Below are 64,028 nucleotides of genomic sequence, written 5' to 3' on the forward strand. Positions count from 1 at the left end.
AAACGAAAAGAAGCTTTTGCCCGATGCCGAAACGTTTTTACAACCATAAGCAACGCAGTAAACCATATTATCATAAAACAAATATAAAATAGCAATACAAAGACAAAAAATAGTCTCACAAAGTATGTAACCTGAAAAAAGCACCGATAGATTTACATAAAACACCAGCACTGAAAGGAACGCAACAAAGCGTGTTTGGCAACTATTACGTCATAGTTGTAAAACGTCACGGAAACAGCAAAACGTTTTGTTTGTTTGGGACTTTCGCACAAAGCTACTCGAGGGCTATCTGTGCTAGCTCCCTAATTTAGCAGTGTAAGACTAGAGGAAGGCAGCTATCATCACCACCCACCGCCAACTTTGGGCTTTTTACCAACGAATTTTGACCGTCACATTATACACCCCACGGCTGGGAGGGCGAGCAAGCGCGAGCTCGGATCACGAGTGTTACGCGCTAGGCCATGCCGGGCCACAGCAGAACGACCGAGAGGAACTTGAGTTCGAGGACCCCTATATTTTGTTTCATTTTTTACTCAAAAGCTAAAGTGTGTAAAAATATGGCAACTCCACAGGAATTATATCTAGCCAAAGTACAGTTTCTAAGGCTATTATTTAATTTGTTAAATTCACCTTTAACGTCTAATGTCCCCTAGCTAACATCTAAAGTAAAACATTGAACATGTAGTTTTTAGTTCAAAAATAATTTTAAGCAGCAGTTTGATTGTTAATGTTACGAAATGCAATGAAAAAAACGACTTTAATCAAAGTCTAGAAAAGAACTTTAATTCTCTGCGTTTCTGTACATGAGTTTAAATAATATGAATATTTAAACAGGTGCTTAAATTAAAATTAAATCACCTTTTAAAAAACCACAGTGATCATGGCGTCAGATGTATTGAATCTCAATGTTGGAGTTTTGGGTCATATTGATAGCGGAAAAACAGCTCTTGCTAAAGTTTTAAGCACAACAGCCAGTACTGCATCATTTGATAAAAATCCACAAAGCAAAGAACGAGGTATCACTATTGATTTGGGATTTTCGTCTTTTGAAGTGGATTTTCCAGAATGTCTTCGAGATGAAACGACAGCGAATACGAATTATCTTCAGTTTACACTTGTCGACTGTCCAGGGCATGCTTCACTTATTAAAACCATTATTGGAGGTATGTTCTGCTACGTAATCCTGTATTTTTGTTTTGGCAATAATAAAAAAAAGTAAAAACATTATACAATTTTTCAAATTCTGGGAATATGATAGTTTCTAAACTAATTTGAAAACAAAAAAAATCACAATGATGCATAAATAAATTTTAGTAGAATATATATGTGGTTTTGAGCCCTTGTTAATTCACCACATGGCATAAGAGCCAGTTCCTCTCTTTCCACACACACACATATAACCCCAAGCATCTGTTTTAACATAATTATAACTTTTTATCTGAATAACGTAACTTGTATTTGTGGTATTACTTAATTAGATTAAAGTTTAGGTATCAAAATTTGTTGTGATTGAAAATTTTTTCAGGATTTATTTGTTCAGGAACATCTATATATTGGCTATAGAGAAGGCAGAGATAAGATGTGGAGTTTATAAGGTGTGATAATTTCCAGGATTGGGTTATATTTGAGAATTGTGGGCTTTATTACAGTTAAATGAAGCTTAGAAGGATACAGTACATTTACTTACAGAGGTTCCTTGCTTAAATATAAGTGAAAGTTATTGGATGGATTTAATAATAGAAAAATCCAAGTGTGGTTAAAGATAGTTCAGAAATAAGTGCATTGGAACTTGTATAATAAGTTTTGGGAGAGACAAGGTGAAAAAGAGAGCCCTAGGTTCACAAGGATACATAGTAATAAAAAGGTTAAAGCTACAAATGACACATTCAATTAGCATTCAATTATCTGCCTGGAATACATTTGAATGTTCTATTCACAGTGAGGAAGAAGTTGATAAAGAGATTTACATAGTGATGCTAATGGTTGTTTTTAATGTGTGTGTGTGTTAGTGAACCTTGATTCTTCTGGACCATTTTGAACTTAAAAGATGCCAGTAACAGCTGGTCTCTTCCTTGAAAATGAAAAGTTTCATTTGTGGAAAAATATACATACATTTATAAATGGCTCTTGCAAGTTGTTTAATAAATATTGAAAGCATTTACTATTTTCATTTCTCTCTAATTGTCTTAACACTTAAGTTCACAGAACTGAATCCATTCATTATATCAGTTTCTTGACAGCTTGTGATGTAATCCATATCATAAAATTCATTTCCTTCTGCTGATGGCCTTCTCAAGGAAACAATGCATCAAATCCACATGAGAAAAACTGACAGTGTGTTAGAAGCATCAGCTTAGGTTTTTATTTAAAAACCAGTAACTTTTCAAGAAATGCAGTATCTCATAATATTGTTACTGTGCTAATTTATGTTTTCTATTTCTTCAGGAGCTCAAATTATTGACATGATGATGTTAGTGGTTGATGTGACAAAGGGGATGCAGACTCAAACAGCAGAATGTTTAGTGATAGGTGAAATTACATGTGACAAAATGATTGTTGTTCTTAATAAGATTGACCTTCTTCCTGCTGACAGGAAACTGAGCATGATCGAGAAGGTAAGTTTCTTTTTTACAATAAATTACTTAAAATTGTTCTGGTAGAAAGAAAGCTGGTTAAATTCACAATGGTTATTATTGGTATCTGAAAGTACGTTTCTTTTTTAAAACTTTTCCTTTATTCTTGGTATAGACTGATTCATGCTAAATGATTGGATGACAAAGGCAATGAATTCATTTAAGTGAGTAAGACAAAGAAAGCAGAAGCTAATGATGAATGTTTATTGAAAGACAGTTTTGGTGGTTTGAAAATTTAATAAAAAAATCATTAGAAAAATAACTTTGGAAAAAAAATGATTGCACATAACATTTGTTTATCTTGCCAAGGCAGCATTCCTTACCAACTGTGGCACATCAACTTTTTCTGTATAATTTTTCTCACACAATATTTCAAGTAACAAATTCTGAAAGTTGGGAGCATAATTTTGTTCCTTGGGTTAGGATGCTTAGTGTGACAAAGTTTAAGAACCATTGCTCCATCTTATCTGTTTGTACAGTTTCCAAACTATGTTTTAATTTATAGTTTTATTAATATGCATTATTAGAAACATTGATTTTAATAAGTAATTTTAACATATGTCTTTGTCACATCATGATCTGAGGTGTCAGTAACTACTACCGGAGTTTCTCATTTAGAAAATTTATGCTTACCATTATTGTGTATGAATAATATTTATAGACTAATTTTCACTATTAGCTATTTCTATTAAGATATTTGCTTTCATTTCTCTTACAATGAATTTTGTATATATATATATATATATATGTAAGGAATGAATTTGGAGGATAAGATATCTTTCTTTGGCATTTTACTAAAATCTAATTTTTTATGATCCAAATTAATGCTGTTACAGAAAATGTTTGGGCCTTATACTAAATATCTGGCCACTGAATAATTTATATAATTAGTTAAACACAAACTGTTCCATTAGTTACACAGGCTGTTGAAACTATACCAGTAAGTACTACACTATGAAATTTTGAAAAACAGGATAAACAAATTACAAGTTGAATTAAATGCAATGATAATAACAAAGGACCTGTGGTATTTTAAGGTTATACCTGCACACTGTTATTAGACCTTTGTAAAATTAGAGATTCTTTAATCTGATATGCAGAAAAAGAATTGTAGATCTTTATTACAGATGAAATGAGAAAGAAAAGCATGGTATTGTAGTTAAAATTAACCTGAGTACTTTATTTCTTAAAGCAAAGAAATGTGCAGAACATAGATGATTGTCAGGATGGTAGAATTATTGCAGATAAATTTAATAGTGATAAATGTTAAGTGCAGTGCACACAATCAGCAAGTCAACTTGTAGCAAAACAAGGATGGAATTTTTCAAATGTTGAAGTTGATCTGATTTTGAGACTCTCAAAATCTTATATAAGATAAACATTCTTTTTTTAGCTAACAAGTTAGAGAAAAATTACCATAGTGTGACCTCATCTTTTTCAAGTTAGTCTTGAGGTGTTCTCAAAGTAAAAGGTCAAGCAGAACAAAAATACAATTATTCCATTAAACAAAGGATAAGTTGCTTAGCTGGTCAAACTACATCTTACACCTTAGGCTGAATTTTGCCCAAAATTATTATCAGATCTTAGAAAAATTTAAGAAGTTTTTAGGTTAAACATATGTTAGAATAATAAGATATTTAGTACATGCATTCTGTAACTTTTCTTCCTCTCATTTGAGGCTTATCTTCAAACCAAAATTAACTTAAATTTAACACTTTTTAATTAAGAAGTTGAGAGTGTGACCCAGTGCAGTTAGGTGAAAGTTACAACTGTTGGTCAGATTGGACTGAAACATCACAGAACAGTACAGTGTGTAAAATATGGTAATTCACTGCATGCACATAAGAATCACAAGTGCAATAAGTGAATTCTCGTAACTCAAAATATCAACTAATGTGTGACAAAACTGCAATAAAAACAACATAAAGTTAACATTACGATAACATAAAAGTAAATGACACTCGTAATAACACTTTTTTTTTTCTTTTTACTTATCGCTTGATTTACTTTAAAGATGACCAAGAAGATGCAGAAGACGTTAGAGAAAACAAAGTTTGCGGAAGCTTCAGTTATTCCTGTGGCTGCAAAACCAGGTGGAACAGAGGTATGAGTTTGATAACTTCTGTAGTAGAAAGATCTATCCTTATAAATTGTTTTCTTTATTTTTCAAATTGTTAAACCTTCACTTTACTCACTGACAGCTTAGGTTAAATAATAATGAAACAAAATAAATAACAGAGAAGGTCATGACCTGATTTTACATATCAGTATTGTTTTATCTTTTCATGATGATGAGAAATCCACTTGAAGATAAAACATATTCTCAAGATGGCTGGTGTGGGTATTAAAACTTTAATTAACCTAAAGATGACCTCAGAAGATGAAAACATTGTTCTGTACTTTATTTTAATTAAAGTTTTAATACCCTTACCAGCCGTCTTGAGAATACATTTTATCTTTTAACATTAAAACTGACCCGCCAACTAATAGAAGACCACTTTTATGATAGTTACATACTGAATAGTGGTGAACTACCATCAGAAATGTACATTAAAAATATCTAATTTTGTAGATTTAACTTTCAGATGACTAGCAAAAGTAAACTGTATGTAGGTTTCTGCTGAAAACTAACATGCAATAAAATAATACTTCCAGTTCCAGGCTTTATTTGTATATAGTTAAGGTTAGTACTTGTGAATGTCACATATCCAGTCTGTTTTACTCGCAGAGTTCTGATATTTATGTGGTAAGAAAATTAAAATCATGCGGCAAGAAATTTGAAATTGTGCCAGGAAATGTTGATTATCCAGAGAAAATAACCATGCATTTATTATATTACAAAATTCAGAATTATTTAACCATTACCTCATATAAAACAGTAATACTTAGAGGATGTTAGACATAACTAATTAAACTCTATCATCAGTGACAATCTAACACTTATTTTTGTATAAAAGAACAATAACAAACCTCTTTAGACTTTAGAAACATTTTGACAGGCTAATAATCAGAATGTCTGGTCATAACCAAAACCAACTAATATATGAGTGAAGTGTTGATTTTTAAGAAAAAAGCTTGGAATGCATTAGCATTGATGGAGGAAGAAAAAAAAAAAAAACTCATGAAGTTTGTTGCAATGGCAGTTGTATTTCTGGTTACAGTTGCACTCAGTTTGATAGTTATCATTATATTAATAGTAATATAATAATGACAAAATTTAGGTTAAAAGTATATTGTGTATGCAACTATAATTTAAATACTGGAGACACATTCTTACCATTTACAAAAGTTCCTGTACCATGTCTTTTGATTTTAATTTAACCATCAGTAAAGTTTCTCAGCCAGATGTTTCCTTTTTCCATCCAAAAGGATTTAGAGAACTTGCCAGATCTCCAAAGTAGCTTAAAAAGCTAAGATCTGGAGACCTGTTGATGGAAATGTCATGATCACAGTATATGTGAACTCCTTTTAAAGTCAAAATACATTGAGAATATACCTACTGAGTTAAGCCACACAGCATTTTGAATTCTCATCTTTGACTTGAATACTCTGTTGGTATTTCCAGTCAGGAAATTTCAGCTGTCAGTTGAATTTCCAGTCATAAAGATATGTGAGCCTGCCATGGTTCTCATTTTGATGCTTACATCACCATGGCTACAAAGTTGAGCTACTATCTGAGCTACAAAGTTGGGCCATATATTCCTAACCCTTCCTCTGTTATTTTCACTTTCAATGGTTTAGACATTCATAAAGCAACTTGTCACAGTACCTTAACTTGTGCTTATTATGATGGCAAAGACCACAATAACTCTACATGCAAGTCTGAGCCACAGTAATTGCTTTGGTTCCCACCCATCTTAACTTTATATTGTACCTGAAATGAATTAGTCTAAGAGAGAGAAGTACAATAAGTCAAGAACATAAATAATATTTCCTTGACAAATCATGCCACTTCTTTCTCACTATAGTTATCCTGCTGTATCACTGCCAAGTGGGAATGCAAACAGCTATCCATAATCTACCTTCAGAATCTTTCCCTGACCACTTAAGTGTTCTTTTGCCCTTCATGGACAAACACTTAGGTAAATTGTTGTTTAACCTCATCACTGTATCTTCCTGCATTACTTGTTAATAAGCAGAATCAGTCCCATTAGCTCTGATCTGTAAGACTGTTCAGTCATGTTTATGTGAGTCCTATCCAAAACGTTATCAAAATCAAAGCAGAAATGCTTCTCACCTTTATTTACTTTCACAGTGTAGGTAAAAATGACCATATTATGTGCTAATATAAATGACATTCAGACTTTGTTAGATTCTTACCATTTTATATGTGCTAACCTGCATACTCTGTCAATGAATTTGCCACTTTCTGTCCTTTAGAGGCAGCTGTTACCAATAGCTAACAGCTATTGGACCATAACATGCTCTCTATATCTGTCTACTGGATATAAAGTTGATCAGGAAGGTTATTTAACAGGTACTATTTCATTTTATTATCTTGGAATAATTAAATGGGCACTTCATAATTTTTCTTTTCTTAACATGTCTATTTTCTTGTCTAAAATTAGACATTTTATGCCATATGTACATATTTTCACCATATTTTTTTTTTTTTTTTTTTGAGAGTTAGACAGTGATTTAAGAGGGAGTGATCATTTTTCCATCATCACTCTCTACACTGAACACTTGTTACCCTTAGTTTTAGGTTTGTTTCCTGGACTGGGTGTCTACTTACATTCATATGATAGGCTGTCTGTATAACCAACAATACATTACAGAGCTCTTCAATACCTATGTTCTCTTTCTTTGGCGCCCCCCGACAGTACAGCGGTATGTCTCTGGATTTACAATGCTAAAATCAGGGGTTCGATTCCCCTTCAGCAGATAGCCCGATGTGGCTTTGACAACAAAACACAAACACACTTTTTGCTCCAGCTAGTACAGCCCTTTGTAAAATCAGGCTTTGAGCAGATAGCCCTTTGTAGCTTTGCTATAAAAAACACACAAACACACTCTTCCTTTGGCTGACATAGTACAATACTAAAATATTAATAAGAGAAAAATATCTTGAACACATGAACAAACATTATCTTTTTATTTAATTGATGTTAAATTACTTTAATTGTTTGTTGGATTTGTTTTTGATTTTTTTATGCTAAGGCAGGAGAAATTGAACCAGTTGGAATTCAAGACCTGGTTGACAACCTGATTAAACAGGCTTACGTACCTCATAGAAAATCTGATGGTCCACTCTTGTTTTCTGTAGATCATTGTTTCTCTATCAAGGGACAGGGTACAGTAATGACAGGAACAGTGATTCAAGGAAGTGTATCCGTAAATGATGTAAGTTGCTGATACTTTTGTTTCAACACAAATTATCTCTTCTTCAACCAGAGGCATCTAGGTGACAGGGCTCAAGTATTAAAAAAAATGTGGGTTTTGTCCAGTTTAGGTAGAATTTGTAGAATACGTAGTCTACAATGAGATATAAAGATTATAGTTTTAAAATTAGACAAAAATTGACCAAATTATGATTGGTGACATCATCAACAGAAACTACACAAGTATTGAAAGAACAGCTTGTTGTGTAAATGAGTCCACTTTGTGGGACTTCTTCTCTGTCCATTATTGCATCTGTTTTTCAGACCAGAGCCTTATAAATCTTCAGCAGACAGTTCCAAGCCTTGCTAATTGTGACTGAAGTTTTACCTTTTTTTCTGTCATTATCAGGTGCTATTATTCTGTAAATTACCTGCATAAACAAGGTTCCAATATGTTTGGCAATCTGTGTAGTTACTATGTGTGTGATCATTGAAGGACTTTTTGACAGGCTCTGTTGAAGTAAATCAAACTATGAAGCCTAAAGATGCTGTGATGTCACTGAAATGAAGGTTTAGTGCTGACAAGGACAGTAGTGATAGTAGTAACAGCCTTGTGACAGATCACAATGTCAAGAATAAGGTGTCCAACCTCAACAGAAAAACGTTTGCATGATCTGATTGGGGGGGATATAATAAATATATATATAATATATCAGTGGTGAGCATGATTATTGCTGGTAAGGTAGTTTGGTCACTTAGGAATCTTATGTCGTTTTGGCTCATCACAACTCCCTACCATGAACATTTACTATCATGTGGATTGCATATTTGAATATAGCTGGTTCCAGGCTTTCCAGTGGTTTGTTTAGTACCTGCAAAAAACAGTTAATTGAATATCTTGTTCCTTGGCCTGCCACTCAAAAATACTGCTTTGCCTCTAGTGAAGGAGAGATCTTTTGTTAAATTTGAGAACTAGGATTTTTTGGGTTTTTTTCTTGTTGTTTATAAATTAAATTTTTTTTGACCAAACTGTGAACTTTGATGTGCTCAGCCCATAGCTTTATTGTATAATAGCAAAATTCAAAGGTAGTTGTATTAGTTGAAATATATTTTATATAAAAATGCTAACAAATTTGCAATGTATGAGGTTTGTTTTCTTGCTGATGTTATGGTGTTAAATTGGTTGTTAAATGTTTACAGTGCTTTTTTCCCATAATCAAAGTACTTTACAATCTGATCTGTGCTACAGATGCACTAAAGTATTGTGTATCTAGCATTAAGTTAATTAAATAACAAAATTATTTCAGTAGTGATTAGAAATGTGATGATTAATAGATGTTAATTGATATTGATTTATATGGGAAAAGATAAAGATAATAAATTGTTTTGGTTTTTTATTGGTAAAAATATTTAAACTTAAAAATTAACCAATGAAGTACAACTTAAACAATTAGAAAGTTAATACTGTAGTGTATAATAATTATAGACCACATGTAGAAAGTAACATATTTTTCTTTAATATTGGACAAATGAGCCAGTTGTAATAGTAAACTTCTTAAAGATTTTCTTTGTCAGTATGATTGAAATTCTTATGGGTTGGTAAGAGAGAAAATTTGGGTTTCAAATTGAGACAGTTGAAATTAACTGCTCTGTGTGTTTGTGACTTAATGTAAGTGTTGAAGACCCTGTGACAAAAATAAAAAGTAATTGCAAATTAGTAATACAAGTGAAATATAAAAGCACCAAGTTTGCACTGTGTACAACTTTGTTTTCAGTATATTGAACTCGTATACATAAGTTCATACCAGAGTGTCTAAAAACAAGCAAGCTGCATCAAATGGGCATGCAATTATTATATTTTCTCTAGGAATGTGGATATGGAAATATTCTAGTCACACAGAGCATTGAATTACCTAATACCTAAATTATTAAATTATTATGTAGCTGGTGCCATTTGATCTGAAATTAACTATGGTGGACTGGTTGATTAATTAGTAATTAATGTATTCTTTTTTAAGTTATAATTTTATCTGTGTAGACAATAGAGATCCCTTCCATGAAAATGATGAAAAAGGTGAAAAGTATTCAGATGTTTAAAAAGCCAGTGGATAGAGCTGTACAGGTAAGCAATTCTATTACAGCATTATGAATATTTGTATGTATTGTGATTCTCATATTGCCCAACTTTATTTAATGTTAACACTTTATTCAAGAATGACGTGTAAGAGGAAAAAAATAATATCTTCTACCTGTTAAATTGTATTTTACGTTCACGTTTTACAGCCTCTTATGTCAGCTGTGTGTGCAAGCATGTGCTTTTTTAATGTTGATATATCTATTAGTAGAAACCTTATTTTAGCATCTAATTATATCTTACATCATAGACTGTTCAAAAACCATTGTTAAAATATGATGCACTTTAAATTTTTGTCTTTCATCATGGATTGGTTTTGAGTCTGAATACAAATACAAGTAAACAGTAATTGATTAGATCACACCACTTATATCAATCATCAACTAAGTTAGAATAATGGAAACCATTGTGTGCATTGTAAACAATAGGTCTGTACTTGTTTTGTTCACGTATATTTTGAGGCATGCAACAAATTAAGATTTAATGAAGCATTGGACCTTTTCAAAGAAGATTACATTTTTATAAAACTTATTTCTTATCTGTAGAAAAATATTATAAACATTTGTAGACACTGTATAGGGCCAACTACAATATTGTTTTATGAGTATTCACCTGGAATTACTGTACGATCTGTTTTCAAAGTATTATTAATGCATCCTTCTCATCATGTTTATAGCTTCCCAGGAAACTAATGAAACTGTTTAAGTTCCGTGCATCATTTCAACCCATCTGTTGTGTGAGTTTTTGTATTACATTGCTGAAAAAAATCTTTCCAGACAACTACAGTTTGAAACTGAAGATGAACTTTCTACAGATTATAGTTTCTGAATTCATAGCTTTAAATAATTGAAATTTATGAAACAACTTGGATGGACACTCTATATCTAACCAAAAAATACAATCCATTACATTTCTTGTGCATGTATTTTCTCTGACCATTCAGTGTTCCAGAAGGACAGTTTTTATTTATTTAATTTTTTTGGTGAAGGGGGCTTTGTCTTTTTACACTCAGATGTTCCTGCCTAAATTTTATTTCAAATCTTGATCCCATGTTAAATTTATCCATCATATCTGATAGTGTTTTGTATATCTGTACAAACAAATGATTTTTTTTAAAATAAGGAAAGGTAAGATGCCCTGTTAATTGTCTCCAATTTTATTCATTTCACAACTTATCCTGTGCGCATGCTTTAAACCAAACTATAAAATGTAGCCAAGTAAAAGAAAGGGAAAACAGGCACTTAGAAATGGAACTGTAATTAAATGGAAACTTTCATAAGTATCTTTTGTTTTTATACACTCTTATTGTTTTAAACCAACTTGTATTTGTACATATCACTAAGTTTTAAAGACCTGAATGGTTGACAAAAATTGTTCATGCTTTCCACAATTCCGTTTTTATTCATTATTTTCTTTAGGTCATTGGTGTATGTGTGTGTTTATACTACAAGTAAACATGCTGCTGTAATGATGTATGTTTTTGAAAGCTTGTGGCAAAGTAGTTTTAGTTGAAATACTTTTGGTAGTTAAGTTTCACACAATGTTTCTCACCCTCTCTTCTCTTGTTTCAACAACAACAACAATCCCCCCCCCTCCGTAGCAGAGCAATGTGTCTATATACTTACAATGCTAGAAACCGGGTTTTGATACCTGTGAAATTAGTTATGATTTTATGGATACGTTTATTTTGTAAACTGACATGGAAATTTAACTACTTTGTAAATTTCTTTAATATGAGATATTTCATATACATTTTTTTCCTCCGATCACTGGTTCAGACAACTCTGTTGCTTTTAACTATAAAATGTCAAACTTTTCCAGTCACTATAACTTTCATTTTATACGTATTACAAAACAGTGAAGAGAAAAAAAACAAACAAAGAACTAGAAACATTAATATATTTAACATTATAATTAATGCAGGTTGAATATAATGTGTAATTAAATGGAAAAGCATACAACAGAATTTTACGATCAGAGTATTGGTTTTTGGTAATCTGTACAAGCAAAAAACAACCAAATTATAAGCAACAACAAAGAAAACCAAAACCAAATGAGAGTGTGTTAACTTCATGACTTTTCAACAACTGCTTTGTTTTAACAGATTGTTAATCTTCCTACTTTCACCTGGTTTGATTTTGTTTAAGTAATTTCTCCATAAATTACCTTTGATTTCATCTGATAGATATCTTCTGAAAATTGCCATAAGCATTTTCTATTTAGAAAGTGAATTGCAAGTGTTGACATGAGGTGGAAATGAAGTCACCATTTTCAGTGATGTCGAGAAAACCCACTTGTAGAGAAATATATATGTAAAAACTGCTCGTTTGGGTTGAGAAATTTTTTATGTAGAGGAGTGAACAACGTTTCGACCTTCTTCGGTCATCATCAAGTTCACAAAGAAAGAGAGAGGTAACTGACCGGAAGCTGACCACATGTTTCAAAGGGGTTGTGTAATGAGTGTTGGAATGTAGAGGGCAGGCTTAGATGTTGAGTATACAATTTTATATTATTTATTTTTATTTTTTTAAATTATTATTTATTATATTATATTTTAATATAGATATAAAGGTGTTCCTTTGTATTGGTTTATTTTGGGCTTAAGTTGTTGTATAAGTAAGGCTTCTTTAATTTTGCATTTGTTTATGTTTGTTTCTTTATTTAGTATTTGAGTGTTTTCTATGGTTTTGTTGTGTTTATTTGACTTGCAGTGTTCGAAAATGTGTGAAGGTGACTTTTTATGTTCTTTAAATCTGGTTTCCATTTTTCTACTTGTTTCACCAATATAGAAGTCGTGGTAGTTATCACATTGTATTTTATAAATAATATTGGTGTGGTGTTTGTCATTGTAGTTTTTACATAGTATAGACCTCGGTTTTGTGCCTGGTTTTTGAATAAATTTGGTATTAACTGGAATGTCATATTTTGTTACTAGTTTTTGCCAAATGTTGGTTATTTTTCTGCTGATGTTTACATATACAAGTCACCATTTTGTTTGTTTTTGAAATATGCAGTAAAATAACTTGGCATTTCCTTGTAAGTCAAATACATTGATAATTAAATAATGACAAATTTTATTATAATTTAGAAGAGTGATAGTGTTTTTATTTAAAACATATCACAGTTGAACTTAGGAATAGTTAACTAACTAATTTATTTGTAAGTTTTGAAATAGGATAAACATGATAACAGTATTCAATAAACACTGAAGTAATCAGAATATTTTTCAGTCACCTGCCATACTCATTACGCTTAAATAAAGTTGTCTGGTTTAATGACTGTTCGATTTAATTTGATGAACACAAAAGTACTTATGGTTACAAACATTTCAACTCAGAACAAATCATAGTATATCTAATAAAAAAATAAAAAACATCATAGGTTTAAACAAAACCAAGCATCAACAATATACCTTTACTAAGCATTAAGCAATCTCCAACTATGTGACTTTTTTATTTTGTACTTTATATGGATTTCTGTGTGTAGGTAAACTACTAGGTGATGATGACAAAACCTTCTCCAAACATTGTAAGTTTTTTACTGAGTTGAACTTGTAATAAAGTTTTCTTTGTTACCCATTTTACTCATTTCTAAACTATATGAGCTTACTTTAAATTATCTGATGTCTTCTTATCAGAGAAAACTTCTGTAGCTTGTCAGTAGATATAATTTAACACACAAAGACTTTTACATTTCACAAACAAAAGGAATGTTTGCAGAACTGTAATAAAAACAAAATTTTCTAAACCTATGTGTTTTAATATTACATAATAGTTCCATTCTTTCTCTATCCAAAATAGCTATTTTTATGTGGCATGTAACAAGGTATCAACATAAACCTATACAAAAAGTAAGGGAAACAGTTGAAAATCAAGAAATGGATAATACGTTCTCGAGTGGTGATAGTTATTAGCAAAAATAGTTATTTTTTAGGATGGACAGGAAAATTCTAAAAAAAACAACAAACAGCTGGATTGCTTACAGGTAAAAACATTTACAGCTTTGCAGAAATGAAACGTTTCTTTATTGTACTTGAATTATTTTAGTAAATGTTAGAAAATGATGTAATATAGACTTGAACCCCACCCCTAAATATGCATCTACTTATACAACATTAAAAAACATTTATTTAATTTCTGGGAAAAAGTAAGGGGTCTAGACTTTACTCAACCTAAATCTGTGCCTGTTTATACAACATAAAATAATTCAATTATTAATTTCTGTAGAAATGATGGAAGGAGAATAAATGGGGTACCACAACCCCTTCCCTAAATCCAAGCCTACTTATGTAACATCTAAGAATAAAGTTATTAATTTCTGGAAAAATGAGCATGGATCTCAAACTTTTGCCTCCTTATACAAAGATGGCAGATTTACAGTTAGGTAAAAAGTAATGTACTTGCACTAACAACTAAAGGATGCTACCAGTTAGTTGCCTTCTTTTTTTTCAGTTCAAAATTAGTGAAGTAGCAGATATCCTCAGTGGCTTTGCCATAACAAAGACAGAGTGAATGAGTTTGGTGGTATTGTAAAACAAACCTGAGATCCTTGAATCACAAAACATTTTGTGATTCATGGATTACCAAACTATGCTGGCTCAAAGCTGAACAACTTGATGAAAGAAATCACTTCTCTAAAATTTGGTTTTGATACCCTAAGTGGGCAGAATTTAAGTAATCCATGGCTTTATACTTAACAAAGTAATATAATGGCAGTATTTTAATCACTTGTATAGTTGAAACAAATGAAAACCCTAATTCAAATTAATTGATTATTGGAATGTTTGTAAATTCTAATTTCTCTCAGTTGATTATTTTTGTGACAGTTAATCATAATTTTTTTAATTCACTGTTGGAATTATCAGAAATTCTAAATGAGATTAGTTTGTTTTGTGACAGCTAATTTAATCATAATTTTTATTAATTCATTGTTGGATTTATCAGAAATTTTAAATGATATGAGTTTGTTTTGTGACAGCTAATTTAATCATAAATTTTATTAATTCATTGTTGGATTTATCAGAAATTTTAAATGAGATGAGTTTCTTTTGTAACAGCTAATTTAATTGTGCCTTCAAATAATTGATTGTTGAAATAACTGGAAACAATCAATTTAATTAATGTATATGACACAAATTGATCTAACTGATGTCCATACATAACTAATTAAATTGTTCTCCTGTAATATATAATTCAAACATATCAAATACAAAGAGTTAATCAGTTTTTCAGTACTTTGCTTGTTGAAACATGGTTCAGAGCAGCATATCAGCTTAGAAGAGACATTCTCTAAGCGTTAGAAAGGTTTACTATTGGTACCTTATACACTAGTACTCAGATTTCATGTTTTCAGTATGTGCTGTCTTGAGTAAGTTTCGTATTTCTGAATATGTCCTAACTGTGAATCCTCTTTTCAGTCGTATCTGACAAACTGCCAAATACCCTACTCTACTGCAAGAAAATTATAAGTATTGGTGCTGTTTACAGAAAGTTACTGTTTACTAGTATACTAATGTTTTTTCATTTTGTTACTCTTCCAGGTTAGATCCCTGTTTTGGAATTTATATCTTCATATTAATAGTAACTAAGGTAAAACCAAAACAAATTTATTAACCTTAAATTGGTGGATTCTGTTATTGTAATTTATTACAATTTGTACATGTTTCTTAATATCTTTTCTTATATAAGACTGAATTAATGTAATTGCAGAAATCATCACTGCTGGGTATAATCTAATAATTATTAGTATTTTTGTATTTCTCCTGAACCAATTGGTATCTAACCCTGAAAAAAGACTGGAAAGCTTTGTATATTGTGGAACTAAGAAATTAACACATTTTCTAATTCGAGCAGGTTTTTTTTTCTTTCCTTTTAGAAATAAACAGATAGTTCATTAGATGGAAAAGTAATTTGAGATTTTAATATTTTTATTAAATGTTATAAGAAAAATTATTTTTCTATTAATTTTCAGTGTTGTCTAAACAGTTGTACTAAAATAATGTATCACTTCTGGTAAGTCAGGCTTAACCTCTCTTTGTTTGAAACAAGTTTAGCCTTGTTATAATTCAGTACCTATTTGACTGATCTCTTTTTTTCTTTCAAGATGCAATTTTTTATTTTATAAGTTTAAAAAAAAATTGCTTTTCATTTTTACCTCCTGTGTCAGATTTTTGGGGGGAGAAATGAGCTATAATAAAATATACCTTTTGTTTTGCTTTGTATTAGCATATTATAATACATGGTAACATGCAAATAATTAAAACAACATGGTGAGAAATGGTTTACTTGAATTAACTTTGGTAAATGTGTTTTGGAAAAGTGGATTTCATCCACTTGTCCAGTTATCTCAGACAAATCATAGAAAAGGTTAAAGTGTGCCCTTCTTTATTTGTCCAGTACTGTATATTGTTTTATGTAGGAAAACCACTGTGGTGAGTAAAATACATCAAAAGAAATACCATACATACATCATGTTAATATTTTTGAATTTGGTGTAAAATCTGCCAAATGCCAATCCCTTTCTACTGAGAAAATGTTTTTTTCGTCATAGAAGCAATTTTCTGGACTGTGCAAGTGAATATTCGCTATTGTAGTATACAGGTACACTGGTATCCATTTGTACCTATAGAACAAAAGGTTCCAGAAATGTTTCTGTGCAGTAGAATAATGAACTTAAATGGAAAAGAAGTAAAAATGAATGAATAAGACAATTATTTTTCTCATAAAATAAAGAGTGAATGTGTTTCACTGAACTTGCTGACCTCTGTTTTGCCTAAAGACTGCATGTGGTACTGGGATGAAGAAAGGTTACATAGATGTGATCAAGAATAGTGATATTTCATACTCTCAAGTCAGACCAGGGTTCTAATGCAGTATCCCACAATCCTTAGATTGTGAGATTATGTTTGTCAGTGTTCATTTCAAATAAATATTTACAATGAAAAGAACCCCATCTCATATTAAGTTATTCCAGTTGTTATGTGACTCCTTTAACTGAACTAAACTGAATCATGAGGCAAACACAGAAAAGTAACATTCAACCCCTCTGGAATAGTCTTTGCAGTATTTAACCTTTACCTAAGCAAGAGGAATTGTGCAAGTTTACCAGGAAGCCATTAACTACATGGAAAATACTGCATTTAAATTTTAAAAAATAACTTAAAGGTATCTAAGTTGAGATATATTCTGTACTAGTTATAGGAGTGTGACATTAGTTCTTTGAACTGTGACACCATTTGCATTTCACATTAATTTCTTGTTTAAGTAACATTTTTTTAGGCTTACCAGTTACAAATAATGTTTGGTAATTGTTATAATCTTCTTCAACAGCTGGTCATTTCTATAATTGTAATCATCTTTCTCTATCGCCAGTTGCTAAGATGACAGCTATAGTGATGCAGATCACAGATATGGTGTTTTTTAACAAGGTTTTCGGAAATCTGAAATGTTTGCTAATGCACTTTGATTTTAAAGGATAAGAAGTGAGAGGTGTGATCAATGTTTTCATGAAATCCATTGTTGTTTGTTTATGCAGTCTTTTTAACAATGAATATTCAGATCATTAATAGTGGAGATACCAAACTGATCAATCAATACATTTTACTTCTTTGAGTTTCAGAGTTCTTGTGTATTGAACGATTTAGTACACTAATTCTACATAACAAATTGAATAGATATTTACCACTTCAGTGATTTCTAAGTTAATTTTTCATTCTAATATTTAGTGGTAGATCACTGACACTTCAATAGTTTCTAATTTACCTTTTTACCTGACTAATTTCAGTCAGTATCTGTTTGTGTATATTAAAAACTTTAATCCTGTTTCCATAGTTTACGCTATACATTTTTCAGTGAAAAGGGATTAAAGTTTTCTGGGTATTGTTATGTTATCAATAAATGTGTATTTACCTTAGTTAAAAATAACCTAAATTTTTTTGGCAAGTTTAGTCCTGTTATTCACTGTTTTTTTTTTGTTTTTTTTTGTATTTCATTACTAATCAGAAATATGTTTTGAAAGCAGATTTATAAGCCCTGTGTGAATACAATTTGATAATTTTTTTTTCATGTAAAATGAATTTATACACTTCAATTACTTTTGGGCTTAAAGTACCATAGGTTTCATAAGTTATATAAGTAAAGACAATTTGCAAAAAATGTTCATTTATTATATGTTTCTTTTTATCAAATACCTAAAACATACTTTAAAATAATAACTAATTCTCACTAAACCTAATATAAGAATTTCATTATAAAATGTAGTTTCATTAAAAATACATTGCAAATTGAAAGGCATTGCCTTTTGAGAAAATCAGTAAAGAGAGAGGATATTGTGTTTGTTTATAGTTGACTGTTATATTTGTAGAATTTTCTTCCATTACTAGGGTGGAAGAGTAGGAATTTGTGTGACCCAGTTTGACCCAAAAATGCTGGAAAGAGGAGTTGTATCTTCACCAGGAACTATAACAGTGACATATGCAGCAGTTGCTTCAGTTAAGAAGATTCCCTACTTTAAAAGTACTTGTTGTACCAAAGCCAAGTTTCACATCAGTGTATTGCATGACACAGTGATGGCAAAAGTCACCTTCTTTGGACTTGCAGCTAACATTAGTAAAGAAGTTTGTGACAATCAAATGTCGGATTTAAAAGCGAAGGGTGTAGAAAATATCAATTTTGACTTTTCCAAAGAATACAAGTACCAGGATGAATTATTTCCTGAATGTTCAAGAAACTGTGAAGAAAAATTAGTACAGAATGAAAATGGTTTTGTTCCTGTTCAACAGTTTGTTCTTTTAGAGTTTGAAAGACCAGTGCTTATATATCATGGTGCACTTTTCATTGGTTCAAAGTTAGATACAGATATCCATGCTAATATTTGTCGATTAGCATTTTATGGACATATTCAAGAGCTTTTCACTGATAACAAATATACAGAGAATGCCTTACCAAACTTAAAAGTTTACAAACAAAAAATGAAAGAAGGAATTGTTGAAAGGATTGTTAATGACCAAGAAGTGATTGGAAAATCAATTTTTAAGAAGGAAACAAATATTCAGATATTTATTGGTTTAAATATAAATTTATCAACTGGAGAAAGTGGAAAAATTGATGGAAGCTTTGGACAGAGTGGAAAAATTAAAATCCATGTCCCAGGTGAGTAATTAATGGACTGGGAAACTTTTTTAAATAAATGCAGATACTTTTATTTTGTTAGTGTGTGTTTCATTTTTATTATTAATAATAATTTGTTCTTACTACAAAAGCCTTAAGAACATTTATGCTTACCTAATGAAAACTTTAGTCAACAAAAAACAAGTTTTCAAATAGGATAGTTTAAATCATTTTCCAAGGTATTCTTCTTTGCTTCTAGAGGATTCTACTGGTTGATTGGTCTTCTCTGACTCCTGAGGATTCTACTTCTTGACTGGTCATCTTTGTCTAGAGGATTCTACTGGTTGACTAGTCTTCTCTGTCTCCTGAGGATTTTGCTTCTTTACTGGTCATCTTTGTCTAGAGGATTCTACTGGTTGGATAGTCTTCTCTGTCTCCTGAGGATTCTACTGGTTGCCTAGTCTTCTCTGTCTCCTGAGGATTCTACTTCTTTACAGGTCGTCCTTGTTTAGAGAATTTTACTGGTTGACTGGTCTTCTCTGTCTCCTGAGGATTCTGCTTCTTTACTGGTCATCTTTGTCTAGAGGATTCTACTGGTTGATTAGTCTTTGTTTCTTGAGGACTTACTGATGACTAAACTTTTGTGTCTCTAGAGGAATTTATTTGTTTGCTAGTTTTCTTTGCCTTTAGAGGTTCTTACTCATTCACTAGTCTTGGCTTTAGAGGTTTCTGTTTGTTCACTAGTCTTTGTCCCTAGACATTACTTGTTATTTAGCCTTTTTTTGTCTGTAGTGGATTCTGTTTCTCAGTTAGTCTTCTATTCCCCTGAAGGATTGGTGTTCCAACTTTTGTATGGTGCTCTCTCATTCTAAACATGCATTTGGTCGCCTCACACTGACTAACCTAGCTGTGTGTACATACAGTGCATGTAATTTTCCTATGTTAAGCATTGTAACTGCATTACTTACTGCTAGTAATATTTGTATGATAGTTTTTAAAATTTCCTTATTTTTAAACTTGGACGTTGAGATATAACTTAAATGCTTCTGTAGTCACAGTTGTGCTTGCCCTTTTGTTTGACCATCACATCTTTAAAGGATTCCACATGTTCATTAGTAGACAGTTTTTCTTACTCATTGAGAAATTGAACATAGAAGTTTGTATATTAATTTCACTAATAACTACTGGTTAAAAAATATTTAGATGTTTTAATTATTAAAAACATAAATTATATTAGAAAAAAGTGTTACAAACATGGTATAAAGTGAAATTCTAGGTTTGTTGAATTTTAACAATAGATCTACCAGCACTTTCAGCCTGGTCTGACTTCCTCAGCTAGTCCTTAAGTTGTTCATTACAAAATTTTTTCCATTTTCTTGAAGTTTTAGATAAGACTTAGAGAAATTTGATTTTTTACCAATAGCCAGCTTATAAAAATCATATTTTTACAAAATGGTTGTTTTTACATTTTTGTTCAGACTATAACAGAGATGGATACCAAATGTATAGTTCATAATATTTATACAAATCTCTATTCCTAAAATATTTAAGTTATCATTGTGGAATGCCATAAAATTGCAAGATAGATTATTTGAATAAATAGGATGAAATGATGGTTATAACTGTTGGTATAAGGCCATCAATTACGTAAAATATTGGTCAGAAAACATCTCAAAGCCAGATAATTTTGTATTTGTCCTGAAATTCAAATGACTGTGTAGTCAGTTGTATCTCGTAAACTGGTCATATATTTAAAATAAATGTTTTACGTAAAATAACAGTATGGTTAATTCAGTGATATAAGTTACTATATTCAACACATTAATATATATACATATATAAATACAGTATGTATAAAAATTATTTTAAAAATTAATGTGATTGTACATCCAAATAATTTCAGGTGGGCTCAAAGAATCAACTAAATCTCTTCTGTCAACAACCAAGAAGAAGGGAAAGGGCAAAGAAGATTTAGCCATGTCAGGACACGCTAATGTTGACCAACATGTGAAACTTCAACTGACTTTTAAAAGATATATTTATGACACAAAGAAAAGGATGATTCAGATATAATAATGTTTCTTTCTAAAAGTGATATGTTTTCTTGTTATTGAGATATTCAAAGTCTATCATGTTAAAAGAATTATGAAAAGATTATATATTAATTGACTTTATTTGCTGTATAGCTACAAAAACTGAAGTCACATGATGAGTGGTTTGATATATTTAATCAACTTTAAGGCTTAGAAGTTTCAACAAAAAATAAATCATATTAGATCATTCTGTTTATTTGGAATCCAGAGAAAAAGATTCCACTGTTTATTATATTTTTACTTTAAAAAATTTGAAATTAGATATGCAGTGATTTTTCTTTTTGTAATAACAACATAATTTTTGTTAAGTAAGGAGAACTACTTATTAAATAATTAACAACTTTTATATGGTGAAAACATAATTCAAAATCAGTTATATAACAACAGTTAGTAAGTAATGATAAAACAGCATCCAATTAAATTTAACCATAGTCAGTGTTAACTCATATTGGAAAGGAGACAAATAATGAAAAAGCTTTGTGCCTAAATATTCTAGAGAACCTTAAGTTTTCCAAGTTAACAAGTACAAAACCTTTATTCATCAGAAAGCAAACTGTTGAAGAATAGTCCATCTTATGCAAATGCTTAAGTTGTAGAACTATGTATATTTATGTTAAATTGATTTTTGAACCAATGTGTTTCCCTGACATCATGAATAAGTTAATTAATGTTAACTTTTAATTTTATCTTTTAGATTTTATATTCCTAAAAGTGAACAATCATGTAAATAATAAATGTAAAGTAGAAAGGCATTTTTATGAATAGGCATCTGTAGATAGTGAGTAATGTGCATTCACTTCTACAGCTTTAAAGCAGCCTTTAGAAACAAGTGTAAAAGTGATTAAGTATTTTATTAAGATGTATGGAATAAGTAAAATTAATAAAAATGAAACTACTTTGTACTTAGAGAAGAAATGCTGTGTTATTAACTGTTCATACAAGCACAAGGAAACTGTTTTCTTTTTTACTTCCTAAACTAACTGGTTTGATATCTCTATACTAATCCATTGATAGGTATAATGGAAATATGGTTTCAACACATTGTTTCATTTACACACTAATCAGTATATATCATTACTGTTACAGATTTTTCAGGGTTATTTAAATGTAAAGGACCTTGTATTTTGTTTGTTGTAGTCTTGCAGTACTATTGATTAATATAATTTGACACATCTGTGTGTAAAATTTCAATAGTTTCTGCAGAATCCCTTAAGAGTTACACACAGAGACATCTCATCTGTAGACATAAATATATGTTTCTACCTCTTTTTTTTCTTTGATTTTAATGAAGAAAAAAACACATTTTCTTCATTTTGGTAGTTTGTATAGTTTATTAAGAAAAATAAGTCAAAAATTTGCCTTAAGTAGTAATCCAAAACCAGTCCTTTGATAGATGGCCAGCATGTAAAAAGGAATATTGCACTTGTATGTGTAAGGTTCTTGAACAGTTGATGTAAAAAATTAAAATTATATTTTTATAATTTAGTAGTGCTACATACTCTGTAAAGAAAGTATTCAACTTTAATGTAATTCATAAGTCTGAAGGCTTTTTTTAAGTTTTATTTTATCTACCAAATGAATCAAGTTCTTTTTTTTAATTTTGGCAATGTAAGTTATTCAGTTCAACAACTTCAGTTATTTGTGAATGGTTAATATATTATTTCTATTTTATTTTTTCAAAATTGTCAGTGCTTCAAAATCTCAGACTTGATAGTTTTCTGTCAAATGTATACCACAATACTATACTAATTATAGTGTTTTTTGTATCAAGTTTGTTATTTTCAGGAATCATCAGCCCCTTTTATTTGCAGTTATCTTACTTTGTTTACATATTATTTATTCTGACCTATCTGGGTTTTAAATATTGTTTGTATCTCTTTAATATTTTTGTATTCTAGAATTGCGAGTCAACTACATTTCTTTAAGTAATTGCATTTCTTCACTTTTTAATGGTTTATTCAAATTTGGTATTCTTATGAGACTTTTGGGTCAATTTCCCAACAAGTATCAAACATCCACTAATAACAGCATGTCAAATCAAGAAATAAGTTTCTTTAATTGTAAAATTATCATATTAGACAAATGTGAATGAATTGATTAATATAACTAACAAAGAGAAAAGCACATTATGTGCACTTGCACAGATGGAATCATGGTTGATTTCACTGAGTGTATTTAGTTCCACAACTTTCCTTCTCTTGGAATTGGTGTCTATGGAACTAACTGTGATTATTTTGAAGTATGTTTTCACTCAACAATTTCCAGGTAGAATTGGCTCAAAAAAATGTGCATGAGTTTGGCAGGTAAACTTGCTTTTTTGTATTCATTTGACACAATCTCTACACTTTTTTTTTAAACTTGGCTAGAAGGGGATAACTCAGATGGTGTATGATAATACAATATCTTCTTAGACAGAATAGATTTTGACTACTATAAAGAAAGAAGAAACAAAGCAACTTGAACTATGTAATCTCAATTTTAGTTTCTAAAATTCATCACTTAATCTAACTAAGCATTCCTCAAAGCTTGCTATTATGGCTGTTTACACCACATAAGGAACAAAAACATTCGGTTTTAAAGGCCTGAAAAAATGTTTTAGATACTAATAAAAGTAAAGGTCTTTATGTAAATTAAAAGACATTTTATAAAACTTGTACTTCTCTAGTACTTACCAGGAAGGGTCAAGTGGATAAGGTACCTGACTTGCAATCTGCTGGTTGCATGTTTGACTGCTCACTCACCAAACATGCTTGCCCTTTTAGTTATAGGAATATTATAAAGTGATGTAAACTCCATTGTTTGTTAGTAAAGAGTAGCCCAATAATTAGGGCTGGGTAGTGATGATTAACTGCCTTACCTCTTGTCTTTAACTACTAACTTAAAGAAGACTAGCCTAGATTTGTGTGAAATTCCAAACAAACTAAACCAATACTTGTCAAGGAAGTCTACAAGTTCAGGGAAGAAAAGCAATTTTTTTATGACCTTATATATTTGAATTCTAATTTATATAATTGAAAATAGACATAAATCTTTGACTGTAGTTCTGTTAATCTTCCTAAAATTATCAAATAATCTTAATTTTCAATTACTGTTCTCTGTGATAACTTTCACAAGCGTACATTTTAGTTTTTAATTTTTCAGTGCACTTTTTTGGGCCCCTGTGCCCACAGGTGAAATACTGTTGAATAGTATCTAATGTTTAATTGGCTTGCTAATTTACCTTATGGTATTTAATTAATTCAAGTATACGTCTTTTAAACTAAAATTATTTATAATTGCAAAATGTGATATTTTGTTACATGTTTCAACCACATTTCTTCAGGTTATATCAGGCTGACGGTTCCAAATTCTTTAACACCATATTTTAAGGACTTGTATACCATTTCTGTCACTGTTGGACAGTCACATTGAAACATAAGGTTGACTGTAGCCTAATGATACCATCTGATCCACCATTGGAGGACAGACAAACACCTATGGATATAACATTTGTAATCTCCAGAGAATAACGAAGGAACTAAAATAACTAGAGTGAAGTAAAATTAGTGACTTTCTCTACATTGTGTTACATACAACTTTCACACATACAGAATAAATTATGAAATCAAAATAATACTTGTGTCTCTTTTACTAGCAGAGCAAAGACATTAGATCTACTAAAAACAGGAAGTTCTTTAACTTTGGATTTTCAGATGTATTTCTCTTCAAATTGCAATATTGAATCAAAAATGAAAGAACAAGGAAAAAGTTCATATAAAAAATGTTCAAAGACAATATAATTTGCATTACAATGAGCAATAAGGCAAGTGATATGCATGTGCATTAGAATGAATATTGTAAGACTAGCAAGAACTACAATGAAGGATTTAATAATAAACAATCTTAAGTTAAATTTAAGTAAAACAGAGGGTAACAAATTTTAAATAACTCTGAGAACTTCAAATTCTAACTTGGACTTCACTGAAACAACTACTCAATAAGTGATTCCAAAAGTGCATGGAGCAAATATTTCAGTAATAAGAGTTTCTGCTGAGAGTTGAAACAGTGAAAGTTACACAAAATCTGAGTTACCCAAACTCGGTGTGTCAATGAGCCATCAGACCTTTAGCATACAAAAAGAAAAAGTTGGCTTTTGTTAGTCCAGCTAGCTAGTGCAAACCAAACATAACTAGTTTTTGATTTACAAATAAGAATAGTTGAGCTCACCATTTAATTATATCTTTAAGCCTTAAACCATTCCCGTATGAAAATCGGATACACAAACTTTCATTTTTGCTTAGGTCTGTTTCTATCCGAGTTGCAAAATACTGAGGTTATTTACTAGCTTGAGAACTTCACATGGGAACTGCGTAAACCAAATTCTAAAGTATTACTTTTTCTCTAAAGAAGTGGAATTGTTTAATATATACTCATACCACAATTATATTCTTTCGTTAGTGTTTGTTTCAAGTTATCTTGTGGCAATTGTGTGTGTGTTTTCTTATAGCAAAGCCACATTGAGCTATCTGTTGAGTCCACCGAAGGTCTAATGAAAATAATTTCAACTCCACCCCACAAATCGATAAAAAATAGTATATTTATTGCTTTATGTCTATACAAGCTATTATGACTTCTTGTATACCTAAGTATATAATGGCTTTCAAACGGAGATACTACCACTAACGTCATAAACAAACTTGTACAATTTTGTGAATAATCGATTCATTAATTGACTATACCCAATAATTAACACTGATACAAATACTTTACTGAAATTAATCACTGTTCCAAGCTCAAATTAAAAAAACTGACTACAATTTACTGATTAACTTATATTAATCATCAACTATTTGTCACTTGCTTAATGCAAAACACTTATTCTCGTTCTTATACCATAGCCTCTTCTCTCGATACTCTTCTAATTAATAGAACTTTACAAGTCTACTCGGTTACTTTCCCAACCTTACGTGATTTTAACATCGCGAGCTCTCGAGGTATCATCTATATTCAAAATGTTGAAAATACGGAACACAACAATATGATATTAAAATATTAAAAACAAAACGGACAATCTCTTCTGTGACTATCATGGCTATCAAAAACCATTTATAGCGTTTTAAGACTTTATCTTACTGATGTGCTACAGATGAAGGAAAAAGTAAAAGTCTCGATATATTTATCGACTTAATGCATTTTTAATCAGTGTGTTAATTCTATGATGGACCTATTTATATACCGCATAGACACAGAAAAAAATAAATATCCTTCAGCTTCTTTTTGGATTATTTAACTTGTGCATTTCTAAAACATATCGTATTTTATATTCAAGATTTAAATTACTGATTATAAACAGCAATACTTTGTGTTTTAATGAAGTAATGATATGTTGTAAAGTCGCCTACTTCTCCGTGCATTAATTTTGCATTTTAACTTATTTATTAGCTTACTTTACAACTTGATCTGATTGCGGCACAGCGGTTAAAGTTTCTCATTTTAGATTTTATTAGCTTATTATTTTGCGTCCCGTTACCGCGCAACAATAATAAAAATAAACTGAACTCCGAAAAATACTCGTTGAACTGCACTGCTTCGTTCTAATACCTACGGTAATCCCTCATTCAACCGAGAAGTTTATATCTCGAAACCAAGATTTATAGCCTTGTACTGACTTCTTTCACAACTATCTTCTCACCAATTCCATTTATTCAAGTAAAACACACTCCAGCGGAAGTTCCAAATAATATTTCCTTCGTTGTCTAAAAGGAACACGAGTGCGGGAAAAAATAACGACCGTTCATGAACACTACAGTTGTAAATAGCCCGAAATTTTTTTTTTTTTATTGCGCTTTCTTCTTTTAAACTATTTACAACGCTAAAATCAGGGGTTCGATTCCCCTCGGTGGGCTGAGCAGATAGCCCTTCGTGGCTTTGCTATACGAAAAACACACACACTCTTTTAAACAAAATCTCTGTCAGGTTTAAATAAAGTTCTCATCCCACTCTTCTTTCAGACAAAGACAACACCAAACTCTCGGGTGTCACTGTTGGCGAGCTACCTTCCTTCTTGACTGTTTGTTCAAATTTAGGGACTTATAAAGCGGATAACCCTTGAATATTTTGCATTAATATCTGAAAACAATGTTCTAACTATTTTCTATTAATACAAATGCATTTAATATATATTGATATTTAAGGATTAGAACATTAGATGGCACTATAATTTATCTGTTAAACTATCAAAATGGCAGCCTACGAAGGTTTACAGAAAAGACTTTCACAGGAGTTGGAAAAATATAAATTACTCCAAAAAGGCAAGTAAAATAAAATTAAAGATAACAAATATCCGATAAAATAAAGAATGATTTGAAATGAGTTATGTTTTTCTGCAAAACTTATTTTTTTATTTAAGGCCAAACTTTTGTACATTAATGTAGGCCAACCATTATCAATATCAACGTATTTTGAATCAGTATCGTTATACCAAGCAGAGCACCAAGGTGACTGTATTTCTTTTTCTAAGTTTTAATACATTGTTAGTATTAGTAATAACATAATATTTAAGAAACAATAAAGGGCCTATTAATCTATCTAGGGTGAAAATTAAATCTTAACTATTACGCTTTGCAAATTAAAGTTGTGTTTAAATCAGTTTCTTGGACGTTGACACGACACAGACTTGATGGAGACCAAAGCAGTAACACCTGAAAATTATGAACTAGCCAACGATGTTTCATTGTACATTTCAATTTATAAATAAATCCACCTTGTAAAGGTTTGAAAGTGTTAGTTAATATTTATTACAAAAAACAAAGTACATTATAATATATATATAAATGATATTTTCCAGTTGAAATAATGGTGCTTCTAGGTTGAAGCTAAATTACCTTATGTACAGGAAAAATTAAGTCGGATTAGGATTATGAATTGTACTGTTAAACAAAAACCAACAACTAAAAATAGTTTCTTAACGCGAATTATTATAATGTGTCTTGATTTTTGAGTAACAGCAATGAAAGAAATGTTATTGTTTGTTTTCTCCACAAATATAAATATGTGATATTAATTTATAATTCTGAGGTTTTTGTGTTTTGGTTTTAATGCTCAGTTTCAACATAAGTGATTTAAGTAAATGTAAGAGATTAAATAGAAAATAGTGTATAGGTATAAATTTTATTGCTAACTTGAAATTAAGTGTGATTAGAGACATTCAAGGATCTGTCTAAACCCTGTGTTTATTAATTACTTCTGTTAATGATGTGATGGACAGTAGTTTTTTTTAAATATGCTAATTATTATAAACCACTGTAAAAAAAAGTTGAAAATTCTCTGTTTATCTACAAGGAGTTTTACTAGTCACTACAGAGTTATACCAATATATAATTTGAGTAAATATACTTTATTGCCTGTTTTTCTTATGTATATAGAATACAGATAGTGAAAATAAACAATAAATTTATTAGATAACATAAAATATAAACAAAAACTTAACAAAATATGTGGTGATGAATTGATAAAATAGCCTAATCTTTATTGTAATAGTTTATTTTTAGACTTTCTGTAAATAAAGTGATAATGTAGCTGTGGCCCAGAATATTTGACTCAAGTATTGCATATTATCATTGCTACTTTGTAGTTACTTTGCAGTAATTAATAGGATTGTGCTAAAGGATTTTAAAATTCAGAAGTATGAAGTTGTTCACCTTAAAATAACCTGAGTTGTAAAATAAAAAGTTTTATATGTTACTCTAGGTCATTCTTTAAAATCCATGCTGAATGTTCAGCTATAATGAAAAGAATAAATTAAGTAGACAATTCTGTTTATAGAAATTTGAATTTTAATGGCTCAAGTAATACTGCTAACTCCACAAAGCAGGAAATTGGCAGAGGGACCTTGAAAAGTAACTAAATGTTCTATTTAGAATTTTACGAGCATCAGGAACATCACTAAGCAAAATGTCTATACAGTACAATAGATAATAAGAAATGTAACTTATAATTCTCTATAAGTTTAATATATAAAGGATGGGAAGTGTTCTTTTCACTGAGGAGACACTTCTGAAAGAATAAATTCACATTTCTATATTCACTGCTGTACTGAACACTAGATATTTCTAGACTATAAATCATATTCTTACAACCTTTTCATATAGCTGCAGCTACCTTTAAATTACTGTTTAGACTACCAGTCTTCTCAGAATAAATGAGTGTGTAGTGCTTTGTCTTTTGACATATCTATTGTAGATAATTGAAAAAAATTTAAAACTCGATAAATCATTACCACATTTTGTATTATACCTTGTGTAACTAACTGACTACAAGCAATTACATATACAGTTAAAAGGTGTTGTTCACTGTCTCACTTTACATGCTGCTAATGTGTAGACGTAATAATACCAATGTTGCATGTAACAGAATATAAGAATAATACAAATTTTAACATATTTAAGCTGCTTGTGAGAGGTTTTGTGATTATACAGTTGGTGAATTTTTCACTTTCTCTCTAAATATCACTTGTTAATAGTAAATATTACTAGTCATTTTTCATAAACTGTTTACTTGAGAAACCCAAAAGCTTCTAGATCTGCCAATAAAATTGCTAATTTGGCAGTATTTGGCCCATATGGCCTTGTCACTAATTAATGTATTGACATTTTAAAACATTGTATACAATGTGCTGAAATTTGACTTAGTTGTATGTAAAGTCTTCTTTTTGCATAGGTTTATTATTAATTTCATTCATCTGTTGTTGCTTTTTGTCCTTACTCAGTTATACATCTGAGTGCACTGTCTAATTTAATAATGTGTAATGAATGTACATGCATCATAGTTATGTATCTGATCAGTTTAATGTGTATTTATCTTTAAACAAAAATGATATGTTCATTTTAGATTTTCAGAAGACATATTCTTTGAGACAGCAGCTGGAAGGTCAACTGAATGAGAACAATATTGTTAAAGAAGTAAGATTCTTCATTTGTACATCAGTGTTGAAAAAAACACAAGTTTGCTGTAAAATATGGAAGTTCTTATTGTAAAAGGGTTTTGGAATGTATTAAAACATATAGATGGCACATATGCTGTATGATAATAAACAATAATTCTGTAAAGAACTATTAAATATCAACAAAATTATTTATTGTGGTGCATATAAGTCAACTACAATTACAATTTCCCTCATCTGTTTTAACAGAAAGTCTATTTGAGTAAATGTGTTTTAGAAAGAAGGGCTTCCACAGACCTTATGGGAAGTAAATATACTACAGGAACTAAAAAGCAGTGCAGATTTACAAAAACAAAATATATGAAAAACAAACAACAAACCTATAAGTATCAAATTTTTTTATTTGACAGAATGCATAAAAAGCATTATTTGTTTATATAATGGTGTACAATGCAGTGTAGTAAAATTTAATAATATTAAAATAATTCTGCATATCCACCGTAATATATCTTAGCAATGTTATTATAGACATAGGCATTTTTATTTTCATTTAATGTGAAATGAGAAATAAGCAGGCTATAAGGACAGAGAATTAGAAATGTATGTAGTTGACATTATGCTGATTCAAGTTAACCCTTTCACTACAGTTTGTGGGTCAAAGGCCATGTCATCATGTTTGTTGACTTGAATTCAAAATTTTATTGAAGTACTATTTATGTCAACAAGTTTGAAATTAAATTGTATATTATGACTCAGAATTTAATGTTACATATGAGTTAATTTCTTAATTTAAAAGAACACATCTAAATGTAAATTTTAGTGAGTCTTAGCATGTTAGATGCAGCATTATTTAAAATTAGATGTTTGTGATGTCAAAATACTAAGTTTGTAATTTTATACAAATTAGGAACTCCAATTATTAATAGTGACAAGCTAGAATACAAAATAAGAACCTCGTATCTTTTTATTTTGCTGAGATATGGTTTATGTACTGAATCAAACATGGTGGCCCTGTTCAACTCTTTCCATTTGTTTGAAATGGTCCCTTATATATTCTTACTACAGTATATGACTTGTGAATAACCAATCAACAGCTTAGAATGTTACATGAGTAGCTCCATCAGCCACGTTAGTCTTTGAAAAGGCTACCAAGTTCTTTTGATCCAAGGTTTCAATGCAATAGGGTGTCTTTAGTCTGCTGAAAGTTTCATATTTTTTTAAATCTAAATATATCTTAATTACTAAGCTTAATAAATTATAGTGGAATTAATAATACCAGTGTAGTTATTTATGATTCTTTTGGTCATTCAACTGAAAAAGTATATAACAAAAAAATGTTGTTTGATATTCTCCATGTGTGAAATTTTAAAAGGCTTAGCAACCTAGGTCTAGCAGCAACTGAGTACAAAGGTCACAGTGACAAAAAAATAGAGATAATTGTTTACTTTATTTCCTGGTTTATTGTTCTATATTTAAAAAATAAGTTTAATAATTTATTTCTAAATAGTAATAATCTATATGCATGCATATATACACACACATAATGTATAATAATTGAAATGTGACTGTATATTAAAAAATACTAGGCCACTAAAACACAGCGAACACTAAAGGTCAGTTTTATGTTACTGGATATGTAGCATGAGTGCACGTGCACCAACTCAGTACAAGTTATCTAATGTGAGCTAGGCATGACTGGAAGGTCAAGATAATAAAAAAATAATAAATATATAGCATTATGAGATTTAAGCTACTTAGACTAAACATTTATATTTTTTGTTATAACGTGTAGCAATTCTAGCATGAAAAAAGCATAATTCATATTTATTTCTTTTTTTCTTTATAATGGTTGTGAAGTTGATCAAGTGAAAGATCTCACATAGTTAAGAGTATAGAAAATAACATAAAATATAAAGTATTACTGAAAACAAATGTTTGAAATGTATTTAGGAGGTTTTAAAGATTATGTAACTGATATTCAAGATTTTTTGGGATGAAAAATGTTTTTTTACCACAATGTGAAATTACTTTGCAAATTAGTAATGAACAAGACACTATTTTTACAAACAAATCTTTAGTAGAAATATTTCATTTAAAAATACGATTTTTTTTCAACAAAATATTTACGATCTCTACTAAAAGTCTACCAAATTTTCTGAAGATACACTTGCTGTATTAAAAGTTGTATTGCAAATACTTAACTTATGCAAGTATGTAGGTGAATTCATGCACATTATACTGAGCCTGTTGTGAAAGGGTTAATAAATTGTTGGCTAACTTTTCATTTGATTATTGTTGTGTAAAAATTAATAAATACTCTACCCATGATAATCTCATTCTCCTTTAACTTTAACAAGTGAAAATGGCATTTAAGTTTACAAACTGTATAAATAATATCCTGACACATTGTTATAGTGCTATAAGATTTGTATATCTTAAGTAATTATTTTTTGCTGTTATATTTATCGTTTGTTCAAAAAGTTGTTCGGAAAAATTTAAGTGAACTCAGAAGACCAACATGCAAATCAAGTGATGTACTTCATGATATTTCAACAATAAAATATGTATTTAATTAACTAAAAATCATGCAAGTTTGTGTACTACAATTCTAGTGCTTTTTAAAATATTTTAAATGCATGATTTTTAGCTAATTAAATACATATTTTATTGTTGAAAAGAAAATTAATTTTCAAAAGACATTCAAGAATATGTGAAACATGACCAACAGTAATGATGTCCACATTTGGAGTAATTACTTGAAACATTTTTCAAACAAGAACAAACAAAAACCCAGAAAGGATGGACAGTTACTGAGCTGTATAAATTGTAATCCGAATGTGTTGCTTTTCCATATGTTAAAATTGTTTCACAACTGTTTGCTCCTTTATTTTGCTAGCAAGCCACTTTGCAACTAGCCATAATACCTTTGACTTATGAGTGTAATACAGTTCGTTTGTTTTTTGTAATTTTTTCACAATAATATTTTTTAGGCAGTTCTAGCAATGACAGTTACTAACATTTGGTATTCAGTACTGTGTAAAAGCATTAAACCAAAGTAAAAAATTAGATTTCAGGCTACTTTCAAAGAATAGTGGAAGGTAAACATTTGATTAATATTCATAGTTAATATACCAGAAACTTGCTGGAAGTAGTTGAGTTTAGCAAACAGTTAGTATTTTGTGTGTCTCATTTTGCTTTAATAACTGCAGACAATCTTTCAAGTATTGTTTTGACATTTAATCAAAGGATCCTTTGGGATTTTACTCCAGATGTCTCTAATACACTCCTATAAAGTTTATTTTGAAGTAACTTTTGATCTATCAGATCCTAGATCTGGGTTAATATTGGAGTTCTTTTGGGGCTTCTGTATCATTTGAATGAGTCTTAGCATTTTCGTTTTTAGCCAAGTAACTTCTGAATATGTTGGATGAGTGTTTAGGGTCATTATCTTCTTGGCAGAAGAATCCTTTACCACTGGGTATACCATGACAGATCATTATCTGATGGTACATGCAAAGGTACATTATTCCATTTATTTTTCAAGTATCTCCTGCTGCCTCAGCAAATCCTTCACAAACCATCACACTTCCTCCTCCATGTTTCATGGTATATGCACTGAGATAAGTACCTTTCAACCTTTTTCTGTTGGACTTACAATGTATGCTTTTAACCAATTCCATTGTTGTTGAGTCTTAATATTGTACATGTGGACACTTTTCTGTCATTTGTTACATGATCATTTATCTCATGCTCGAGATTGGTAGCAGTTTTCCTTCTGTCCTGAAGGCTGCATAAACAAAGATACTTAACATCAGTATCATTGAGTCTAGGTGTTGTGCCTCTTTTTTTTTTTTTTCAAATTTTTCTGTCTAAGTCTCATTTCAGATCCCAAATTTGATCATTATGTTGATTTAAGCAGAACTGTTGTGACAAGCCCTTGGTACAAGTATATGGGAATTCTAAAGAATGATAAGTATTCTCACCTTGGTTCATTCAGTTGTCAACAGGGATAAGTGAAGCATTACCATAATGTTAAAATTTACATTGTGTAATGGCACGGAGGAATTAGTCCCATAAAATGAAAAGAATGACAAAATATTCTCTTGTCCTAACACTTTTGCACAGTACTGTATTAATTAGAGAAAACCTTAAACAGGTTTTACTTTAGATATCTTTGATAATTTTAAAAATTTAATTATGGGATTTAGTTTTTGATTTTTTTCAACTATATAAAAATTTATATAATAATAATACAGCTTTATGAAATTAGTCAGTTTGTCTACAGTTTCTAATACATTTTTTGTTTCTGTTTTGCCATCTGACTTTGTGACAATGTTTTTGTTTTGTTTGTTTAGTTCAATCCCAGTGGTAACAAGTTTTACACTCTAACAGTTATTCAATAACTTTGACTAATTTTATGTTAATATGCATTACTATAGGAGATGGACCTTCTTGAACCAAATGCAGACGTCTACAAGTTAATGGGACCTGTGTTGGTTAAACAAGACCTTGAAGAGGCACAACAGAATGTTGCTAAGAGAATAGAATATATAACAAATGAACTGTAAGAATATAGAATATATAACAAATGAACTGTAAGAATATAGAATGTATAACAAATGAACTGTAAGAGAATAGAATATATAACAAATAAACTGTAAGAGAATAGAATATATAACAAATGAACTGTAAGAATATAGAATATATAACAAATGAACTGTAAGAATATAGAATATATAACAAATGAACTGTAAGAATATAGAATATATAACAAATGAACTGTAAGAGAATAGAATATATAACAAATGAACTGTAAGAGAATAGAATATATAACATGAACTGTAAGAGAATAGAATATATAACATGAACTGTAAGAGAATAGAATATGTAACAAATGAACTGTAAGAATATAGAATATATAACAAATGAACTGTAAGAATATAGAATATATAACAAATGAACTGTAAGAGAATAGAATATATAACAAATGAACTGTAAGAATATAGAATATATAACAAATGAACTGTAAGAGAATAGAATATATAACAAATGAACTGTAAGAGAATAGAATATATAACAAATGAACTGTAAGAGAATAGAATATGTAACAAATGAACTGTAAGAGAATAGAATATGTAACAAATGAACTGTAAGAGAATAGAATATATAACAAATGAACTGTAAGAATATAGAATATATAACAAATGAACTGTAAGAATATAGAATATATAACAAATGAACTGTAAGAGAATAGAATATATAACAAATGAACTGTAAGAGAATAGAATATATAACAAAAGAACTGTAAGAGAATAGAATATATAACAAATGAACTGTAAGCGACTGAGCTTATTACTAATTTAGCACAATTTCTGGGAGTTATTCTAATATACTTGATTTCTTTTTTTCCTCTTTTACTTTTCTAATTATCTATTGTTTAGATTTGTAAACCAACATTTTCATTATTTCTATTTGTTACTACTAAAATCAATAATCTTTCAAATTATATGTGTGTGTATGTATTTATAAATGTATATTAAGAATCATAGTTTATGGAACACAGATTCACAGTTTCATAATGACTTATAAATTTATATTAAAATATAACAAAAACAATCTATCTCACTGAAACTGAACTTCATTATTAAAGTCAAAATATATGGACAGATTTTTATTTTTACATGATAAATATTAAAAGTCGTTTTGCAAGAAATATCTTTACAGTATTTGGATTGCATTAAGTTCCTGGTAATTGTTAGGTTGAACTTACCACACTGGTACTTGATGTCCACAAGCATTACAAGTTTATGTATCTAATATGTGGAACAACATGTGGTTATTTATTATAGAAGAAATAATAGAAATAAAGTTAATGTTCAATAAAATATTTCGAATAAAAACTGAATCTAATAATAGTTGACTGGGATATCACATGAGTTATTGAGAGTGAAAATTAAAATAACTAAATATTAGCATTCACAGAGAAAAGAAACTCTCACTTAATGGAAGAGTATTATACCATCAGAACACAGTAAAACAAAGATGGGACTTTTACAGCAAATCATGACTTTCCCAGAAACCTAGCTTTCTTCTCAAAGTTTGGAATCTTCTCCAAGAATACCAAAACTGAATTTACAGTACACTTTCTCTCTCTGCAGTAGATAGATGACCATTTAGAAAATTGAAACTAGGATGTTAAAGTATTTCTGCTCCATGTCAGAGTTGTAAGGTATTCTTCTACACATCAGTTATATATTGTAATTGTCTCTTGAAACAGTGGATAAATTCTCAAGCAGATAGTCTGCAGAATGAAACACTTCATGCAGAATTTAGCATGACCTTAACTAGATTTAGGATGTTCCAGATTAAAACTTTAAAAAAATTCAAAAATATATTTCCTGTGGAAGAGTATGAAAAATATAGTATTCATACAACAATTCTTTTTACTCTAATCTTTGGTTTGTGTTCAAGTTAAATTTAAAAGTAAATTTAATACCAGTTTAAAAGCAACAGTGAGATCTAGGATAATCATATGAAAACCACAACTACTGGTCAGACTAGACACTGATACCATGGAATGTCATAGGACACAAAACATAGTAATGCATAGACAAAATTCATAAACATAACATAGATTCTCTATTGCATATTTCTATCTATATGAATGTTACACAACAAAATAACCTTTTAAAATCTAAAACCATTAAATGAAAATATTCTATAGATGATAATGCACTTTAGCCCTCTGTTGACAAAGCATGGTGACTAGAATTTAAAATTGTAGTAAATATATTAAAATAGTGAACAGAATACAAAATAGAATTTTTTAAAATACACAAAAGTTATTAAATTGCATCTATAATAGTATGTAAAATATTTATTTTTATCAACTTTCTCTTTGTAACCTGTACTTTTATATAGTGCAAGTGTATAAATACATACGTAATATGCATTCTAGCTTAAGCACTTGCATCTTTTGTGTATTTGAAAGGTGAAACTGATGTAATGAGTACATAATATTTGATGATGAAATTCTTTGTATTATTATTTGTGGAATGTCAGAGAAGAGTTACTTGTTATAAAACATTAGTATTAGGACTGTTATATTTTTAACACTGAATTCTATATTTAGTCCCTTAGAGATTTTCAAGAGTTTATAATAATAGTATTCTAACTGCACTATTTGCTCTATCCATTGCTGACAGCACATTTTACACAAGCCAGAACTCATCAGGCACACTAGGACACAAGAAACATAGTAATGGTTGGAACATAGTTTCACTGCATTCTTTTTACTTGAAAAACAACTGAAATTCAAATACTACAAATTCACATTCTACGTAACTTCTCACAACTGACAATAAGATGGAAAAATGTGTTGTTTTAGTATAGTAATAATTTGGTGTTTTTTTACGTCAACAGGAAAAGGCATGACTCTACCCTTGCTGAACTTGAAAAGAAACAAGATGGACAACGAGAAGTAATAAACAAAATTCAGCAACAGTTTCAACAGGCTCAAGTAAAGGCAGCAATGAAGGCATAATGTGTGTAATATAAACACTGCTGTAACTTTGTTAACTAAGAGATACATTATTTTAATTTCCATTAAAAAGCCTAAAATGTAGCAGATAAAAACTAACATTTTAATTAATAGTTTTTCTTGAGTATTTTTTTGAAGCTGTACACATTTAAGGTATTTCACATTAACTACTTTGAAGTTGCATTATTATTTAATTGAAAACATTTTATAATATTTTGCATTAAGAAGGCAAAGTCTGTAACAAGTCTGGTATCGTGTTTTTTGAATGTGTAACAAAATGTTAAATAAATGTTTTGTTCTATTTGGTTTTCTGTGTTTGTTTTGTACTATAAAATTGAAAAAAAATCATATTTTTACAGTATAAGTATATTATACATTGGTCTTAGCTGTTCAAGTTTGTATAGTTTCTGAATGTTAATGAATTTTTTTCAGTGCTGTTTTTGTATATCAGTACCTTTTTTAAAAATAATGTATATATGAATTAAATAATTCTAAGAAATATTAAACCTAACAAATAGAATTTTATGCTGAAAGGTTAAGTAAGTGAGATAAATTTCTGATGTGAGGGAATAGCTTGCCCTTCAGACAGTTTCCTGTGTTTAAAAACCCAAATGTTTTCTTGTGTGCTTAAAGAAGAATTCTGTTTAATTTTTGTCTTTAGAAGTTGTTCATTATACAAAGGTTCACCATTACTGGATGAAACAAGTTCGTTTAACCTTACCTTAAATTAAGATAAAGGATTATTCAGTATTATTCTTGGTTTTTTTATGTAGGAAATGCAGTTTTTGTGATTGTAATAAATTTGTCTAACAAATACAGCTTACTTATCTAGTTTGTTCACTGTTCAATTGCTAGATAAAATACACTCATTTCAACCCGATTTGAACTTAGATGTACATCTGATTTTCAAACATGTTTTTAATTCCTTACATATCATGCATATCTAAAAACAGTTTTATTAATTTTGCTTTATGTTACATTTCAACAACCAGCATTGGGTTTTGTCAATTTCATTACAATTCTTAATTAAAGTATACATGCATAATAAGATGAAAGACAAGTGATGCAAGGCTTGCAGTGTTGTTACTTAAGAAAATAGTTTTGAGTTTGAAACTTGTTCATCACAAAGGCATTGCTAAAGTCTGAAGGACAATGTCTTTAATCATTTGCATTTAAGAGACACTTTGTTCCAGTAATGATTATGAAATCTAAGGTAACAATATTTAAGATATGTGAAATATCCACTCAGTACATTAAGTTAGTGAATGGATAATGTGGCATTCTGTTACATGTTAATTCCAGTGTTTCTTTATGATAGCTGGTGTTGAAATTAATCTTGTGCACCCTTGTTATTTGGCATATTCGATTTCTTGATGACATCCTCAAGTATATTTTTTACATTGCCATAACTGATGACATCTTTGTATTTCCTCATGCACTGATATAATATTCATTCTGTTTACACAATATTCTTCCTAAAGTGACATGGGAAATTGTAAGTTACTTCTTTTTTCTTTCTGGTGTAGTGAAATTTTTGTTAAAATGTCTTTTAATGCTGGTTTGGATTTTAATCCTGCTGTGTTCCTGAATTTTCCAAGAATTCTTTGGAGATTTTCTTCTGTTTATTTTATATAAAGATATATACTCTGTTGTTGCATTTGTTGATGGTTTTCTGCTGACATTTTATTTTGTTTAAAATTTATTTATTTTATAATGAGGTGCTTTAGGTTTCCATTGGTCCTGAAGATACTTTACAATTCATGATACTCTTGTTGGTCTTGAGAAGTTAATTTGTTGTTTACTTTCTAAACTTTTAACTATTCCATGTCTGGTGACACAAGGGTGATTTGCTATAAAATATAAGAATTTGTGTTTGTTTTTTTGTGTACATGTATTGTTAATGGTTTATTTTATGATGAGAACAACTACGAAGTAAACTTGTTCATTGATCTCATAATATCTGGTAAATAGAGTGGAGGGCTACATGTTGTTGAGGTGCCTATGAAATAAATTTACTTTGTTCTTGTACATGGTCAAATTACAAAAATGTTATCTACATGTCAAAGCCAAATTCTGGGACTTTTTTTGGATACTGTATGCAAAGAATTAACCTACCAAAGTTACTACAAAAAGATAAACCCCGTTGGAGATCCAATCAACATGGAATCTGAAGTGAAATTTGCAAATTTCAAATCAAACAACAACTTTTCAGATAAGTCAAATGATGTTTTACATTGATTTGTCACTTCTGTAACATTATACTTAAGACTTCATTCACTAGACATTTACTGAAGGTTGATATTACATAAATTATGTCTTATTCATTAATATAATGATCTCCAGAATTAAAAAAATTAAATTATTTACTATTACATAAAAGGGTGTCAACATAAGAGCAAGTTTAGCAGAGGAAACCGACAATGAGATTACCTCATGATAAACTTCAGAAAGGCCTTAAAGCTGTGAAAAGACACTTTTCCAAACATTATGTTTGGAAATACCATGAAACCATTCAAATGATACAGATCACAAGTCCTATTACAGGAGAGCACCACTATCATTAGACATTATAAACAAAATGAACAGTGGTTTAGATGAATATTAACAAGGACTTGATGTAAGTGCTAAGTATTTTGACATGTTACAAGTATATTGACTCTCCTGTCTAATTTTTGTGATTTATATTTTGCATAACTTCAAAAATATATCTTAAATGCTGTAACAGTAAGGTATTTTATGTTTATTATACTAACTGGAATAATGTTCCTCTTGATAAAATTTTCAATGTAGCTCCATAAAACATCAAGACAAGTGCACTTTTAACAAACTGTTAAAAAGGGTTAACAATATATATTTAAAAGAAATTAATAAACTGTCTCTCATATTTTAACATTAGTTTCTTTACAGCATAAATTTTCTTGACTGACAATATTTCAAGTTTTGTGTGACCTGTCTGTATATTTTAATTAACATTTGTACTCAGAACCACTAAAGTCTGAAATGTAACCAAAGGTTTTTGAATAGAAGAAATTATTTTTAATACATGGAGAAACCTTGCAAAATATTCACTCTAACATCAGCTATATTGGACATGTTTTAAAACAAATACTTTTACTTTTTAGTACTATAATTGAAGGAACAACTGAACTCCAATTTTAGAAATTGTGTTGCTGAAAATAAAATTAAGTTTTAGAAGTTAAAATCTATGTTGTGTAGTTTTGGAGAACTTTTATTTCTTACAACACATTCTTGTGTTCCACCTAAAAATACAATGTTCTTTAACAAATCATGCTTTGATATTTTAGAATTAAATAACTGCACATTTCTGGTAGATTAATATAATCCATGCATTTTACTATGTGATACATGACTTACAGAATAAAAGAAATAAACACAAGATATTAACTAATCTTACTTTACAGTTATTGTATGACATATTTGTAGGTGTTTATTATATTGGTGAAATAACACAACCAATTTCCTGGTGTGTATTGTACTGGGAGTGTTATTATCAGAAAGGCATGAATTCTTGTCAATATTTGGTACTTTTAGTTGCTTATGTTAAACAAATAGTGGTATACAAAATATTACATTATGAAAACAAACTTTTGAAATTGACATCTATAGTTAAATGAGTAAATATCATAAGAAATGAGGTTCCATCTACAGTAGTACACCCAGCATTTTAAATGAATTGAAGAAGATAATTATTTCCTGAAATGTTTTCCTCCCAAATAAAACTGACTTGAGGCTTACATAAATAAAGTGAATAACTGTGGTTAGCATAGAAGCAATATCATGGTTTTTCCCATTTTCTTTATTCAGAGTGAAAGATTCGAACTCCAGTAATTTTAAGTGAAATAACACTCTTGAAGTGTTTTACATGTTAGGATATTAACTACTTGGTATGAATTCATTCACTCTTATTACATGTTATTTCTAAATAATATTCACATAAAAACTTCTGAAGTGTTAGTTCTTTATTGGAATATAAGATGCAAACAATACCACATCAGTTTTTTTACATTCACATAAAATATTTGTCCTTACAAATCACAAACATATTAATAAATATTCAGCTTTAATCAAAGACAGAAATTAAGGTCAAACAGCAATCACAAAAATTTCACTCACAAAAAATTGTCTAATTTACTATTGTTGTAATAGTTCTATAAGGGTAATTCAATAAAAAGAAAATATATTTACAGCAATGCCAAAAATGGTGTGTAATTCTGGGTGAGAATTATATTTAATACATACAAAGATGTCAAATGAAATAGAAGAGATATTACATTAACAATTACTTTGAACTCCACTATCTTTTCATGCACAAATACAACCATATGCAAAAATAAAAATGGTAATAACATATTGTGCCACCATACGACTTGAAATGGAAATAAATAGTCCACCAATCTTACAGTTACTAAACTTGTCTTAATAAAGTATGTGATTTTGTTGGTATTGTTCAAAGATTAATGCTATTTGTTGCTGTCCTTACCTTTGAACTACTGACCAGAATTACAGTTACTAAACTTGTCTCAATAAAGCATAAGTGATTTTGTTGATATTGTACAAATATTGAATGGTTCAAAGATTAATACTATGTGCTGCTGTCCTTAACTTTGAATTACTGACCAGAGGAAAGGTAATCAATCAGCACAATTCTATCAATTACCACTTACACTGAAGGCCAGTCACTCTTATAATATACCCACAGCTTAAAGTACAGTGACTATTTTGTTGTTATCACACAGATTCAAACCTGGGTAACCAGATCCCAAATCCAGAGCTTTACCACAAGGAAAACTCTGCCATCAATGTCAAATTAAAACCAAAAAGAAATTTTTAGAAATAACTTTTATTAAAATATTTACTAGTTTACTGGAGATAACAGCTCATAATTTTGTCTTTAACATTTTAATGTGTTAGATTTTTCTAACAGTCTACTGGTACTATATGTGAATTTATTTAAAAAATAAAATAACTAAAACAATAAAGCAATAAAATGAGAATTTCACAATACACATACATACATATATATATATATATATATAATGGTAAATCTGTTTATAAAAAAAGTTATAACAAAAATTTATTTTTAAATTCTGATAATAATGAAAATAGTAGTCATTTAATATTAACATATTTTCTGAAGTTATTTTTAGTTACTTTATAACATGTTTGCTACTGTGCATAACAAGTCAACGAGCAAAACTCCTCTACTTAATAAAATTTTTGGTCACCTACTGCATTCACAGGATAACACGACTCAGAGTCCATGACCTTTTATAAACACATCTATATTTAGTAATACTGCATTGACTAGTATTTTTAAATTAAAAAAACTTTGTTTATATGCCAAATATTTGTAAAATTATAGTTTAAAAATAATAGTAACACAGCTGAAACAACAGTTGATAAACAGAGAAAGTATTTGATGTTACTTAAATTTGGAGTATGCATATATTAAAAATAATTTTTTTACAGGTGGGAAATGCATTCAATAGTTAATATTCTATAATAGCTGCACTCATACACTTACATTCCTGAGAGCAATACATCCAGGCCTCTAATCCTCGCCTGGTAATTTCACATAACTGCGAACAAATGAACATCATAATTTATCATGCCAAAGTCTTCCGCTTAACTTGACTTAGCACATTTCCCTAAGACACCACTATTGTTTACAATGTTTGACACTAAATGTTAAAATACTGTCAATTGATGTGTTCTCCAGAATACTGTTTAAATGAATGTCATATTAATCACTGTCTGTCTAATGTGAAAATTCTCAGTGTAGTTCATTCCAATAATTAGTCATGTAGCTACCTACCTATACATAGTTTTTAGAAGCATTAAGAACTACATTTTAAATTTGGTTTACAAAAACATAGAGCTCAAAGTAAATTGCTTAATTAAGTTGGAGTTATTATTGTGTGTTGAGAGTAAGTTGATAAAACTAAACGATTTAACTGATGCTTATTGCATGCCAGGGTAACATATTTTAATAAAATGTTTTTTTTAACAATGTGAAATTACTTAATATCAGAGTAAATCATTTTGCTTTATATCTTGCTTCTTTATTGAAATGAATGTTTCAATATGTTTTTTATAAGTGCTTCCTCTGGGCTCAGAAATTCAAAATCTAGGTATTTCATGAAATATTTACCAGACTTTATTATCACGAAGAGATTTTAATATTGAAAACAAATTAAGCTGGCAATAAATAATTTTGTTCTGACATTCTGAGGAGGTTTTACCACATGGTACTTTCTCATTAATTAAAAACCATTAACATAGATTTCATATTCATTATCATGGGTTTACTTGGAAATTATTTGTTTCTTTGAGAGTTACAATGTGTTTCTGTCATTAAGTGAAAGGTAAACAAATAAGGTGTTTGTATTGGGTGAAAGAAACAAAATCAGATTTTATTTCAACACCATAAATAAAGTAATAAAACAAAAAATATTTTAAATCACTTATTAGCTGACAACACATGATTTCTACACATACACTAATGTGCAAAGAAAAAAGAACCTTTTAAAAATGTATTTTCAATAATAAATAATAGTTTGTTTGAATAATATTGAAGTTATTTTATCATCATAACTTCAACAATATTATGTTATTTTTTTTCTTTTAATACATTATTAGTTAGCAGTCATTGTAGATCTAATTTATAAATTATAGGTGTGAAAAAAAATAGTACAAAAATAAATTATGTATCTCAGAATGGCTGGTATGAATATTAACACTTTTACTGATTATATTTTGTAGTTCGGTTCAGTTTTGTTAAGCACATACTGCAAAATACACCATGGCCAACTCAAGGGTATCGAAACCTAATTTGTAGCATCATAAGCCTGCAGACTCCCGAATGAGCACTGGAGGACATTGTTTTATTATAGACATTAAATATATTTTAGGCATTCACTCTGACATTTTTCTTATCTAACAAGTGCTGTTTTTCACAAACTGTAACATTATATCTTACATCTTCAGGTTAAGAAAGATGATCTAGGAAGGTTGAAACGTTGTTCTCTCCATATCAATAAAAGTGTAAATACCCATACCAGCCATTCTGAGATACATTTGTATTTCAAGTGGGTTCCTCGTTATCAAGAAAAATTAACTATAAGTGTTTGTGTTTGTATTGTAACTTTTCCCTGTGTCTTTTTTCCTGGATTATTTGTATTGTTCCAACCATAAATCTAAACTGAGATGAGAAATAATAAAAAAGAAACTGAAGCCACAAGTTTATTCATCAGGTACTTACTGCCTCTTTATACTTTTCTGAAAACTGTATTATTCTATAAATGTATTTGCATCCTTACAAAATGGACAACAAAAATGTGAAACTAGAATTTCAAATTCATGTTTCAAATATCTGTACTTATAAAAGTTTATAGTTTGTCAAAATTATTACTTTCACACAAAAATAAAGATTACTTTAAAAACCACGCAGTACATTATGAAATTTACTATTCTAATGAAACAGAATACTTCAAACCTGAATACTTATATTTCATAAAACATGCACACCTGGTGGTTAAAAACACATTTTTACTATATTAAAAATTACTTCCGAGACAGTTAAGTAGGAACGTTTTATTCTGCAGAAGGTAATAACTGTTTAATTATGGATTATTTTTAAGGCATAATGTCATACATTATGAGAAAACATCACCAGAAAATAACTATCTACCTCTATAGTACTCAACCTGTGGTTCATGGACCCTTAAGAATACAATACCGTTTTTCTAACTGAAGAAAAACAAGTTCAAACGTTACAGTTTTAAGAAAGTGTTAAGTTTGATTATGTGAAAATGATGTTTTATTTAAACATTTCATTGCTTACATGCTTGTACCAGAGCCACCTTTATACCCTGAAGGATCAGCAGATAGTTCTGAGTGTGGAAGTCTACATGATTATATTTGGTTTGTGAAGAGTCCACGAGAGAGAAAACGGTAGAGAACCACAGATACAATTTTTTACCCTTTTCTACTTAAAACATGCAGCTTGAGCTCATAACTCTCATATGCAGGAAAATATCTTAATTTTAAAAACATGTTCACCGTGTTACAAGAAAACCTACTGTTCAAGCACCTAGCTACATCTTGTATATGACCTTTCAACTGTCAGAAAGGCCCACTATCACTCTCAGTTTTATGGACCTAAGTTACTTTTCAACAAAACTGAAAATTAAACACTACCCAATGAGAAAGACATGCAATCAGGGAAAGTTTCACAGCAATGAAATTTCTGGTTAGAATATAAAATATTTTGCACATTTTAAGTTATTTATTAATAAAAGTTTTAAAAAGCTAAACGAGAAAGAGCTGGTCCAACCACGTACTTAATATGCTGATACTGACTGTAGTGTCAGGCATATTTATTGGTACAAACTATATTGTGACAAAGTCCCATACAGAGTGAAATCAGACATTTCTATTATAATGTGACACATGATTTTAAACTAATGTATGATACATTACTATGTAGACAAACCTTAAAATTTAAAAAAATGACAGTTCACAATTTTAGATTATTTACTTATGATACATTTTAATGAAATGTTTTTATATTATGCATTGCAGTTATGACTGTAGTTATTCATTACAGATAAAGGACTTAAAAAGAAACTGAATAACATTTCAATTGATTTTTAATCTGTCCAATATTTGATTTTCAAGCGCCCTCTATAAATTCCTACAAGATAATTACATGTACATTTTTAGGTAAAACACTGTCAAAAGATGTTAGCTGACTATAATTTACCACTATAAACCTAATTTTTTTCCCCATAAATAAATACTCTATATCTGTTTATGGTTATCAAAGTGTTTTGTTCCACCCATCCATGCACAATTTTAATTTTAACTGAAAATTTAACATCAGTTTGATTAAATATACTTTAAACAAGTCATTTCAGTTTTTAAACCTTCAAAAACTAATCATGTGATACTTTATCAATAAAATTTCTCTCTATATGTAAACTGGTTCTTACCAGATATATTTAAACATTATACACATTTTTGTATACCATTTCTATTTCAAAAGACGTCACTACAATTTGAAAACATAATAGTGTTTATACATACATTTTAAACTAATAATTAGGATGCACTGATGAACAATTTTTAAATATATTACAAACAACCTACTGTTTGTCACAGTTAAAAATTGTTAATGTATATTTTATTTCACTGTTGTCACCAGTTCTCAACACTCAAGTGTAAAAACTCATCAAAAATGAGTACAACCTTGCATGCACAGTGAGTATAACATTGAACTGAAAGCTCTTAATCATTACAATGGAAAATCAAACTTAATGGCTGCAGATTAACATGACAAAACATGAATGAGTTCAGTTTATGAATCATGAGGAGAAATGTACATAAAACACTACATGTATTTCACTGTACTCTCATTTATCTGTTCTTAGTGGACCAAAGGTTCAGTTCTTCTTTCTTCATAAAAGTGATTCCATCTCCAGGAAGAGGAGATTTGAGAAGAGGAAAACTCCAAACCATGTACCATCTTTCTCCTAATGTTTGAATAAGATTATCTTTCCAACCTAAGTTGTATTCAGTTATTCCATGGTTCTTTTCAAATGTGGTCTGATTCCTGAGTAGAAGCTGTACATGAAAAGCCAACAGACCGGCTACAAACCCAAAACCAGTGATACATAACATAGAAAATAACGTAGCAAAAGAGTTACTTAACTCCAAATAACCAGTTACCCAGAAAATAAATGGCAAAACATGAGCAAAAATAGAAAAAGGGTTGAATCCTCCTAGCATATCCCAGATGAAAAACATGTTGAGAACTGTAGCATATAAGCATCCAACCATCATGTAGAATAGAAACCCAATAAAAAAACGCTGATTTTTGTATCCAATACAACATCCTGAGAAAATGCAATGATGATCACGTTTCAGTACACACGTTCTGCAGATATTGCAATGAAATGAGCGAGGAGGCGAGTTAGCTTCACAGCCAGGACAGAATCTCCAGTTGGGCTTTAACACTGATGGCAAAATAGCACTGCCACTGGTGGTATCTGTAACCATAATTCCAAACAAGTTTCCAAGGATATTGGAAACAACAAATGTTCCACAGACATAGTGAAGATAGTACAACCAGGTTTTATCAACGTGGACATAAGGAATTACCACAAAAATCTCATAAAGAAAAATCACAATAGCAGCTGTTACAACAAACAAAAAAGCACAAAAGTCCCAGATATTATTAGGCCATATGCGTTTTTTTGCCATTTTTAATATGCCAAGCCTTTGTGGACAACTTCAAGGTGACCTAAATGAACAAAGAAAAGAAAAAAAAAGAATGTAAGTTTATTGTTTTTTTATTACAATAATGTATTTTTACTTAATAAAGAAAATAACAATCTAACTAAAAATATTTAAGTTAGTTTTAAAATTATCACTTAATTAATGAAAATGCATATAATTTTAAATAAAAAATCCTTTACATTAAAGAACATATAGAACTACAGCAAAGTTAGGAAATTCACAATAGTTTATAAGAAACAGATGGCTATTATTGTTAGATGTAATAACAAGGGTTTTATAAATATATTAAAGGTAAGGGAAATGTCAGAAATGGAGAGATGCTGATGACCAGGTCTTCATGAAGACTATGAAATGGTTTTCTTTGAAATGTCCTCTTACAATTTTTACAGAAGATATTAATAATATTCTTGACTTTGACCTTTATCACTTTATGAGAAATATTCAAACTGATCTGAGTAGTGTATATACATTAATTCCCTGGTGCTGTGTATACAGAGTAATAGATTAAAAGTATATAAAATGTCAGGATCAGACATGTTTCTCCTGCATGGTTTCAAAGGAAGTCAAAGACCAGATACGTTACTCTCCGTCTTACATTTTTGATAAGTAAATATATATTGAAGTAGTATATGCAGGTTGGGAAGTTGCTAATAGTAGTAAAAGTTCTAAATGGTCTGATACAATATTTACAAAACTGTTTAGTAACATATGATATTTTAAATGAAACCAAGCATGGATTCACCAAATGGAAAACTTGATTGCTGATCTGTTTTGTTTTTTTTAAGATGTTATGTGGAAGATGGAAAGAATATGGTGGATTAATGTAATTGTATAATAAAAAAGCCTCTGATGAGGTACCATGCAAAAAGAGTATTTAAGAAAATCCAATAATCAGTCAGTAGTGTAGGAAGGAGTTGAAAAGTGGAAGTAATTGAGTAAATAATAATATATTCTACAGTTCTGACATTTTTGCTGGTGGTTGGGGAAAGACTAGCTTATTGTACTATAAGGTAGTTGAATGGGTCAAATCACAAGGTGGTTATCAATACAACCCAGTTAAACTGGGCCCTCCTTATTACTGAAATGCTCTTTTCTTTTCTCAAGATTGGATGTGGAAAGACAGTTCCGAGAGGCCAAATGGTCACTTTCTGTCTTATGTTATAATGAAACTAACAAAATAAATGCACATATTTAGACTTTGTTAATTGTACTGAGAGGATGGAGGGTAAGGTTACATGTGAAAAAGTACTGAAATGAAAGAGGCCATAATATCATTGCATTTAACTTATTCATTGAAATTTACTGTGAAATTAGTAACAGTTTTATCCCAAGTGTTTAGAAATTATTAACTACAAGGAATTATGAAAAAATGAAATAACAAGAAGCTAATTTAAATAGCTATAATATAAATTAATGCTCATCCTATTTTTGTTTCAATAAAGGTGCCTAAAAAACAGCGAATTTGTTTCAAAATGTAACATTTTAATTGACAAACACTAAACCAATAAAAAATCTTATAAATTCAGTTTTAATGTATATCAGGATAAACTATATGATACAACAAATTATATTACTGTTAGAGTTCACCCTAATAATAAATGTTGAAGTCTCTTTACTCAAAACTTTAAAATTAACTTACTTTTTATTCTTTCTATGTTCATGCCAAATGTAAAAAGGCAGAGCCGAAAACAATGGCTCTTAACTTTAAAGATTCTTTAAAAAACATGGGTGAAGGTGTTAAACATTTATTTGTTGTATTATGATACACAAAATAGTTATGACTTAATAAATATATTTAAGGGAGGATTATACTGATAAATAAAAGGCTTAAACATGTTCGGCTAACCTAGTAATTGTTCCGTTTCTTGCCCCGACGAGGCATATAACAAATCATTAAAGCTTATTTTAAGAAGTTATTAAAAATGAAATAGTAAAGGTTTTAACATTTATATGTTCGAAACTGGACAAATTCTCACATTAGTAAGAGAATTTCAAATGACAGCTAATCATACACTTTTTTAAGGGGCGTTAACAAAAATTTGGAAAATTCTATGCCTATTTATTTATCTTTGTTTATATCAGTGAACTGCTATCTCATTTTTCTCGATAATTTAGTAAGGTAACCAATATAAGTTTATAATTCTTAGAAAGGTTTCACAAAGGTTTTCTTGTCTTACAAAAGTTTCTGTGAAAATAACATAATTAATACATTCCGAAAAGATAAAATTTTGTATCAACATAAAACGTTAAACGCAAAAATTGCAACATGTAATGGTGTTTAATATTTTGAAAATAAAATTTGAAATTTGAATATTTAAATAAATGTCTTATTTGATTATTAATATCATTGTAGTAAAATAATGGTACAAATGACGTCAGAGCATGTTTTAAACCGCTCAAAAGAAGTTTCTTTTTTTGTCAACACATAAAAAAAAACAACATTTGTGGCAAAGATACTAAGGACATTAGGCCTGGCATGGCCAAGCGCGTTAAGGCGTGCACTTCATAATCTGAGGGTCGCGGGTTCGCGCCCGAGTCACGCCAAACATGTTCACCCTCCCAGCCGTGGGGGCGTTCTAACGTTACGGTCAATCCCACTATTCGTTGGTAAAAGAGTAGCCCAAGAGTTGGCGGTGGGTGGTGATGACTAGCTACCTTCCCTCTAGTCTTACACTGCTAAATTAGGGACGGCTAGCACAGATAGCCCTCGAGTAGCTTTGTGCGAAATTCCAAAACAAACAAACTAAGGCTATCATCCGCCGTCTTAAATTTTGAATTGCTAACCATACAGAAAGTAGCCAGCCAGTCAGCATCCTACCAACTACCTGGGAGCCTGGCATGGCCAAGCGCGTAAAGCGTGCGACTCGTAATCCGAGGGTCGCGGGTTCGCGCCCGCGTCGCGCTAAACATGCTCGCCCTCCCAGCCGTGGGGGTGTATAATGTGACGGTCAATCCCACTTTTCGTTGGTAAAAGAGTAGCCCAATGGTTGGCGGTGGGTGGTGATGACTAACTCCCTTCCCTCTAGTCTTACACTGCTAAATTAGGGACGGCTAGCACAGATAGCCCTCGAGTAGCTTTGTGCGAAATTCCAAAAAACAAACAAACAAAAAACAAACCAACTACCTGGATGGATCACTAAGTATTGACTCTCACTACTATAAAACACCCACAGTTAAAAGTATGAGGAGTATTTTGAATTTGTGCATGAATTCGAACCCGGTTTGTCAGCTCCGAAATCTGCCCAGAGATCTAGAAAATATTGGAGTACTTTTCACTAACAAAAAGTGGGAATGACTATGAAATTATGCAACGGGGTTCGATCCTGCTACCCGCAACTTAAATATTGAGAGCCACAATTAACATATCATTTGTTATATATATTCATTTATTTTATATTAATCTCTTTTATTTATCAGCAGACAGTCCAATGTGGCTTTACTATAAGAAAAAAAACACACACTCTTTTATTTATTTTTTACTGATTGTATTTGCGTGTTTGTTTTTTGGAATTTCGCGCAAAGCTACACGATGGCTATCTGCGCTAGCCGTCCCTAATTTTGCAGCGTAAGACTAGAGGGAAGGCAGCTAGTCATCACCACCTACCACCAACTCTTGGGTTACTCTTTTACCAACGAATAGTGGGATTGACTAAATATTATAACGCCCCACCCACGGCTGAAAGAGCGGGCATGTTTTATACGACTGGGATTCGAACCCGCGACCCTCGGATTTCAAGTCGAACACCTTAACCCACCTGGCCATGCCATGCCCTGATTGTATTTAACATTTTTCTTTTTGTATTCTTTGTTTATTGTTTTTAGTGTATTCAATAATTTTGGCCTTTTTTGTTACTTTTTTTTTCTTAGAACTGTATTTTTCATCTTTGTTTAGAATTAAGCACAAAGCTACACAAGAGGCTATTTGTACTCTGCTCACTACGGGTATCGAAATACAGTTTCCAGTGGTGTGACTTTACAGACATATCATTGTGGGGTCTTAATTTTCTCTATTTTTAGTTTCCATGTCAGTATTTTTGATATCTGGTGCAAAATTTTATTTCTTCTTTGCTTTGTTTTTACGTTACTATTTAGTTTTTGTACATGCTTTTCATCTGTTCTGATGTTGACAGTTTTTCTTTGCAGTAAACAATGTCTTTTGTTCAGTTATCTTCAATAAATTGATTTCCTTTTTCCGTTTTTAGAATAAGTTTTCCTCCCAGTTTTTTGGCCCGGCATGGCCAAGTATGTTAAGGCGTTCGACTCGTAATCCGAGGGTCGGGGGTTCGAATCCCGGTTGCATAAAATATGTTCGCCCTTTCAGCCGTGGGGGCATTATAATGTGACGGTCAATTCCACTATTCGTTTGTAAAAGAGTAGCCCAAGAGTCGGCGGAGGGTGGTGATGACTAGCTGCCTTCTCTCTAGTCTTACGCTGCAAAATTAGGGACGGCTAGCGCAGATAGCCCACGTGTAGCTTTGCGCGAAATTCAAAAAAATCTTCCGAGTTTTCAATTCTTCTTCTTTTATATTCTTTAATATAAGATGTTTTTCTTCTCTCGGATTGTAGTGAGATTAGAAATCCATTTTAAGTAAAAATGTATGTCGAGAAGGCTGGTATGGGTATCAAAACATTTACTAATAAAGCAGAGAACAACACTTTGACGTTCTTAAGTTGTTTTGGTTATCGTTATTCTGTACTTTATTTTAATTAAAGTTTTAAAACCCTTACCAGCTGTCTGGAGATGCACAGAGGTGTAGCTGGGGTTTTCAGCGCCCGGGGATAAAATCAGTTTATTAAAACCTGCATTTCGTAGCGTATTTTTAGGGTATGAAGGAGATGAAAAGTGAAATAATTGAGGCAACAATGGAACTTTGAAGATATAATTGAATAACAGAGAAGGACAGAATCAGAAACAAGAATGTATATAAAAAAATTAATGCAGAATTATTTTATAATAAAATAATAGTCAAATATAGCATTGCGAAAACTTAAAACATTACTTTGGATATAGTAATCTGAAAAGTTAGCATAAAGTAAATGAAATAGTTTGATATAATGCTTGGATGTTATTATGTAACTTTAAAGAGAAATTCTTTTTGCCTTTGCTGCTGCAAATTTATCGATTAGTTCCTCAAAATTTATGCTGTCGGTAACCTCTCGCTCCACACTCAGCAAAGGCTTTGTTTGTTTTTTTGGAATTTCGCACAAAGCTACTCGAGGGCTATCTGTGCTAGCCGTCCCTAATTTAGCAGTGTAAGACTAGAGGGAAGGCAGCTAGTCATCACCACCCACCGCCAACTCTTGGGCTACTCTTTTACCAACGAATAGTGGGATTGACCGTCACATTAGAACGCCCCCACGGCTTGGAGGGCGAGCATGTTTGGCGCGACGCGGGCACGAACCAGCGACCCTCGGATTACGAGTCGCACGCCTTATGCGCTTGGCTCAGCAAAGGCAAGGCTGACAATCTTTCCTGTCCCATGGATGATCTCAGGTGAGACAAGATAATTTTTATCTTACCTAAAGACCTTTCACAACTGAAATTAGATGTTGCAACAGTCAGTAAGATCTGCAGACCAACTCTTAGATTTGGAAATACATCATTCCCATACTGCACAATGAAACGAAGCAGGTCCTCTGGTGTCGAAAGCTTAACATCAGCTCTTGTCTTGAGTTGCATTCGGCAGTCCATTATTTCACTGAAGATTTCCAAGCCATCCAAGTCTGTATCATAAGAGCTTCTTGTAAAAATACATCTCTGTTTCAAGCTATTCTCATTAGTTGTGACATGAGTTCCTTTATGTCTAAAAGAAAGCCAAAACTAGAGTCCAGTTTTTTCAAGCTGATGAATCTGTCTCACATTTCTGTGTGTATTTTGTCAATCATACTTTTCATCAGTCGTAGCATTTCATTTTCTGCTGTAAGTCCTACATCCTCTGCTGTTTCTCCGGACATTTTTTTCTTCTTCCTTTGCCGTCTCTCAATTTGGACATCCCAAGAACTGCACAGTTCCTTTGCTTCTTTAAGATAATTCTTGCATATGACATCGCTGTTTTCTAGGAAATACCCTTGTAAAGCCTGAATATCCTGAGCAGCATTATGGAAATTCATGGTGTGGTTTTGAATCCTTTTCTGAACCCGGTCAATCTTGGCAAGTACAATATTCCAGAACCGAAGAAGAACCAGAAACTCAAATGTTAGAATCCGATGTAACAACTGAACTGCATCACTTCTTGTATCTGAATTTTCCTCCTGATCATCTGCAATATTTTCCAGTAGTTCTACCAATTGTTCTAGTTGATCATGTATCGGTTTAACAGCTGCTACTCTGGCACCCCAACGAGTTTCTGACTCTGACTTCACTAATTCACCAAGAGCAGTTTTCAGTCTCTCCCAATTTTAAGATCAATGCCGAAGAGGCGCGAAAAGTTCGGACTCGTATCTGCAATTCGCAATCTAGTCCAGCGTTAGATTTTCTTGGCTTCGCTTAAATACTTCAGTCAGATTCCCTCGGCTTCGTTTCCAGCTTTTCCAGACTGCGGTAGTCTGGTAAAGTCATTTAAACTCCCATTTCAATTATCTGTTATAGTCGTTCGGTTACTCCCGAAGGACAGGGCGCTGAGGCCATAGTAGCATTCCGAAAACTGGATCAAGTAATAGACAATTTACCGGCTTTGTTCGGTGAAGTATCCGTGTAATGTGCGTTCTGATTACTGATTTACAGCATATAATGTTACATTTCACAACGTTTACACAATGTTATATAACAACGTTGATTATTCGCTATGAAGTGACTGCATTTTGACGTTTTCATAACATTTAGACAACTTAATAAAAAATGTGACCAATTACGACGTTGTGGAAACATTACATAGCAACGTCTATTATTCATCAGGAAGTGACGTTGCAATCTGACGTTTTCGTAACGTTTAGACAGTGTTATGGTATAACGTGACCAAATCACAACCAAGTTGTGACAGTACATGACATTGAAACTACCATATATGGGACACTGGGTATTAATTGGTTAAGAGGAGAAAATATTTCATTCTGAAATTCATTCCTAATTATGTAACATCAATTTGGCGCCCCCTATCCCCAATGCTGCGCTCGAGGACAGATGTATCCCCTTACCACCCTAGCTACGCCACTGGAGATAAACGTTTTCGGACTTTGTTCTTATGATGATTGTAGAGATGGTTGAATGAATTCGAACCTAATATATTAGCCACGTAAGTTTCTAGTTCCACTGTTACACAAGGGATAGCTTATTTCAGTTCACTTGCTGTAAATGTTTTACAACAGTATTATTACTGAAACAATTTTTTAAAGCCCTGGTTAATTGTTTTTAAATTTTAAAATCAATTATGGAAAAGTGATTGAAAATTCTTACCTCTTTGTTTCTTTAGACTTCGGAATTGAATTTCGAGGTAGTATTTGTTATGGATTGGTATGGTTTTGGACAGAAATTTATTTTTGTAATTGTATTAATATTGTTTTGTTTTATATCTTTGAATTACGTATTATATTTATTCTTTCTTGTGTGTGTGTGTAACTTGTAATATTATGAAGATCTGGAATGAGATATCACATCTCTTGTTCAATGTTGTCGTGTATATGTCTTTATATTCTATTTGTAGTGATAAACAGCATAGAAGGCGTACGTTAAATTTGACTCGTCTGTTCATAAAAGTATGTTTATCAAAATATTTTAGTTAAAGTGCTGGAAAACTTTGCAAATATTTCAGTTTCTCAAGCATATCTGAACTTGTGTGGAAAATATTGCCAAAGTTAAAACTTGTTTGGCTAAATATATATTTATGCTAGCCAAAATTTAACTGAAATAGTGTTGTTCCTTTTACTTTTTTTGCTTTTATAAGTAAGTGCATGTGAACTGTGCTGCCTTACTAAATTATAATGGTGTATTTGTAACTGTATCATTTGTGTTGATTCTTTGTAACTGCAAGTTCTTTATCTTGCATGCTATTGACAATTAATCTAAACATTTTCAATTTTAAATATATTGATTTCATTTATTAAACTAAAATATTGCTGATATTTTAAAAGATATTAGTCTGTAATATGCTAATGTTATAAACACATTTTTATAGTAGAATATATCTTAAAAAGTTTAGTGTGTTTTTGCAATAGGAAAGAAGTTCAATTGTGATAAACTTTGTAAAGTTATTTATTGTATGTTTGTGAATAAATTATGTCGTGTTGAGCTTGCAGTAGAACTTACAACACCCAGAGTGCATGTTAGAAATATTTTTTTAACATTTCTTCACAAAAGTGACATCTTAGACTTGTATGACAATACAGACCGTCTTACACATCAAACCCTAAAGACATTCACTTAATTTGCTAAAAGAAAAAAAGTCCAATGTCATCTTGTGTACTGGTATGTACATTATTTAGTTTGTTATGCTTGATACTATGCTAGAAATTCTAATCAATTATAACCTGTGATGACCAATCTCTGCGCAAAATTTAAGTTCTCCTAGAATGAGTTCCAGCTATTAAGAAAAGCTGTTGAACTAAGGGGTTCTGTGTTAAAAAAAACAGTCTGAGGCTAAAATGTTGTTGGTAAAGTTTTATTTGTAGTTTGTTTAACAAGAGTAGTATGTGGTAGAAGGATTAGTTGCACTGTGGTCTCTTATTTTTTGCTAGAATAAGTAGCAAAGATGACATTTTATTGAAACAAATGATTATAAAAGATGTAAAATATTTATCAACTGAACATAATACTTTTAATTCAAATGAAATAAATAAAAAACATTAAATTAAAAAAATTACAATGTTACATATATGCAATATTTGAGCATGTTAAGTTCACAAATGTTTAAGAATTGAAGGAAAGTTTTCATAAGTTTTATAATTTTGTGAGTATTTTATTACTTTATTGTAAATAAAAAAACAAATTGTTTTGCAACTTGATAATAAATGATACTTTGTAAAATTATGAAACTTTGTTGGTATATTTAGAATATATTTTGCCTTAAAGGTTTGTTATACATGCAACTATAACATAAAGTAGCAAAATCAAGTTTTAGTCTGAACAATATTGATTACATTGCTTTGTTTTGTAAATTGGGCTTGTTACCATGATATTTATGTGTTACACATGTTGCAGGGCCTGGCATGGCCAGGTGGTTAAGGCACTCAACTCGTGATCGAAGGGTTGCGGGTTTGAATCCCTGTCATACTAAACAATGTTACTCTTTCAACCATGGGGGCATTATAGTGTGACAGTCAATCCCACTATTTGTTGGTAAAAGAGTAGCCCAAGAGTTTGTAGTGGATGGTGATAGCTAGCTGCCTTCCCTCTAGTTTTACATTGCTAAATTATGGATGGTGATAGCTAGCTGCCTTCCCTCTAGTTTTACATTGCTAAATTATGGATGGTGATAGCTAGCTGCCTTCCCTCTAGTTTTACATTGCTAAATTATGGATGGTGATAGCTAGCTTCCTTCCCTCTAGTTTTACATTGCTAAATTATGGATGGCTAGTGCACATATCTCTCGTGTAGCTTTGTGTGAAATTCAAAATAAACCACATGTTGCAGTACTAATAAATTAATAAGATTAATTTTAATTCTCTGTTTTCAAGAATTAAAGTATATTTATAGTTATCCACTTTTATTGTAGATCAACTTTTTAAATTTGATATCTACTGGAAAACAAAAGAAAAATTAGCATAAATCACATTGTCTTGTGTGAAAACAGTTTTGTTTGTTTTTTTTCAGATTAAAGACTGGACAGCTATAGTCACCAGGAGCATAGACAGTGGTTACAACCCCATTGGTTTTTTATTTAAGTTTAGAAACTGATATTTAACTCAAGGTTTTTAGATCAAGAAGGCAATGATAGGATAATTGATGTTGTTTTTTTAAATAGGTTTTTTTATATACTGGTAAATGTCATCTCAAAATGAATTTTGATTTTCCAGAATATTTTATCAAGTCATCTCATTAGGTTGTGGATGTGAGAACAGATATTAGATGGCAGGTGTATTTGCTGATTCTTTCTCTTAAATGAGAATCCATAAAAATAATTGGTTATGTTGATATAATTTGTAAATTACTTTAAGTTAACTTGTTTGCTTACATTAAGTCTAGTCAAATTTTTAGAATAATAATATATCATTTAATATCTGTATAAAACATCTAATATTTTATTTTGCAGGTTCAGCAGAACTTTTCTAAAGTGTTTTATTTTCAAACATAGAGATCTGATAAAGAACTAGAATGTTTTTGTTACTCTAGGAATAACATGTAGCAAGGAAAATATCTTTCTTGTTTGGTCCTAAAATTTGCCAAACCTGGGAGAGAGAGAAAAAAAAATTCAAATCAATTATAAATTAAGAATTGTGAGTTTTGATCACTTTAGTTACTTTCAAGAGACATTAATGATAGGAAATCAGATTCTAGCCCCAAAAGTGAAGTTGTCATTTTAAGAATGGTGTTGAAGATTAAGTCCAGAAATAGTTAAGAGAAATGTGATAATTTCTTTTCAAATGAAACTCTAAAGGAGGAATAGAGAAATAGAATCGAATCTAGAGAAGAAGGACAGTTAGATTTGTAAGTCCAGTTTCAATAATTAAATAAACGATGATCCTTTCATTTGAATTGGAAAGTGCTAAATGCCAATTAAAATAATGTGAGTACAGAGAAGAATATGAGAGAAGTTACTAAGATTTTTCATTGATAAAAGTGTGTATATAGACTGGACTTCCAAATAAAAGAAAATGGTTTAGTTATTAGTTTTGTACATATGTTGTTATGACTTTTGGTGTAACTTCTATCACTACAAGATTAGATTATTTCTAACTAAAGAATCTCAGATAAACCACTTAATTTTAAACTTGCCCAGATGAATGAGAACTAGTTGAGCTTCTAATATTATTTTCTCTATAAATGTAAGTTCATTACATGGGAACTGTTTTCTCAAAGTTTTCCTTTTTTTTTTAACTTGGTAATTGTGATATGTTCATTTATTTCATTTACATGAAAATGTATAGTTCGTATCTCAGAAATGAGCAAAAATTCCTACTCTCTGTACATCAGAATGAATGCTTAAAGCACTTGTTGGAGTTGCTTCAAATGCTACTATTACATTTATCAGTGATAACTCTTGGATCAGTGTCAGACAATTTAGTTGTGTAATGCTGCATTTCATATGATTTTGGTGCTAGGGATTTCATTCTTGATGACAAGGGATTTTAAACTCAAGACATTGTCTAAACTGTAGAACCATGAGTGTAACTCAAGACATTGTCTAAACTGTAGAACCATGAGTGTAACTCAAGACATTGTCTAAACTGTAGAACCATGAGTGTAACTTAAGACATTGTCTAAACTGTAGAACCATGAGTGTAACTCAAGACATTGTCTAAACTGTAGAACCATGAGTGTAACTCAAGACATTGTCTAAACTGTAGAACCATGAGTGTAACTCAAGACATTGTCTAAACTGTAGAACCATGAGTGTAACTCAAGACATTGTCTAAACTGTAGAACCATGAGTGTAACTCAAGACATTGTCTAAACTGTAGAACCATGAGTGTAACTCAAGACATTGTCTAAACTGTAGAACCATGAGTGTAACTCAAGACATTGTCTAAACTGTAGAACCATGAGTGTAACTCAAGACATTGTCTAAACTGTAGAACCATGAGTGTAACTCAAGACATTGTCTAAACTATACAACCATGAGTGTAACTCAAGACATTGTCTAAACTGTAGAACCATGAGTGTAACTCAAGACATTGTTTAAACTTTACAACCATGAGTGTAACTCAAGACATTGTCTAACCTGTAGAACCATGAGTGTAACTCAAGACATTGTTTAAACTGTAGAACCATGAGTGTAACTCAAGACATTGTCTAAACTGTAGAACCCTGAGTGTACCTATCTTTATTAGACATGAAAGACTAAAGAATGAAGTTGGTATAGTGTATTGCCTAATGTTGTATCCAGGTTGTAGCCCATGAAGTTAGTATAGTGTATTGCCTAATGTTGTATCCATGTGTAAGTTGAAGTTAGTATAGTGTATTGCCTAATGTTGTATCCATGTGCCTCATGAATGTTGTATCCATGTATCCATGTGTAAAGAGCTGTGGCCCATGAAGTTGGTATAGTGTATTGTCTAATGTTGTATCCATGTGTAAGGATCTGTGGCTCATGAAGTTGGTATAGTGTATTGCCTAATGTTGTATCCATGTGTAAAGAGCTGTGGCTCATGAAGTTGGTATAGCGTATTGTCTAATGTTGTATCCATGTGTAAGGATCTGTGGCTCATGAAGTTGGTATAATGTATTGTCTAATGTTGTATCCATGTGTAAAGAGCAGTGGCTCATGAAGTTAGTATAGTGTATTCCCTAATGTTGTATTCATGTGTAAAAGGTTGTAGCCCATGAAGTTAGTATAGTGTATTGCCTAATGTTGTATCCTTGTGTAAGGGTCGTAGCCCATGAAGTTAGTATAGTGTGTTGCCTAATGTTGTATCCATGTGTGAAGGGCCGTGGCCCATGAAGTTGGTATAGTGTATTGACTAATGTTGTATCCATGTGTAAGGGCCGTGGCTCATGAAGTTGGTATAGTGTATTGACTAATGTTGTATCCATGTGTAAAGAGCTGTGGCTCATGAAGTTGGTATAGTGTGTTGCCTGATGTTGTATCCATGTGTAAAAGGTTGTAGCCCATGAAGTTAGTATAGTGTATTCCCTAATGTTGTATTCATGTGTAAAGAGCCGTGGCTCATGAAGTTGGTATAGTGTATTGCCTAATGTTGTATCCATGTGTAAAGAGCTGTGGCTCATGAAGTTGGTATAGTGTGTTGCCTGATGTTGTATCCATGTGTAAAAGGTTGTAGCCCATGAAGTTGGTATAGTGTATTCCCTAATGTTGTATCCATGTGTAAAGAGCTGTGGCTCATGAAGTTGGTATAGTGTATTGCCTAATGTTGTATCCATGTGTGAAGGGCCGTGGCCCATGAAGTTGGTATAGTGTATTGTCTAATGTTGTATCCATGTGTAAGGGCCGTGGCTCATGAAGTTGGTATAGTGTATTCCCTAATGTTGTATTCATGTGTAAAGGGCCGTGGCTCATGAAGTTGGTATAGTGTATTCCCTCATGTTGCATCCATGTGTGAAGGGCCGTGGCCCAGTTGGAAAATTTGAATATCAATAACTTTATTGATATCACTGTTCTTCAGATCCTCTTTTACTGCTTATTAACTAGTTATCTTGTTATACTCCAGTATTCCTCTGTTAAGCCTTTACTGATCCTGCCCTATGAGATGTGAATGGTTATGCAAGTATACATAATTTTTAGTGGCACAGAAAGGTAATTTCTATGTAAAGTGAATTATATATAGTAGCGTTTAAGAGAAGAATCCAGAAGAGAGGCCATTGAATCATGCTTTGATCCTGTAGTGACAAAAACAGTCGATGGAAACGACAGAGTTCTGTGTATTCTTTTATTATTTTACAAAATACTACCATGGTATCTGGGTTTTCCAGTCACAGAGATGAAGCAAAGCTTAAATAAATCAGGTTTTACAAATAATACTTTTATTTAATGTGTGTAACATTGAACTCTTAAATTTGAATAGTTGGTTTTGACCTGAAATTGTCTTCCCATTTGATGAAAATTGAACAAAGACTAAGAGAATAACTCTGAATTTGAGTAGTTCATAGTTTCTTTTAACTCTAGTATGTATTCCTTGAGATGTACATGGTAATACATTCAATACTTTTGTTGAATTTGAGGATTGTCTTAACACTTCAAGCAGAGTGAATCACTGCACATTGTGTTGGAGGATATTGCAACACCTGTTTCATCTAGAGTGTATTCTTCCTCATCCATTAGTAGTTCATCACATGCATCTTAACACCCACCATTCCTGAGGCACTTTCCTCAAGACATTTTGAATTGTTGTTTCTCCAATTTCCTTCTTTCAAAACTTCAGATGTTCAAAACGAGACATCTTTCTTACTTCAGTTCATGTTTAAGTCAGATGTTTTTATGAAAAAGTGAAAATATACAAGCAATGAATTGATCAGCAAAAATTAAACCTGAGAATAAATAGCTATATTTAGGTCTAAAAAAATTTTTAAATAGAAAAACATATGGATAGATATGTCAATCTCAGTCACACTGATATTTTATTGGTAAAGGGGAAACTATATTCTTGGTCTTACAAAGAGGGTGGGGGGGGGAAGTATTGACATTAAGCAAAAAAAAAGAAGAAACTTGAAATTTTGAGAATTCATTGAAAATAAGAATAAACTTACAGAAAGGTGAAAAAATGTCTATTTCAAACTTATTTTCCCTTTAATGTATATAACTATTATATGTGTGTGTGTGTGTGTGTGTGTGTGTGTGTGTGTGTGTGTGTATACACACCTCAAAGATTGTGTTGTAAATATACAGCAAAGTTAAATAATGTGTAAAACTTTTTATTACCATCATTGTTTATAATAAATTATGGAACAATATTTTGTTGTCTCAGTATTTTTTTCTTTTATTGTTGTAACTTAAGTCATTCAATTTGATTTTTTTTTACAATTTTAGTTACATGTAGTAGATGAAAGAAGGGGTAGAAACTGAAGCTATTGGTTCATAAGAGAATGTTGATTGTGTCTGAGCAACTGATACGTTTATAAACTGAAACAGTGTGCAGTTTCTGAATTCACTTCAATTTATTGTGGATAGCTGAAATATAAAAATACATTTGCTTCAGTCTTTTACATTTTATTAATATAAAAAAAAGTAACCTTCTGTACAAATAAAGTTGAGTTAAGCTTGCTGAATTATAGTTATGGGATGATGGATAAGTTTAACGTTGAAATTAGAATTCCCAGTGGAATGTAATTTACATATAGAAGAGTCATAAGGACATCCTGGCAAGTCCCAAGTGTTCAAAACTATGAGTTTGTATAATGATTCAAGTCAATAGTTAGAAAGGTTTTTGCAGTAGAAAAGTTCAGGTTAAACGTGTTAAAAGTTGTTTACCAAGATACATTTTAGAAATAGGAATTTGAAGAAAAACTGTTTTGTATAGAATCTTTGAAAACATTAAGTTCCATCTTCATTTGACTGTGATATTATGTGATTTGTATAAGATGTACATTGCTGATCAGTAGGATCTTCTACTAATTTTAAGTGGGGTTCACATGGGTTTTGGAAAATTGTGTAGCAACTTTCAGAGCATAGAGAATTTTGGAAATGTTTTCTAAAATGAAACTTTCTCTTCTCTGTATTATAAACCAGCATTTTCCATAATTTATTTAATTACATCGTTCAATTATCAGACAGTGATGACTTTAGAGTAAGCTATTCATGTTTTACATTAATAATAAGCATGTGCTACAAATTGTCATGAGTGAATATCAAATCACTTCAGTAGTATAAGGTGGAAGGAACCTGACACCATTGATGTCCAAGTCTTACTCGAGCAGTTATTTGATTGCTAATCATCCATTTTTTTCATCTTCTATGGTATTGACTTGAATGTGTACTTGTTTAAAACATGGTGGACAAATGTATATTTAACAATGCATTGTTTCTGAAGGATGAATACAAGGAATAGTTCATTGCAGGTGCATATTGCAAAGTTCAGTGTTGATAGATGGGTAAGTCCACAGTGATTAGGCCTAAGGAAAGGATAACAGCATAAGGCTAATGTGTAGTCATATTTCATTTATTCAAAACCATTTCTGTCAAAGAGTGAAGACATGCTTTTTTTCATGACTAACCAAATGTCCATGATCTAACCAACTCTCCATAATTTACTCCTTCAATATCTATTCTGCCAGATCATCAGCAGGACAATTCAGCCATCATTCCCCTCCCCTTTCCAAAACCAGGATCCTATGAAGGGGTGGAATACTTTTTTTCTACTGTCAAACCTTGACACCTCTATGCAACATCTGGAACTCTACTCCACAGGTTTCTT

At 30.8% G+C, this 64,028-nt stretch overlaps 3 protein-coding genes and 1 long non-coding RNA gene across 6 annotated transcripts; 3 read left to right on the plus strand and 1 right to left on the minus strand.

The window, feature by feature from the left end:
- The first annotated feature begins 471 nt into the window (after positions 1 to 471).
- On the plus strand, positions 472 to 22,203 carry eEFSec (eukaryotic translation elongation factor, selenocysteine-specific). Of its 2 annotated transcripts, XM_076460340.1 has the most exons (7): positions 472 to 1,163; positions 2,446 to 2,615; positions 4,648 to 4,737; positions 7,794 to 7,976; positions 9,993 to 10,076; positions 18,469 to 19,237; positions 21,099 to 22,203. In XM_076460340.1, the coding sequence occupies exons 1-7, from the start codon at positions 881 to 883 to the stop codon at positions 21,266 to 21,268; spliced, it is 1,749 nt and encodes a 582-aa protein (XP_076316455.1). In that variant the 5' UTR covers positions 472 to 880; the 3' UTR covers positions 21,269 to 22,203. The 2 variants fall into 2 exon arrangements, with proteins under 2 accessions (XP_076316455.1, XP_076316457.1); XM_076460342.1 differs by lacking the exon at positions 7,794 to 7,976.
- Positions 22,204 to 27,348: 5,145 nt separating this feature from the next.
- Positions 27,349 to 38,049, plus strand: Pfdn6 (prefoldin 6). Its single transcript, XM_076460343.1, has 4 exons — positions 27,349 to 27,578; positions 30,157 to 30,227; positions 34,648 to 34,772; positions 37,631 to 38,049. Exons 1-4 carry the CDS (start codon positions 27,509 to 27,511, stop codon positions 37,749 to 37,751), a joined length of 387 nt encoding a protein of 128 aa, XP_076316458.1. The 5' UTR covers positions 27,349 to 27,508; the 3' UTR covers positions 37,752 to 38,049.
- Positions 38,050 to 41,713: 3,664 nt separating this feature from the next.
- Positions 41,714 to 50,184, minus strand: LOC143228905 (putative palmitoyltransferase ZDHHC24). Of its 2 annotated transcripts, none has more exons than XM_076460344.1 (2): positions 49,915 to 50,184; positions 41,714 to 48,072 (listed from the first exon to the last, which is right to left on the minus strand). In XM_076460344.1, exon 2 carries the CDS (start codon positions 48,030 to 48,032, stop codon positions 47,187 to 47,189), a length of 846 nt encoding a protein of 281 aa, XP_076316459.1. In that variant the 5' UTR covers positions 48,033 to 48,072; positions 49,915 to 50,184; the 3' UTR covers positions 41,714 to 47,186. The 2 variants fall into 2 exon arrangements, with proteins under 2 accessions (XP_076316459.1, XP_076316460.1); XM_076460345.1 differs by lacking the exon at positions 49,915 to 50,184 and adding an exon at positions 49,708 to 49,843 and having other exon boundaries at positions 47,052 to 48,072.
- A 5,122-nt stretch (positions 50,185 to 55,306) lies between these two features.
- Positions 55,307 to 58,834, plus strand: LOC143228906 (uncharacterized). Its single transcript, XR_013015493.1, has 2 exons — positions 55,307 to 55,498; positions 57,814 to 58,834. It is a non-coding gene; the product is annotated as an uncharacterized LOC143228906 (long non-coding RNA).
- The last annotated feature ends 5,194 nt before the right edge of the window (positions 58,835 to 64,028 follow it).

This window comes from Tachypleus tridentatus, chromosome 10 (assembly GCF_004210375.1).
Source record: "Tachypleus tridentatus isolate NWPU-2018 chromosome 10, ASM421037v1, whole genome shotgun sequence".
NCBI classification, from domain to species: domain Eukaryota; kingdom Metazoa; phylum Arthropoda; class Merostomata; order Xiphosura; family Limulidae; genus Tachypleus; species Tachypleus tridentatus.

What these genes read in the sequence shown, in the direction of transcription:
- eEFSec (XM_076460340.1), top strand. Translation starts at nt 881, where the DNA reads ATGGCGTCAGATGTATTGAATCTCAATGTTGGAGTTTTGGGTCATATT. An exon ending in GAAGTGTATCCGTAAATGAT is followed by an intron (nt 7,977 to 9,992) that starts GTAAGTTGCTGA and finishes TTATCTGTGTAG; the next exon opens with ACAATAGAGATCCCTTCCAT. An exon ending in CAGTGGATAGAGCTGTACAG is followed by an intron (nt 10,077 to 18,468) that starts GTAAGCAATTCT and finishes TTCCATTACTAG; the next exon opens with GGTGGAAGAGTAGGAATTTG.
- Pfdn6 (XM_076460343.1), top strand. Translation starts at nt 27,509, where the DNA reads ATGGCAGCCTACGAAGGTTTACAGAAAAGACTTTCACAGGAGTTGGAA. An exon ending in AGAACAATATTGTTAAAGAA is followed by an intron (nt 30,228 to 34,647) that starts GTAAGATTCTTC and finishes GCATTACTATAG; the next exon opens with GAGATGGACCTTCTTGAACC. An exon ending in GAATATATAACAAATGAACT is followed by an intron (nt 34,773 to 37,630) that starts GTAAGAATATAG and finishes TTACGTCAACAG; the next exon opens with GAAAAGGCATGACTCTACCC.
- LOC143228905 (XM_076460344.1), bottom strand. Translation starts at nt 48,032, where the DNA reads ATGGCAAAAAAACGCATATGGCCTAATAATATCTGGGACTTTTGTGCT.